The sequence below is a fragment of the Cannabis sativa genome, chromosome 4 (genome assembly GCF_029168945.1).
Source record: "Cannabis sativa cultivar Pink pepper isolate KNU-18-1 chromosome 4, ASM2916894v1, whole genome shotgun sequence".
In the NCBI taxonomy this organism is placed as follows: domain Eukaryota; kingdom Viridiplantae; phylum Streptophyta; class Magnoliopsida; order Rosales; family Cannabaceae; genus Cannabis; species Cannabis sativa.
In genome coordinates, this window is record NC_083604.1 from 17,947,619 (window position 1) to 18,019,707 (window position 72,089).

Consider the following 72,089-nt stretch of genomic DNA (forward strand, 5'->3'; position numbering starts at 1 on the left):
AAAACTAAATGGGTCTAAATAAAATCTATCAAGAACTATGACATTTTATTTAGCAACAACAACCTATATGCATCTATAATGAAATTAAACACATAGGCTCACACAGGCACACTTTGGATGGGTCCTATCATGTTGCTAGGTCATACACAGATGAAAGAAGATTGTAAATATACCTGTTACAAATTATTTACTTGACCAAGGGAGCCATCAGATCATTAGATCTGGCAAAAAGGTAACCATGACTATTTGCAATCAAGCAATAATAGGTTTTGAAAGCTTATAAACAAGCTAAAACACATACTCCTCCAACAAGGTTAGCTGGATAGTTGGATGTAGGATTTATTTAATTTTAAATAAATAATTTCGAAAAAAATAATTAATTAAATAAATAAAATATTTATTTTCGAAAATTTAAAAAAAAATTCGAAATTTAAAAAAAAAATTAAAATTAAACCTACAATTTTGAAAAAATTAGGTTTCAACCAACTAAATATCATTTCGAAATTTGCTAACTACTTTTAAAAATTTAATGTTATTTTATAAATAAAAATTAAATAAAAAAATTAAAAAAAGATAAATGAATATCTTTTTCAGATTTTAAATGTAATTTAAATAAATAAAATAACAAAATTTAAAAGTTAGTAAAATATCTTACATCTATTTAAAATTACATGATTATAGTTATCTTATTTTAAATTTAAATAAGGTCAAATTATTTAAAAAAAGATTTAATTTAAAAATTTAAAATCTGACCTTAAATTTAAAAATAAGATAAGATATAATTAAATTTAAAAATAAGATAGATAATTAAGCAAAAAAGATAGATACTAACTATTTTTAAATTCAAATTACACTAATATTATGAATTAAATTTAAAAAAATTTATAAATTTAATTATGATAATTAGAATTGAATTAGGAATAGTAAATGTATAAATACAAAACTACACAAAAAATCGGAAGTTAAATCCATGAAAAAGCATGAAAAAATAAAGAAAAACGAAAAAAATTGCGAGCTGTACGGACGGGATGCTGTGCATACCCGTCCGCGCACGCAGGAGGGTGATCTGGGCGTGTAACCTCGGCGGCAGCAGGATTTGCATGAAATCCGCGTGCGCAGGAGGTGTGCTGCTCAACCCCGATTTTTTCTAAACTTCAAAAAAATCATATCTAATTCAAATTAAATCGAAATTGAGTTCTGTAAAAAAGTAACTTGCTTAATTTTTTCCATACTATCCAATAAAAATAATTCCAGAAACAGATATTCAATTATTTTTCACGTAAATTCACAAACATCAATCAATCATCAAATAACACTCAATACAACATGATACCATCCAAAACATCAAACAATCGTTTTAAAGTCCAAATTTCTTGCAAGCAAATCAATTACCATGGCTATGAGGCCAGTTGTTGGAAATTATTTTACCAGGATCTTAGATCTACTCACAAGTATGTTGATTAACACCCTAAATATGAACTTTCTAAAACGATGAAATAAACACATATAAAGTTTAGGAAACCTTACATTGGGTGCACCGGAATTAAATGACTCTTTCCGTTTAGATCTCTTACCCTTGTATCCTTTCTGTCGCAGAGTATTATCAAGATCTGAACCTGGATCTCTTTCTCTAAATCTTTGATGCTGAAACTCCTTTTGCTGAAAATCTTTCTTCACGACCTTCCTCACTATGATTGAGGTATTGCTTGCTATGTGTGGGCACTACTCTAATCACTAAGGGTTTCGAAATATTCAAGGAAGAAGAAAGAGAGAGAGTGGCGGCCAAGGTAGAGAGAGAGGCTCAGGTTTTTCTGAATGAGAAGTGTGTTTTTCTGAAGCCTTCACTACCTATTTATAGCATTCCACTAGGGTTAGGTTTGAATTATTTGGCATTAAAATAATGAAAATATCAGAGGTAAAACTCCTATAAAAGTGGCCGGCCAAGGCTTATTGGATTTGGGCCTCACTTTTTGTAATTTTGCAGTTTTATCACTTTTGTATCTGATTTTCTCAAAAACGCCAATTTTCCAATTCAACCATTTCAATGTTAATTCTAACTATTTAATAACTATAAATAATTATTAAATAATATTTTCATTTATCATATTTATTAATTGAACCATACAAAGTATCATAATTAACAAATATGCCCCTAATAACTCTTTCTTTACAATTTCGCCCTTACTTAGTGAAAATTTCACAAATAGACATAGTCTAGTTTGAGAATTATAATTGATTAATCAAAACCAATTACATGAGTCTTACAAACAATATTATCTCAACTAGTGCGGGGACCATGGGTCTATATAACCGAGCTTCCAATAAGTAGATCAAGAATTTATCACTAAAATTCACTAACTTATTAATTCTTCGTTGAATCCACGCATAGAACTTAGAATTGCACTCTCAGTATATAGAATGCTCTATATGTTCCACCATATAGACGCATCATTAGTTATCCATTGTTATAATCCTAATTTGATCAATGATCCTCTATATGAATGATCTACACTGTAAAAGGATTAGATTACCGTTACACCTTACTATGTATTTTATCCTTAAAACACTTGACCCCGTATAAATGATATTTCAGCTTATGTGAAATGAGTACTCCACCATTTATGTTCGTTTGGTCAAGCTCGAAGGAGATCATCCTTTGCTTACTATTCGCCAGATAGAAGCTATAGATTCCATGTTTATGCTAGCGCTCCCACTGAATTGCACTACCGTGTTCCCACAATGTACGTATCACCCTAACCTAAAAGTAGGCTTAACTAACAAATCAAAGAACAGGAATAGCCTTTCAAGATTGAGCCTAATCCTAACAGGATTAAGAACATTTGATCTAGGATCAACTAGGCGATATTGATTTGAATAGATTTTATGGTAAGTTTAATTAATCTAAGTCAAAGTTCAATGTCGGTCCCTTCCGATGCATACTCCATGCATCCAACCTGAGCTTTACTTTAACCAATGTTCTGGAAAGAACATAGCATTTCTCCAAATGCAAGTAAACTCTTGTTGTAGATTATCATATCAGTAAAACCTTGTGTCTGATAAATCTAGGAAACTTTATTCACATAGTCATGTTTACTTTCCAAAGTGATGACAACACAATAAACATGATCTAGTATGTGAAAAGGGTTTAAGATGAATTTATAAATCAAATAGACAAGCAATTGATAAAGTGAACCAAAACATACACAAATGAATAAAAAATACTTCTGTTTCTTTATTGATGTTGAATAAAATAAATTATATTGAAATGGAGTTTTATTTAGGGCATAAAACCCAACAAGCTATAGATTCCATATTTATGTTCAGCGCTCCCACTCAATCATACTATCATGTTCCCAAAATATACGTATCACCCTGACCAAAAAGTAGGCTTAACTAATAAATCAAAGAACATGAATAGTACTTCTGAGTTGAGCCTAAGCATATCAGGATTTAGATTCTTTTAATCTAAGATCAACTACTGATATTGACTTGGAAAGATACAACAGTAAATTTATAATATCTTAACTAAGTTCAATATCGGTCCAGTCCAATGTATACTCCATACATTCGAAACTAGTATACTTTACCAATGTCCTGGAAAGAACATAACACTTACTCCAATTATAAGTACACATCATCGCTGATTATCACATCAGTGTAAATCGAAAACACTGATGAAACAGGGACTTAGTCTTTTGAATCATATAATCACAATCACATTCCACTGCGTTGACAATACTGTAATTGTGAATAAATATATGTTCTGGACTTAACAGACTTTGTGCATATATATATTAAAACAAATTAAACCATAAGCATGTAAATTCATGCAAACATAAATCACTTCAAATTTCTTATATTGATAACTAATCAGATTGTAAAGGATTTTATTTAGGGCACAAAACCCAACAAACAATACATCCAATACAAGCTTACTTTACCAATGCCTTGAAAAAGACATACCACTATCCAAGTGTAAGTAAACTACTTTGTTGATTATCATATTAGTAGAAATCGTGTGTACTAATAAACTGTGGGAGTAATGTTTAATCACATAATCTTTATTACTTTCCACTGTGTAGACAACACAGTAATCATAAACAATAATGTGATAAGGATTTAAGTGAACTTATAAATAAAAAAAATGATCATGAAATAAACATGTGAACCAAGCAATATATTAAATAAGTAATAAAATAATTCTATTTCTTTATTGATATATGAATGATCAAGATTCCATTGAAAAAGAGTTTTAGTTAGGGCACAAAAACCCAACACAAAAAACTCTAGTTTTTGTTGGGTTTTGTGCCCTTAATAAAACTCATTACAATCTGATTAGTTATCCATATAAGAAATTTGAAGTGATTTATGTTTGCATAAATTTTACATGCTTATGGTTTAATATGTTTTAATATATGCACAAAGTCTGTTAAGTCCAAAACATATTTTTATTCACAATTACAGTATTGTCAACACAGTGGAATGTGATTGTGATTATATGATTTAAAAGACTAAGTCCCTGTTTCATCAGTCTTTGGGATTTACACTGATGTGATAATCAGCGATGATGTGTACTTACACTTGGAGTGTTATGTTCTTTCCAGGACATTGGTAAAGTATACTAGTTTCGAATGTATGGAGTATACATTGGACTGGACCGATATTGAACTTAGTTAAGATATTATAAACTTACCATTGTATCTTTCCAAGTCAATATCAGTAGTTGATCTTAGATTAAAAGAATCTAAATCCTGATATGCTTAGGCTTAACTCAGGAGTGCTATTCATGTTCTTTGATTTATTAGTTAAGCCTACTTTTGGGTCAGAGTGATACGTATATTTTGGGAACATGATAATATGATTGAGTGGGAGCGCTAAACATAAATATGGAATCTATAGCTTCTACTGGTGTATAGAAGTCAAGTGATGATTCCCTTCGAGCTTAGTTAAATAGAACTAAATGGATGAGCTCTTGTTTCAGTGACTAATTCATAGATCACTAAAACATCATTTACAGGTAGCTAAGTGTTTTAAGGGGCCAAATACATTGAGGGGTGAAAAACGGTAAAATTATCCGATCTCGATGTAAATCATCTATATAGAGGATCTTTGATCACATTAAGATTATAACAATGGTTAAATGAGATAGCATATCTATATCGTGAACATATAGAATGCTCTATATAAGTCTGAGAGTGCAATTCTAAGTTCTAAGAGTGGATTCAACGAGGAATTAATAAGTAGGGATTTACTTAGTAAATTCGGTTCACTTATTGGAAGCTCAGCATATAGATCCATGATCCCCATTCTAGTTGAGACGATACTGCTTGTAAGAATCAATAATTAATTTATAATTAATCAATTATAATTCTAAAGTTAGACTATGTCTAATTTGTGAATTTTCACTAAACAGGGGTGAAATTGTAAAGAAAAGAGATTCTAGGTGTATTTATTAATTAAGAAACTCTATATGTCTAATTAATAATTATATTAAATGACAATATTATTTAATAATCTGTTTTTGTTATTAAATAATTAATTCTGGCATTTAAATGGTTAGAATTGGAAAATTGGCGTTTTTGAGAAAATAGAAATAAAAATTGTGAAAACTGCAAAATCCAAGTAAGACCCATTAACACCTATGGCCGGCCACTTGGGTGAGGTTTTCCAATTAATATTTTCATTATTTTAATTTCAAATAATTACTAACCTAAACCTATTAGTTGCCTATAAATAGAAAGTGATGGCTCAGTCAAACAACAAGTTTTCAAAACAAGTTTTTCAAGTTTTCAACAAGTTTTCTTAAGATTGCTTTTTTTAGAAAAACTGAGCCTTCCACTTTCTCTCTCTATAGCCGACCCTATCTCTCTCTCTTTTTCTCTTCACAATTTCGAACCCTTAGTGATAGAGTAGTGCCCACACACAGCAAGTGGTACCTCAATCATAGATTGGAAGACTGTGAAGGATCACACACAAAGAGAAGGACATTCGGGCTCAGATCTTGATAATACTCTACGACAGAAAGGATACAAGGGTTAGAGATCTGAGTGGGAGGAGACATTATTCCGCTGCTACCAATGTAAGATTTTCTTAACTTTATATGTGTTTAATTATCGTTTTAGAAAGTTCATATTTAGGGTGTTAAACAACATACTTGTGAGTAGATCTAAGATCCTGGTAAAATAAATATCCAACAACTGGCCTCAGAGCTATGGTAATTGATTTGCTTGCAAGAAATTTGGACTTAAAACGATTTCTTTGTGATTTGGATGGTTTCATGTTGTTTTGTGTGTTATATGATGATTGATTGATGTTTGTGAATTTTCGTGAAAAATAATTCAAAATCTGTTTCTGGAATTATTTTTATTGGATAGTTTGGAAAAAATTAAGCAATTTACTTTTTTACAGAACTCAATTTCGATTTTATTTGAATTAGTTATGAATTTTTGAAAATCGAAAAAATATCAGGGTGGTGCAACTACCCACGCGCGCGGATGAGGGGCATCCCTCGGACAGCACGCGCACAGACAAAATTTTTGTCTGAAACTAAGCCTTGCGCGCGCGGAGAGGCTGCATGCAGCCTCCTGCGCCGAGGTTTCTCGGTCAAGCATCTTCCCAATCGCGCGCGGACATACTGTCCGTACAGCTCGCAAATTTTTTCGTTTTCTTCGATTTTTCATGCTATTTCATGGAATTAACTTCCGATTTTTTGTGTAGTTTTGTATTTTGATTTTTACTTTTCAATTTTCAAATCTAATTATCAGAAATAAATTAATTTGAATTTTTAAAATTAATTTTAGATATTAGTGTAACTTGAATTTGAAAATAGGTAAAAATCTATCTTTTTGCTTAATTTTTTATCTTATTTTTAAATTTGATTATTTTATCTTATTTTTAAAATTTAAGGTCAGATATTAAATTTTTTAAATTAATTTTTTTAAAATAATTTGATCTTAAATTTAAAATAAGATAACTATAATCAAGATATTTTGAATAGAAATAAGATATTTTGCTAACTTTTAAATTTTGTTATTTTATTTATTTAAATTAAATTATAAAATCAGAAAAAAAAAATTATTTTTTTTATTTTTATTGAAAATTTAATTTATAAAATAACAATAAATTTTTTAAAAGTGGTTAGCAAATTTTTGAAATGATATTTAGGTTAGTTGAAACCTAATTTTTCAAAATTGTAGGTTTAATTTTAAATACTATTTTATTTTATATTAAAATCCAAAAATATATATATATTTTTTTATTTTTTATTATTTTTTCGAAATTTAATTATTTAAAAATTAAATAAATCCTACATCCAACTATCCAGTTCATCTTGTTGCAGGAGTATGTGTTTTAGCTTATGTGTAAGTTTTATAAAACCTATTGTTGCTTGATCTAAATTGTCATGGTTAACTTGTTGACAGATCCAATGATCTGATTTTAACCCATGGTTCAATTGTCAATAGGTCAAGTAAATAATTTGTAACAGGTAAATTTTACATTCTTCTTTCATCTGTGTATGACCTAGTAACATGATAGGGTCCATCCAAATCTGTGTGCCTGTATGAGCCTATATGTTTATTTTATTATAGATGCATATAAGTTGGTACTAAATAAAATGTCACACCATGATAGATTTTATTTAAGTCCATTTAGATTTTGGACCTATTCAATTAATAACAGTTATTTATTTTAAGGTTAAATTCCTCTCTTTTGGGCCTTGTGTGAGAGTTGGGGGCCAATAGAAGTGGGTACGACATACTGAACCCAGCTCCCCCTCACATGAACTACCCCAATTGTGAAGGTCCATTTGCCTGATTTGAATAACTGTGCTAGGTTAATTAAATTAGTTTAACCTAATAAAATTGATTAGCAACATAATTAACTTTTAAAATATATGAAATTTATTTTCATTTTAATATTTTAAAGTTAATTTTAAGAAAAACACTCTTAGTTTTAGATATTATTTCTAAACAAACTATTTGTATTTTTCTTGTATTTAATTAAATAAAAATTTTTTTTAACTAACTAGATTCTTTCTGAAACTTATTTATTAAATATTCCCTTTTAAGTTATAAATTAGTTATTTTAACTGATTTTTCTTATCTAACTTAAATTTGAATATTTTTTGAATTTAAAATTAAGTTGAGGAATTCTAGGAATTAGTTATTGAATATTCTTGAGATATTTTTTAAGTTAGTTTTAAACTTAAAATGGAATATTTTTCAAATTAAGTGGTTGCAACTTAATTTTTAATATTTAATTAAATTTAAATTTAAAAATATTTAAGTTCTAGATTTTTTCTATAACAACTTAAATTAGATATTTTTCAAATTTTTTTTTAAAAGATACTTAGTTGAAATAAGATATTTTCTAGATAGTTATTTCTAGACTCCTTATTATTTCTAATATTAAATAGGAAAATATTATACATTGTGAAATTAATTATTTAAATAATTAATTTTGGTACAATTTAAGTTAAGATTATTTTTCCTAGTATTAAACTAGAGATTAATAATTAAGCATTCTCTACACTTAATTATTTATTTCTTGAATTTAATACATTTAATTAAATTGAAAAAAAATTAAATATCTAAGTTGATTTTCATCATGATACTTAAATATTTTTTTTTTCATGACACTTAATTAAATAGAAAATTATTTTAAGTTGAAATTTATTTTTTCAACTTAAATTTAAATAATTTTCAAAATATATTTTCTTTATTTTATTAATCAATTTCGAAATTGCATTTAATTATGCAAGATGATTTTGAATTTATCTTGAAAAATAGATTAAGTTGTGAATTAATTATTTTAATTAATTTTGAACCAACTTAAATCAATGATTTTTTCATTTAATGATTAATTTAAAATAAATGAATTAAAATATATATTATTAGAAATTGAATTAATTAGTCAAAAAGAAAATCTAGATAGGTGATATTTTTGCTTGAAGTATTTTTTCTAAGTAATTATTATTTAAGTATTTCGAAAATATTATAGTATTATATATTTTTTTTTCAAAATACAATAAATACATTCTTATGAAAATTTAAATTTGAGTTGCAATTAATTTAAATTAATACAACTTAAATTAAATAATTTTCTTAATATTTATTGGAAAATTAATACTAAGATGGAAATAATTAAATTTATTTTCATAACCATCTAGGTATAATTTTATAAATATTAAATTAAATTCTATTTAGATTTTATTCTAAATTTGATATTAAATGAATATATTATATTATAAATAATAAAGAAAATACATTTTAAATAATGAGATTTATTATTATTAAGATATTCGATCTCCATTGTTGGTTTTACATAGCTTTTGTTTTAGTGAGTAATCCTCCCTAATGGAGGAACGTTCATTAGCAAGTTAGCACTGTTTAATCTCGAAAGATAAGTAGCTTTGTAAGTGTTTTATGTGGTATTGATCACCCAAATGGTTGCGACTGTATTTGACTTACAAAATATGAAACAATGGTAGAAGCTCATAAGATACAATAGCCTTGACTCTCGCCTAAACGGGACAACGCTGGATTCCAATCTTGATCGAATAAAAGGTTGCTAGAATATTAATTATTTTAGATGAGCTGACAACTCTATTCAATGGATGGTAGCTTTAACTCTCGCCTAAACGGGACACTGATATCAGTTTGTTGAAAACCTTGGAAATTATTTAGGATTGTATTTTTTAGTATTTTTTCTTATTATTTCTACTTGCTATGTGCTTATAATTTCTGAATTGGATTTTGTGTTAAACTATTATTGATTTATATTTATTATTTTGTAGTATCCTGTATAGCCATGTCGAATCCCATGTTATCACTCTTGACTGAAAATAAGCTAAATGGATCTAACTTTCCAAAATGGAATGAGAACATTAATATTGCTCTCATAGGAGAAAGTGCCTTGTTTGTGTTAACTGAGCCGTCTCCTAAACAGCCAGGTGATAATGCAACCAAAGCTGTTAAAGAGAAGTCCGAGCGTTGGCAGAATGCTAACAATAAAGCTCGATACTTCATGCTTTCCAGCATGGTTGACACCCTTAAAACAAGGTTTGCAAAAACCGACACGGCTGCAGAAATTATGACGAAGTTAACTAAGCTATTCGGTATGGCATCTATTCAGTCTCTCTTTGACGCGACTAAGAAGTTCATCAATGCACGAATGGAACCCCATCAGAATGTGCGTGATCATGTTCTCCTAATGGCAAGTTATTTCCAAGAAGCCCAGGATCATGGTGCTGAAATGGATCACACTACTCAAGTAAGCCTTATCTTGAATAGTCTGACTCCAGTTTTATCGCCCTATACATCAAATTATATCATGAATAAAAAGGACATAGACTTTCATGAGTTAGTCAATGACCTTCAGACATATGAAAATTTGATTGGAGGACCCAAGAAGAAAGGGGGTAAACCTCACAATTCTGGAAAGGGTAATGGGACGGTTAAACTTGAGGCACATGTAGCCTCTACTTCAAGACCCAAATCAAAGAAAAAGTGGAAAAATACCAAGAAGCGAGCCAAAGCTGTGAAAACAGTTCAAAATAAAAAGGCTGCTGCTACTGGTGATGCACTAAAAGGAAAGTGTTTCTACTGCAATGAGAAAGGCCATTGGAAACCCCAATGTCCTAAACTTCTTGCAAAGAAACAAGGTATTTCTTTCTATAAACTTGATGAGTTTTAGTGAATTATTATCCAATTAGATTATTGATTCTGGACTAACTTTGTTTATTTGTTTTTTTTCTTATTATAGCCCAAGCTACTTGAACTCAGATGCTATCTTAGTGAGTTGGATCGCAAAGCTGGAAAAGGGATGAAGATCCTCCAAGATAAAGATGAAGCTCATTTATTTATTTATTTTTTGAATTAATTGTTTTAGTTTAAAAATAATTTGGATTTCGAATTTTAGTTTGGGATTTTTATCCCTGTTTTTCTCATAATGTTGCAATACATTTTTTTTATTAATAATATTTTATTTTCTTTTACAAATAAATTACAATTTATGAGATTGAGTTTCATTTACTTTATCTTACACCACAATTACCAATTATATTTATATGTTTGTATGTGTAAGTGTTTTTATTATTGGTACAAATTCTATAATATTTACAACTCTTCATAGAGTTATATTACATAAACACTAGAAATTATTTCTATGTTTATAAATAATTGTTAATTCTAATACAATTATTGAGAATTTGTTTAATAAAAGGATCTTTTGATCTGATAGGGGTGGAGAAAAGTTAAGAAAACTATGCAGTTCAACGATCTTTTATATCTAATGAACTCTGGATTGTATTCAACTCCACATTATCTCTATAACACTTAGAGAATCATGATCTTTATAACCTTTAGGGGTGGATCATAATCTCTATATATTTAGGGGTGGATTTTAATCCACACTACCTTATGTAACACATATTTTCTTTAAACATGGAAGTAATATAATAAATTAGCTATTATCAGTATAAATCCTTGATCTTGATTATATGTTCTAGTTTAGTTTTACTCTTGTAGTAAATAATGATACCAATAAAATTCTTTGATAATGTTTCACACTACCTTAATTGAGTGGGAGAATTTTAAAATTCCTTACCCATCTTTATTTGGTTGACACTTGTGATAGGAACTTAAGAACACTACTGAAAAACAAATCTAACCATTCATGTGGATAGAAATAACTTATCAGAATTATGAGAATAAGATAAAAGAATTCTTGCATAGTCTATTCGAATGACTTGAGCCAAGATTCTTAATCCTCATAACATTTTATGGTATCTTAATTTGATTACTTAATCTTTAGCAAGTATTTTTCACTTCAAATACTAGTCTGCTATGTTGATGATTTAGTCTTAAAAGAAACTTAAAGTTTCAGACTAATACAATAAGTCACAACTAGATATCCCTCCAAACAATAAGAGGTTAAAAGTATTATTTAACCAGACATCTACTATTGAGTGGGAGCTATCTGAGATGTAATCAAATAAGGAACGTTAGGAGATACTCAAGAAAGATTTATGAAAGTGATCTATATGTTAGATCTTAAGAAACTGTATATCAGTTATCCTTATATCCACCCCAACTCATTCAAGATTTTGAGATCATGGTTACTCTGGGGGTGGAGGAGTTATTCTTTAATAATCAAGCTCTACCAGAGAAGATTCATAACTTTGTAAATTCGAAATTATCAGAAAGTTATTTTACTGAAGAAAATTCTACACTGTATTATCTCAATTCCATATTTTAAAATATGAGAGATATGTCTTCTGTTTATTCAGATGTACTTTAAAAACAGTAACGATTTCAGTATTCCTTGATGAGTAAAGCATATAGTAAAGGATGTTTCATAAATGTATTTATGAACTTGTTTTCCAGAAGTTTGGGTGGATTCAAATATACTACACTTGATCTGAAGATCAAGACAACAGATTGATTAAAATGCACAGTTTGTTTTATGTTAGTGCAAGCGGGAGTTTGTTGGGTTTTGTGCCCTAAATAAAACCCATTACAATCTGATTAGTTATCAATATAAGAAATTTGAAGTGATTTATGTTTGCATGAATTTTACATGCTTATGGTTTAATATGTTTTAATATATGCACAAAATCTGTTAAGTCCAGAACATATATTTATTTACAATTACAATATTGTCAACACATTAGAATGTGATAGTGATTGTATGATTCAAAAGACTAAGTCCCTGTTTCATCAGTGTTTTGGATTTACACTGATGTGATAATCAGCGATGATGTGTACTTACACTTAGAGTAAGTGTTATGTTCTTTCCAGGACATTGGTAAAGTATACTAGTTTCGAATGTATAGAGTATACATTGGACTAGATCGATATTGAACTTAGTTAAGATATTATAAACTTACCGTTGTATCTTTCTAAGTCAATATCAGTAATTGATCCTAGATTAAAAGAATCTAAATCCTGATATGCTTAGGCTTAACTCAGGAGTGCTATTCATGTTCTTTGATTTATTAGTTAAGCCTACTTTTGGGTCAGGGTAATACGTATATTTTGGGAACATGATAGTATGATTGAGTGGGAGCGCTGAACATAAATATGGAATCTATAGCTTCTATTGGTGTATAAAAGTCAAGTGATAATTCCCTTCGAGCTTAGCTAAATAGAAGTAAATGGATGAGCTCTTGTTTCAGTGACTAATTCATAGATCACTGAAACATCATTTACAGGTATCTAAGTGTTTTAAGGGGCCAAATACATTGAGGGGTGAAAACGGTCAATTTATCCCATCTCGATGTAAATCATCTATATAGAGGATCTTTGATCACATTAAGATTATAACAATGGTTAAATGAGATAGCATACCTATATCGTGAAACATATAGAGTGCTCTATATAAGTCTGAGAGTGCAATTCTAAGTTCTAAGAGTGGATTCAACGAGGAATTAATAAGTAGGGATTTACTTAGTAAATTCGGTTCACTTATTGGAAGCTCAGCATATAGATCCATGGTCCCCATTCTAGTTGAGACCATACTGCTTGTAAGACTCAATAATTGATTTGTAATTAATCAATTATAATTCTAAAGTTAGACTATGTCTAATTTGTGAATTTTCACTAAGCAGGGGTGAAATTGTAAAGAAAAGAGATTCTAGGTTTATTTATTAATTAAGAGACTCTATATGTCTAATTAATAATTATATTAAATGACAATATTATTTAATAATCTATTTTAGTTATTAAATAATTAGTTTTGGCATTTAAATGGTTAGAATTGGAAAATTGGCGTTTTTGAAAAAATAGAAATAAAAATTGTGAAAACTACAAAATCCAAGTAAGGCCCATTAACACCTATGGCCGGCCACTTGGGTGAGGTTTTCCAATTAATATTTTCATTATTTTAATGTCAAATAATTACTAACCTTAACCTAGTAGTTACCTATAAATAGAAAGTGATGGCTCAGTCAAACAACAAGTTTTCAAAACAAGTTTTTCAAGTTCTCAACAAGTTTTCTTAAGATTGCTTTTTTCAGAAAAACTGAGCCTTCCACTTTCTCTCTCTATAGCCGACTCTATCTCTCTCTCTGTTCCTCTTCACAATTTCGAACCCTTAGTGATAGAGTAGTGCCCACACACAGTAAGTGGTACCTCAATCATAGATTGGAAGACGTGAAGGATCACACACAAAGAGAAGGACATTCGGGCTCAGATCTTGATAATACTCTGCGACAGAAAGGATACAAGGGTTAGAGATATGAGTGGAAGGAGATATTATTTCGCTGCTACCAATGTAAGGTTTTTTTAACTTTATATGTGTTTAATTATCGTTTTAGAAAGTTCATATTTAGGGTGTTAAACAACATACTTGTGAGTAGATCTAAGATCCTGGTAAAATAAATATCCAACAGTTTTTGGCATAAATTATGGCACTTGAAGATTCCACCCAAAGTGACAAATTTCTTGTGACATGCCATCTCTGGATCTCTTCCCACGTGTGTTAACCTTGTTACAAAACATGTGCAAATCTCAGCTATATGTCTCATGTGCGATTCCCATGCTGAAATCGTACTCCATGCACTGCTCACTTGTGGTCTTGCCAAATCTTGTTGGTTTGTTTTTGGTACGCCTCTAAACACAGCTTCATCTTCCTCCTTTGGCACCTGGTTTGAGGTTTTGTAGGACACTTCTGATGCAGAACAGGTTTGTCGGGCAGCTATGTTGTGTTTGATGGTTTTGAAAGCCTGAAAACATGTTGTTTGGAATAAACAAAATTCTACCATTAATGATGTTTTAGCTTCAGCTTCTATTACTCTTGATCATTAGAGAAACGCTCAGGATAAAATTACCTTTTTATCACAATCATTTGAAAATAGTGGTGATAGGTCTGAGTTTGGACTAAACCATATATGAATCACATCAAGATTAATGTTGATGCTGTACTTTTTCATCAAGAGAGCTCGTATGGCTTTGGTATAGTTGCAAGAGACAATTGAGGTAAGCTTATTGAAGCTAAAACGGGCTATCATGATGGTGTTTACTCTGCTGAGGTTGTGGAAGCTCTGAGGATCAAAGAAGCTCTTAATTGGATTAAAAGCAAGAACTGGCATAATATAGAGCTTGAAACTGATAGCTTACTTTCTGTCCAGCAATTCAAAGTAATCAAGCGAAGTCTTCTACTTTTAGCTTGATTATTCAAGATTGTCAATCTTTATTGTATTTTCTACATGATGTGAATTTACATTTTATTAGACTATCAACAAATCGAGTTGCTCACGATGTTGCTAGGCACGCTTGACTTCTCTCTAGTTGTAGCATTTTGAGCAAAATGTTTAGGCTGAGTTAAAAACCCTTTTGTATTCAGAATACTATGAATTCAATGACATTGACATTTCATTAAAAAAAAAAAGTCAATAAAAGTACTTCCAAAAATAAATAAAAAATAAAAAGTAGTTGGCAAGTATTTAAAAGACATAAACATTCACTTATCGAAATTGTATTGAAATTGGCAAAAGCTATGGTGGCGTTTGGTAATACTTTTTTAATCATTTTTCTGTTTTTAAAATTAAAAAAGTGCAAATATTTTTCAAAAATATATTCTATAAAACTGTTTTTACTCTTCAATTTTTTAATTAAGAATCAAAATTTTAAAAACAAAAACAAAACATTTTCAATATTTTTTTAAACAATTTTTTTTTCTTAATCAATATTTTAGACTTCGATCAGACCCAGACCTAAATCCCCCCACGGCCCTGGCGCTGAACATGGCCTCTGACTTGAACCCGAATCTGACCCCGGACCTAGACCCGATGTAAATAAAATCAAAAAATAAAAATAAAAATAAACTTTACAGAACACACTTTTGTTTTTTGTTTTTAAAATTAAAAAACAAAAATGGTTACAAAGCGCATTTTTGTTTTTCAAAAATAATTTTTTTTTTAAAAAAAAAAATTACTTTCATTTTGTGATTAAAAAAATAGAAAACAAAAGTGTTACCAAAGAGCACCTATAAAAATTACTTTAATTCATTTGTTTTCATTCATGCTTAGCTGTATTTCATAAGGTCAAAGGTTCATCAACTCACTCCTTATTGGAAGATATAATTTTGTTTTATTTTTAATGGAAAAAGTTAAAATTAATTGAATTACGGGCTCAAAATAATTTTTTATTGAATAATTTGCAGCATAAATACTTAAGTTTAACTCTCAGTTACAAATAAATATTTAAATTTAATTTTTGACGATAATAATACGTAAGTCATAATTCTAGAAATTATGTAAGTACCTAACTATTAAGCGTTAAGTAAATTGCCACATGGCAATCCCTAATTGGTCTATGTTATTAAATTTTTATTTTTTTTAAAAAAATAATTCAAATATACCGATAAAAAAATGACACAAGGATAATGACTTAACATTTAATGGTTAGGTACCTCCAGAGTTTCAGAAATATAACTTAGGTATTATTACCGTTAAAAGTTAAACTTAAGTATTTATTTGCAATCGAAAGTTAAACTTAAATATTTATATCGCAAATTACTGTTCATTATTATGTTATGTTGTAAGCAAAATACTAATTGAAATACTACAAATTGATTAAATTATTCTATTTACATTAGCGTGCTAATGAAATAAATATAATTTTTTTTTTTTAAAAAAAAAAAAAAAGACTTTCCACTCTTGTTTTTTTTAGTGTAGCGTAATAGAATTTTACAATCAATTAATAGCTGAAAAGCTTAAAGATCTTGGGTTTGAACCCATTACCTCTCCCTTTTTCCCATCTTTCCCTCACCACTAAGCTAGCCTTAGTAGCTTAGAAAAGGCCTTCTAATTACTTCAAAGTATTTTAATCATTCTAGTGTTAACAAACATTATATTTAAAACTCTTTTTTACATTCTCTAATTTGAATGCTTGACATGAAATTAATTAAAATAATTTATATTTTAATATAGTTGAAACTGATTATTGAAATATACATGTCAAGTTAAGCAAAAAAAAAACATACATGTCAAACAATACTGTAGAAAAGGGCACAAAACAGAATATGTTAAATTATTATTATTATTCTGATTTCAAATGAGCTCTTAAAACAATGTATTCTTTACTTTCTGGTGCAGTATGTAATGTATTTTATGGTGCTGCTTAATAAGCACACCAAGTTGTTTCTTTAGTAGACAAGTAATCTATCCATATACTCTATTACAAGTACTCTATAGTTGAAAACTGTGGAGCTTTAGTGTCCTTAACTGGTAAGCATGACTATGAGAAGGGTGGAGCCTAGTCTCTCTCTCTCTGTGTAGTTTATATAAATATATATATATATATTATATATTTATACATATATAATCTCAGCAAAATTATGACACTATAAAGAAGAGGAGGGCTACCCCGTACCTGTTAACTGAAGTGAGTGAGTGTTCATACTACTGATGATTCTAATTGATTCAAGGTAGCTACATGGACATGATCGCTCAATTCGCGACCCTTGGTTTCAAATGGGAAGAGCAGTACACTGATCCCTGAAAGAAAAACTACAATCTCAAAAAGAATAACCGCCTCAGTTTGATGGCATCCGTGTATTAATCCTATTGCAACAAGGGGACATGTCATTCCACCAATTCTTCCTACTGAGCTCGCGAGTCCAACACCTGATGTTCTGACTGAGGTTGGGTATATCTACAGTTCAAATTATTATAAAAACAGCGAAGAGAGTTAGTATTTGTATGAACTTAACAAAATCGAAGTAATCGTAGTGAACAAGGGGCAAAGCAAAGCAACTTTGAAACATTTTATATATTTTTGTGTCAACAGAGCACACAATGGGAGTAAAGCTAAGCAGCTTTGAAAGGATCAAAAATTAAAACTGAGAAGCCAAATACTATAGTTATTTCTCAATCACAAATATTGTATGAACTTAACAAAATCGAAGTTAAGGACAGACTAAACATAGAGAAAAGAATAGCAAGTTCAAAACAATGTCCCTTTCCTGCTGAGTTTGAGTGTTTAATAGAGCTTTAATATAAGGATTCCCATGTTAGATCAAAGTTGTATAATGGTATGTATGACAAAGGCAAAAGAATTGAATAAGAGTAAAAAGGAAAAGCATGGAGTAGCCAGTTTCTCATATTTTCATCTTATGAGAAATTGAAGAAACATCATGATATTAATAGACTAAGATCCCATATAAGAAATTCATAATTTACCTCTGGAGCATATATATAGACAATTGTAAAGGTTGCTGTGATACATGTGCGAGCTCCAAACAAAAGGGCTGTAGTCAGATTCTGCGGCTGATGGATAACCAAAGGAAAAAGAAATACGCAACACACAAAAAACATGGTTGACATTGAACGTTTACGGCCCAGTCTATCTACTGTGAAGGCAGCTATGAGAAGTCCAGGCAATTCTTCATGGAATTAAATGCAAATATTACTTAACAATTTTGTAGCAGTTGGTAAACATTTTCTTTTGCATAATTCAATGATCATGACTGTTAGTAGAAAGAAAGGAAAAAATGGTAATTAAGTGGCAGTACCTGCAAAACTAGTGATGAAAATATCTCTGTAGTTGACATCCTGTGACTTTGATGATTGCAAATTGCTTTGGTAACATTTACTATGCCCATTATTCAACTCAGATGTCAACAGCACGAGGCCGTAATATGAAAAAGCATTTCCAAAAAATACAAACCATAGAAGCAAGGTAGACCTAATTAATTTGGGGGAAAGAAGCACTAATAGTGATGAAAATGCCCCCGTCTTAGTATCTGTTGTCTTAGAAATTGTGCTTTCACCCCCCACAGATGGCAGTAAACGTCTATCTTCTTCTTCTGATGGAGTATTCTTTTCCTGTAGCTCAATTTGGTGATCAGATACAAGAATACCAGGAGGGAGCTTGGCTTTGTTCATTCTTGCTATTTTTTCCAAAACATTGAGTGCTTCAGCCGTTCTTCCTTTCGAGCATAAAAATCGAGGTGACTCAGGTGCATCCCAATAGAATAGAAGGAGAAGGGACGACGGTATCGAAGATATTGCAAGAAGCCACCTCCAACCCAGTGTTGGCATGACAAACTGTAAACCACACAACATTTCAAGATCAAGATGCAAATCAAGTGTATTTATTATCACATATGTGAGGTAAAAGACTTGTTGAAATTGACTAATTTACTTGCAACTGAAATGATTTTGGTTGCATATCTGGTAAATTTAATGGAATGACAAAACAAAGACTCCAACACTCTCCATTTAATAGCAATTCAATTTCAAATTTTTGTGCTCATATATTTTGGTACGATGATTCATATTCATGTAGTAAAACATTAACAAGTATTTAGAGTATAATATATGGCTATATGAGAAAGTTAGTTTAAAAAGAAAACATCAAGTTAATATAATGAACAATAGAATAAGAAGAGAGTAGATGGAATGAAGGTAAAAGGACCTTGAACAAAGGCGACCAATCTAATTAAATTTTGTGAATAAGGAACTAAAAATGTAACACATAATTTTGTTTTCTGAATAGGAGAAAGAGGCCACTTGTCTTAGACCGACCTCCCCCCATTATATATTAAAAGCCTCACTTGTGGCAGAGAAAAACTGTGGTTACAAGAACCTTAGTGAACAAATTGCTACAACAAAAATACCCACAAACGAAGCTTAGATGAAAAGAAAAACTAAAAACATGAACAGAACACACACCATACACCTTAAATTTCTCTACATACTTAATTCTGTCCTAAAGAAAATCATAATCCTCAAATGCACCCTCAACAACCCTATTCTGTTGACCCATCATATCAATAAAAACAATTCTAAAAGCATCAAATCTTAATGAAATGCATACCAAAAGCATAGAGACATATTGAAATGACAACACATCCCTTCTCTAAAATGTTAAAATTTGACACACAACAATGGACTGGCGAAAAACAATGCTTCTGAATGCATAAAATTCGTAAAATAATTGAGAGGGTTATTCCAATCTGAAGTTAAACATCAAAGTCTAAGAAAGAATAAGAACCAAAGCATTTTCTGCAACCCTATAATGTCAGTCAAATCCCCGTCTTAAGTCATACTGCTGCCCTATTAACACAATCTTCTAATCTGTTCAGCATAAAGGCTGAAGTTCCTTTACAACTAGAACATTAATTTAAAATAACAGTTGACACTTGAGATATTAGGATTAGGTAAACAGATGCATAACCATCACCAAGAACAATAAAGTAATCAGAAGCATACCCATGCAATTGAAGCCTCAAAAATTGTTCCAAGAGTCCAAAAAGCTGAAAAAATAACCATCCAAGTACCTCTGTTAGGAGCAGGAATGAACTCCAGAAACCAAGATGAGAGTACAGGACCACCTCCCAACCCAACACCAACCAAACAACGAAAAATAAGCAATGTTAAATAATTGGGAGCAAGTGCACTCATAAATCCAGCACCGGCAGTAACCATAGCTGTCATGAGGAATCCTTTCCTGAAGGAATAAAATGTTTAGTAAATTGAAAGAAGGGCATGAAAAATTAAGATAAGGGGAGAGGTCTTAAAACTCAGAATAAGCTCTAGCTCTACTGTTATATGAATTATCATAGGCTCATAGCTTGTTAAAAGAGTTTGCACTGGTTTGAGTTCAAATGTCGAAAATAAAAACAACCCTAGTCAAAATGAAATGAAATTCCAGTTATACAGATGACACTATTACTGTTATATGAATACTGCATATACTTTAAATATTCAAAGTAAAAGTTGCATCAGCTGTTAACTTTCTCAATAAAAAAAAGAAATGGCAATTGATCATCTTAGAATATATTTCCTTTAAATGAAAGTACTGATATTGGCAAAACAAACAGAAGACCCACCTCCTTCCATATTTGTCCGAAACAATGCCCCACGAATAAGCTCCGACGAGCATGCCACCAAAAACAACACTAGTTATAAGGCTTTGTTGATGAGATGAGATACCCCATGCTGATCGAAGAGCTGGCCCAACAAAAGAAAGCAGCATCATCTCCATTGCCTCAGAAATCCAAGCCATGCCCGCGTAACAGAGCACAAGAACATGGAAGTTTCCGAACCCCATGACCAGAAGGGCCTCATCCACAGTAAAGGTTTTGCTGCCATCTTCTGGTGGCATCTATGGAAACTGAGAAGAGCAACAACGAGCTTTTAATTTGTGTTTTTTTTTTTTTGTTGAAATGTACAATCATAAAACGATCTCTATATAACCTTGTTCACAATAACACTACCAACCAATCCATAAATTCGAAATTTCAAAGAAAAAATAAACACATGGAAATGTAAATCTGAATATGAACAAGAACATTACAATGGGAAAAGATGATTTATACTCAGATCCAAAAATCACAGAATGAAACAAACTGATAAGTCAAATGATCCAATCTACAAAAAATTAAAGATATTGATATTGACCGGCTATTTTGACCAGAAATAGTAATTTTAAAGAAGAAAAAAAAAAAAAGGAACCTTGGAATTGGTATGGCGGTCTCCGCGTTCTTGAGGTTGCAGGGTCCCTGTCAATGGTGATTTTGGTGTGTCCTTTGAGATAGAAGTCGTTCGCTTTCCCGCTCTCTTCACAGTTGTCTTCTCAACCGACAAATCCAGCTTTTGTGTTCTCTTTTTTGCTCCTATGAAATTTTGGTTTGACTTGTTATTTAAATTTCAAATGAATAAACGACATGTCGTATTATCAATATTATGGACAGAGAAATTGAAGCGGAAATTACGTTTGTAGTATATAGTAGAAATTATAAATTTATATGAGTTTTTTTTTATAGCATAAATAAATAATAGGGAAAAAAACAGGAATATTCTAAAAAGGGAAAAATATTACAACAATACTGTGGGCCGGCCCAATGAACATTTGTACAGCCCAAAAGGAAAATATTACAAAAATACCACTTGCCCTTACCTTCAGCCGCACGTCACAAACGGAGAGGATGAATGAAGCTCCATCGATGCAGTCGGCCACGCAACCATAATGAAACCAGATCGAACGTAAAACAGCTGTAAATCCCGTCGAATTTCAATAGGAAACGATCAAATCCAACGATCTAAACATAAATTTTTTTAAAAAAAGAGCAGGACAACCGTAGAGAAACTGAAATTCAACATTTGATTTCGGTTTTTATAGTGCAACATCACTCAAACGATCGTCGAAAATTCAGATTGAAGCAATGTAAATCTGTATTGAACAGATCTGGAGCTCCCCCTCAAATCCAAAAAAAAGGTATGAACTGAATTTTTTTTTCAACAATGATACACAGCATTTTTAGTTGCATTCTGGTTGATTCAATGGTGTGCAACAGGCAATTCATATGGTAAAACCAATAAACAAGAACTGATTCTGATTAAGGAACCAAGGGATACTAATAACTTTTTTTTAATTTTTTTTGTGTTGGCTTACAGTTGCATTATCGTTTGAAAATGGTTTAGAAATCATGAAGAAGTGTTATATGACAAGTACCAAGAGCTAGCATATATACAAGGTAAGATGTATGTTAATGGTAGCAAATTAGTTTTATAATAGTTGTAAATCGATCTGATTCGAATAAACATGATGAAAAATGACAATGAGTAAGAACTATGTAATTTTGGGGATATAATTGTGGTTTTTCAGTTGGTTTACAGTTGCATAATCATTTAATAATAGTTTCATTACGTTTTTTGCAGGTATTTATTGTGGAACAGATAGAGGACAGAACAGTTTGAGAAATGGTTAGTTTCCCAAAATCTAAATGAAGTTTCTTAATAGTTTTATTCTCGTTTCTTTGTAGTTTATTAACAACCAAAAAATGGCAAAATCAGGAATCAGGACAGGAAATACAATGCTTGAACAAAGGAACAGAGATAGAAGTAAGTTTGTACTCTATTTCATAACATAATAAAACCAGTTTTAAAATTCGTTGCCTCGGACTAATAACCATTGCAAAAACACAGGAAAGGAAAGACATTCCATTCCTAGTCTTCTACAATGGAAAATTCGATAATCGAATGAATTATGAAAATTATGAAGCCAGTGGACACTACATTTCTGCCAATTGTAACTATGAAGATTTGCAACAGAAACTCAAAGATGCCCTGGAATGCAACCAAGAAAACACTGTTTTGCAACTGAAATATCAAGTGAAGGAAGGATACCAACCATTGAGGATAAAGGATGATCAAAGCCTGCATTTCTACATACAACTCAAACTGAAAGACCCCGACTTCACAACATACCCAATGTGTGTGAATGTCATCAACAACCCAACAACAACCATCGATGCAACATTCTTTGGAAATGACAATTCATTAATTACACATAGAAGCACCTTCCAACCAATCGAATACAATGCAGCAGCAACAGAAGACTCAACAAATCAACAACATATAATTGAAGCAAGAGTACTGGAATTTGGGGAAGAAAGTTTTGACTTCATGGACTATGCAAAACTTGTGGCAGAGGAAATGGTTGAGCAACTGGAAAACAACAGAAAAAAGGAACCAGAAATCACAGATTATGACGAACTACTAATCATAGATCCGCATCATCCAGAAATAGAAGAAGCACAAATATACAAAGACAAAGAAACACTGCAGAGTGTGCTATGTTTCTATGCAATTAGGAACAACTTCCAATTCAGAGTTAAAAAATCATGTGCAAGAACATACAAGATTTGTTGTTTGGATCCAAAATGCAAGTGGGCACTAACAGCATCCAGAAACGGGCCAACAAAGTCATTCATCATTCGAAAGTACGACAGAAAGATGATACACACTTGTGATCTAAACATCAGATTTGCCGACAAGAGACAAGCTACAACGAAATTGATTGGAAACTACATCAAGCCACGGTTCACCAACATAAAAACAACTCAAACGCCACAAGACATCAGAGGAGAAATGAAACACAAGTATGGGGTCAGAATGAACTACATGAAAGCTTGGAGAAGCAAATAGCACGCGCAAGAAGAATTACGAGGAAAAGCCAATGAATCATACAGGTTGCTGCTCGGTTTTTTGCACATGTTGCAAAAAACTAATCCCGGAACAATAGTGCACATGGAAACAGAGGATGACAACAGCTTCAAGTACTTGTTTGTCGCACTGGATGCATCAATAAAAGGATGGAAGAAATGCAAACCTATAATAGTTGTTGACGGAACTTTCCTTAAATCAACATATGGAGGTACACTGCTCTCTGCTTGTACACAGGATGCAAATGGGCACATTTTTCCACTAGCTTTTTCGTTGTGGATCTCGGAAAACAACAACTCATGGCAATGGTTTTTCACAAAAGTGAGAGAAACATATGGGATTAGAGAGGAACAGTGCTTGATCTCAGATAGACATGAGAGCATAAGTAAGGCAGCTTGTCAAGTATTTCCAGAAATCACACATTGCTATTGTGTATACCAATTCGTTAAGCAACCTAAAAGCAACCTTCAAGAAGAATGCAAGCAAGCCGGATAAACCATTCTTCGTCGCAGACAGAGCATACACAGAGAGGAAATTTGAATACCATATGAGCGAGTTGGACAGCTTGGACATCCGTGTAAGACCATATTTACAACAAGTTGGATACCACAAATGGTCAAGATACCACTGCAAAAACAACAGGTATTCAACTATGACTTCAAACATTGCTGAATCTCTAAATGCAGCAAACTTGGCAGCTAGAGAGCTACCAATCACAACACTGATGGAGTCATTGAGAGCATTGATTCAACAATGGACATACACAAACAGGAAAAAAGCACAGAAAACAACAACATTTTTAACACCTACAGCAGAAAAGAAATTAGTCGACAACTTTGTGGAATCATTGACAGAAAATGTAATGACATGTTAAATATTTTAGTTGCATTTTAGTTTCTTTATAGTTTGTTTTTCGTTGTTATACATATTAACAGTTTTACACTTAATCCGCAGGTAAAACCAATAAACGAGACCATGTTCGAAGTCATTGAACTAACCAGATCATGGGTCATCAACCTCAAGGAGAAAACATGCAGTTGCAACAGATTCCAACTTGATGAGTTACCGTGTGCTCATGCGCTTGCTGTTATAAAAGAGATGAACTTGAATGTTTACAACTACTGTTCGGGTTATTACACCACGCGAACATGGCTTGAAACATACAGCGGCTCAACATATCCGGTACACAATCACACAACTTGGGATGTGCCACAAAACATAAAAGATATCATTGTTCTGCCACCAAACCAAAAAATAAGATCTGGAAGACCAAGGAAACGAAGGTTTTTATCTGAATGGGATACAAAAAAACATAACAGGTGCGGCAAATGTGGACAACACGGACACAATCGAAAGACATGCAACAATCAAGCAATAAAATAGATACATATGAAATATTTGAATTGTTTAATTTTGTGTGCAAATTCAAACAGGTTGATCTGTGATGTTCTAAATACATGGGATTACATTTTTATGAAATTTGAAACAGTTTTTTAATAGTTTCAAAATCGTTTTGTTACAGTTGCGACCCTTTGTAAAATATTAAGTACCGGAATGACTTATTCTTTACAGTTTTAAAGGCAGTCAGTCAATAATTGATAAAACATAACTTGAATAAGGGAAAAGAGTTAATGGAATACGAAGAATAAATATACATTCATAGCACTATTTAGGAAAAATGAAAACATAGTTTGTATTTAGTTGGTTAATAGTTTCTCCATAGTTGTGCGACCGTATATAAGAACTTGAACAATTAAAAAAACACACAACTTTGGGAAATACAAACCTATACAATAAAGATATTATAAGGAGTGAATGTCAAATATCCTAAAAGTTTTAAACCAGCTACATAGTATAAAATCAAATATAATACCTACATTGAAACAACAACACTAAAACTTGTCAAGTAAATAGATTCAACAAATAACAGAATAGAGCCACCAAATTAAAAGATCCTATTTCTTCAATTTAGATGCCTTAGAAGACTTGGTTTGCTTCTCATCCTCGCTGTCAATACTTTCGCCAATTTTCCTTTGTCCGTACGAGTAGAAAAGTGAAGCAAGTCGGGTTCGATAAACTTCGATGTCAAAGTCTGCAGGGACATCCTTTCCGTGTATAAAGAATTCAGCAAAGGCAGCAACATATGCTCCACAATCACTGTTAAAAAACATAGAGAAAAAATAAACAGATTAGAAACTAAAAAACAACATAAAAGAAACTTAAAAGAAACACTCACTTCTTCGTCGAGACGCAAGACCACTAAGCTCCACGATTACCGAATGGAGCTGTAGGGTCAGAAACTGAGGCAGGAGCTTGTGCTCTATTCTTCCAGAACCCAAGTAAATCGAAAAACAAAGGCAGCAACACGGAATAAGCCCTCATCGCATTCCTAGCTGCGGCATTCATCTTCGCGGTTCTCAAAGAATTGTACAGAAACAACGTCCCTTCGTTCACGTCAAGACGCCCAAAAACCCAATGACTTTCCCTTCTTAAATTGATGATGAAAAGCACGTGATCGGCTTCATACCAAGGCTTGGAACAGGGAATGCGCATACCTCGGATGTAATGCGCAATTGGGTGGGCAGCGTGAATGTGTGACATCTTAGTCTTCATTGACTTGGCCTTGTTAAATTTGTGGTACAATGCTTGGATGGAATCATCAAAAAGACAATCAGTAGTTGCGAAATTCAACGTCACAGCGGAAGAATACTTACCTTTTTTCCGAAGGTAATAGAATATGGTGTTCATATGCTGAGAAAAAAAAACAACACAGAAACACAAATGAAAAGGTTTAACAACTGTAAAAAAACTGAAATGTAGTATCAAAACTAAAAAACATTTATAAAGCAACTAAAAACAAACTACCATAAGTACAATATAAATTGGAAACTTTACCGAGTCGTTCATAAACATGTCGCATGTGGCCAAATGGTAAAACCAAGTTTTATCCTCAACATAATCAACACCTAGCCTAAAACCCGGGGTAAATTTCTTTGCGCCGTCTTCATAACAATTATAATGCCTACAACAACAAAAAAACAGCAAAAAAATAGCATTAAAACAGGAATAAAACTGGAAAAAAAAATAATACAAAAACAGATTTAATAAAAAACAGTCACCTGGGATGTTTAAGCAATCCTTCACCAATCCAAGAGTCAAATTTTGCCTCAATCTCGGTAGATACGGGATCAGCAAAAGCATCATTAAGAGCATAAAGGCCCTTCACATAAGTCACCATTTTGAAATCCCTATCATCCCCAGCTGATTGAGAACCTGAGGACATAAGCTCCATTGGAGTGCTCCCGACATCAGCAGACCCGAAATCAACAAATGGAGATTTCAAGGCCGGAGCACGCTTCCTCTTATCCAACAGAGGTGTATCAGAGACAGTATCCTCAGTTTCTTCATCAGTATGAAGGGCATCTGACTTTTCACCAACAACATCTGGATTGGGTGCGGGGACCTAAAAAATAAAGAATGCATTAAAACAGTTGCAAAACATACTAGAAACTAATGAGCAACCAAAAAGAAACCTAGTTTTTTTGAAAACAATTAAAAGTAAACTTACATTGATTTTAGCAACAGCCTCCAAGCGCCCAACACAACTTGATCATCATCTATTACAAGCTGGCTCAACCCATCAAAGAAATCGTCCCCCTTCAATCGAGACTCATCGCCCTTCGGCTTCTCAACATCCTTAACATTTTTATCACTCCCTCCAACATCCTCAGATGGATTCACATCGCGAAGGAACGGCATGTAACAGCCTTGTCAGCATCATCAGCATCCCCACCAACTTTAACCAACTCACCACCATCGCTTCGGAGTCGGAATCAATATTTTCCGGATCATGCAATTGCTTCTCATCATCCTCGGCATCATCATCATCATCATCATCATCATCAGCATCATCATCAGAATCTTGAGTTACTAATTCATCCGATGACTTTCCCTGTATCAACCAACATAAATGAAACTTAAATAAAACAGTAAAGAAACTATACAAAAAAAAAAATATAAAAAAACCTAAACAATAAAATAAGAATAAATACCTCGTCAGAAGGACGACGATGAATGGCATTAACCTTCTCTTGGATATCCTTAATTACAGTCATTACGGATTTGAAATTAAAATCAACAAAACACCTCAACGAAATGAAGTCCTCGGCCAATGATGATTGATTCGAACTGAGCATCTCCAGCTTAGATTTCATCCAATCAATATCTGCTGAATCAGACTTCTTTGAAGATGAGCCACCCTCGAAGGATTGCTTCGCTACACCACGTTCATCAATAGATTCATCGAGAAATAGACCGTCAAGTTGAAGCTGCTGCCTCTCTTCATCAGTAGGACGCATGTTTTTTATCTTCAACTGAACAGCATAATCAAACATAATATGAAAAAAAATTAAAACAATTGGAAAAACCAAAAAACAACAACATAAATAAAACTGAAAAGAAACAGGAAAAAAACAGTAAAGAAACTGTAAAGTACCTTCTCCAAAGGTAAATCAAAAATCTTGCCCTTCAAGTCTCGAAGGGTTGGATTTTTGGTGACGATGGTGTTGCTCCAGTTCAGAATCCTGGGAATAGAAGATGAAACTCTCTTACAGAAAGAGTTCACCATTGCAGGACAGCATTCATAAAACCAAACAGTGAAAACCCAAGGACATCCCAATGCCCTATACCAGCCATCATATTGGCCTCCCTTCTCTGCCTTTCTATTTTTCATAATGATCCCATGCTCAATCCTACCTTTGAATGAGTCAATTGTCAATTCAAATGATTCCCTACCCCAACAATACTCATCCCACCGACCGCTATCAACTACATCTAGAACAAACCTAGACACTTCTTTGTCAGGAGTATTGCTAAGAAGAAAACACTGAATGAAATACAAAACAGCCATTTTCAAACCAATAGACTCATCCAAACCCCACCGACTACCCAAAAAAGCATCCTCGATGGCTTTGTTGTCAATAGTTTTTACACCACGGAAACATGTTTCTACCAATTGATTTGTTTCCTGTGAAAACAACAACTTGTTGCAATCACCGAAACAATCTAAACCAGAAATCAGGTAAAATTCTTCGGCACTAAACCGTATGCAACGGCCAGCAACCTTAGCCCAAAACTCCTTAGGATTAGGCTGTAAAACTTCCCTTAGTAATAAACTATGTACGACTTGTGGATGAAAAACAAACTCAGGCATATCCAGAAAATGCCCAAACTGAGTTTGACGAAACAAAGAAAGCAAATTAACAGATAAAGTGTTTTTAATATTATCTATCACAGAATAAACACTGGTGCATACACACTTAGATCTGTAAAAATCAGAAGGACTAAATTTACAGTCCCAAACCTGCAACATAACAAAAAAGGGCCAAGATAAATTATAAATCCTGAATAAAACAGTATGAAAACTGTAATACAACTACAAACAAACTAAAAACAAACTATCAATGGCAAACAACTACACAGAAAATAACAGTAAAGACCTTAAATCGTTTGGAAACATAAAAAAAACAGTAAACAACTAACCCTAAAAGAAATCGAAAAATGCAGTATAAAAAGAACAATAAAACTATATTAAAACAACAAACAAACTAAAAAACATATACAACTATAGAAAAATATAGAGCAAAGATTTGAAAATCGTTTTGAAATCTAAAATATAACAGCAAACAACTAAACCTAATGAAAATCGAAAACACATCAAAACATACCAGTAACAAACTATTTAAAAACTGAAAAGAAACTACCGAAGACTGATTGAAAACACCAAAAACGAAAACAAAACACATAACCTGTAAGCACAAAAAAACACTGAAAATAAAGAAAACAAAACAAAATTAAAGAACAACACCCAGACCAGAATCAAATGAAATGATCAAAAGCAACAATAAATAACTAAAAAATTTAAAAACATGAAACAAAATGCGCAAATGAAACCCTAAAATCACACAAAGCATAATGAACATGAAAACGCCAAAATCTGGGAAAAGCATAAATGAAAGAAAGGGGGAAACGAAAATAAAACTAAAAACCAACCTCAGTCCGATCTTCAGCATGTGTAATAGATTTTTGAAATTTTTTCCCAGAAATTTCTGGAAGCGTGGGCTCCTCCAAGTTCAGCTTCGTTTTCTTCGAAGAATGGGGTCTCACACGCTTCGGCATTGGAGCTTCAAAATCAGAATCAAAATCATCAATGATTGGGCGTTTACCCTTGGATTTGTTGGCCAAAGATTTCTTGCCCATTTTTGATTTCTGTTTGAGAACTGGAGAAGGGGATGAAGATGAACGAGTGATTGCCATACTATAAATAAGATTGAAAAAAACTGAAACAGAGAGGGAAAAATAGTTGCTAAATCGTGGGCTAAGAGGAAGTTGAAAATTCGTGGATGAACCAAAAATAAGAGGGAAAAACGTGATAAATTATGGGTGGTTAATGGAGGTTACTTGAATTCAAAATGAACTTAGAGAACAGAAATGAAGAATCGAAAATGAAATGAAAACAAAATGAAAAAAGAGAGGGAAGAGAGTATGATTTGATTGATGATGCATGGGGAGAGCACACGTGTATGCATGGTATGATGAGTAAGTGGTAAATGTGTAATAAAAATAACTTTGTAAGTAGAAATGTAGTAATAGGCGTGTGAGGGTAATTTTGTAATAAAGTGTGTAAAAAGGATTTTTCATGTAAAAATTTCTAAATAATATTATGGGGTTACGAATTTTTATTATTTTTTTTTAGTTTATATGGATTTTTTAATACTATATTTTCGTAAAAAAAAAAGATGAAAATCCCATATTAATAAAACGATAATAAGTTTTGTTAGAAAAGTTGCTCGTGTTGGAAAAATCACTGCAAAAGTTAGTGTTGCTGAAAAAGTCGCTGAAAAGTCATTGAAAAAGTCACCGTCGCCGGAAAAATCATTAAAAGTATATATCTCATACATAAATGAAAATAGAATTGATTCTATAACATAATGAATAATAACAAATAACACAAAATAACTCAAACCGGTTATAATTGAAATATAACCAGTTCTGTAATGTAATGTGTTATCCCAAATTTGGCACTCTGACATGGCATCACGAGAATGGTGACACGTGGACTCCACTTGGAGCATCTGCTCGGAATGATATGTCGAGCACGATGCCTCGCTGACACATCCAGAATGAATATATTCAACGTGCCGTGCAGAATGATCAACACTTAGCGAATTCAGCTTGACGCATCATGAGTCATCAGCTCAATCCCTACAACTCAGGGATCAACTTACGTGGATGTGGCATACACACAATCCCACTATCAGTGTATTCAGCCTCAATCCCACGATCCTTGCATTCAGCATTGATCACGCGATCTTTCTGTTTATGCGCATTGTAACGAGAGAGGAAACTCTTCCTCCTCAAGTTTCCAGCCCTATAAATAGTGAGGAGTGTTCACTGGGCAAAGGACCGAGAAATTATAAGCCGATACGCAGTTAAGCTAAGGCTATATTATTATCTAAGAATTATATATTCAGAGATACTATTGTAAGAGCTATAAGAAAAGGAAACTTCTTCCTTGTTCTTAAGTCAATACAAATAACGAGGATTAGGCTATTACCGAACTGCTCGGGGCTGAACCTCTATAAAATTTATGTGTCTTATTATTGCTTTCATATATATTTTCACTACGACATATCGTTTATCGCTTATCAAAAAGACTCATTCTCGTTGGCTAAAAGTGAAGTCAACATAATGAATAAAAACAAATAACACAAAATAATTCAAACCAATTATATTTAAAATAGAACTAGCTCTATAACAATGTTATAATGAATAAAAACAAATAACACGAAATAAGATAAACCGGTTATAACTAAAATAGATACGGTTATATAACAAAATAAATAAACACAAATAATAACACACAGTTACTCAAATATAATATAAAAAAACCATTTATATTTATCAACTAGTTAAAAATTTAAGACAAATGGTTCCGTAAAGCAACTAAGATAAAAACTCACACACAAAAACTAGTTAAATAAAATAACTTAAACAAAAACATTCATTCAACATGCTTCAACCCATCAAATAATTACACCCATACCATATCTACCTCAAAAATACTCATTCATTATCTCTATATAACCGGTTCTATTTTAATTATAACCGATTTGAGTTATTTCGTGTTATTTGTTTTTATTCATTATAACATTTTTATAAAACCGATTCTAATTTAATTATAATTAGTTTGAGTTATTTTTTTATTTGTTTTTATTCTTTATGTTACAGAACCGGTTATATTAAAATATAACCGGTTTGAGTTATTTTGTGTAATTCATTTTCATTCATTATATTGTAGAACCGGTTCTAATTTAATTATAATTAGTTTGAATTATTTTGTTTTATTATTTGTGCTATAGAACCGGTTATATTTCAATTATAACCGGTTTTATTTTTGTCTATATTTGAGACATCTACTTCTGGTGATTTTTTTAGTAACTTTTTTTGGGGACGATGACTTTTCCGGTGACTTTTTCGGCGACTTTCTGGTGATTTTTTCGGCGCCGATGACTTTTCGACGACTTTTCCGACAAAACTTATTATTGTTTACAAATATAGGATTTCCATCTTTTTTTTACAAAAATATAGCATAAGAAAACCCATATAAATGTAAAAAAATAAAAAAAAAATCCATAACCCCTTAACTTTATTTATTTATGCCATAAAAAAGTAAACTCTTATAATTTTCCCATATATAATTTAATTTCTACATAAATATTAAGGTTCACACATAGGCTACTCCCACACATACCTTTTCTATACGTTGAAGTGCAAACCTTAATTCTAAGTTGTCAAAATTCTCAATCAACTAGATTAATTTATACTACTAAAAGCTTGGATGTATCATTACATTTCAGCATATAATTAGTTTTTTATTAATATATCGTATGATATACAAACAATATACCTTAAACCAATATACATATATCACAAACTTAAATTAATATACTATTAAATGAATTATTTTCCACAATATACAGTAGCATACAAAAACTTATACCACAATCATAAGCAGATATACTATAGTCAAAAATTAATATACCACCAGCATAGTGAAAAAAAAATTATACAAAAAACTTAATTTAATATTCCACAAGTTTTTTTCTCTTGTTCTTTCTGTTGGGTTTTATGCCCTAAATAAAACTCATTTCAATATAATCAGATTTACTTATTAATAAAGATTAGAAATAACTTTTATGTTGCATAGTTCACATGATTTATTTCATGATTATATATATAATGTATGAATTCTATTTTAGTCCAGAACATATGAATTTGTTAATGATTATAGTGTTGTCAGCATAGTGGAATATAATCTTAATTATATGTTCGAAAGTTTATTCCCTGATTTGTCAGTTCACTGGATTTAGACTGACATGATAATCAGCGATAGGTATTCTTACACCTTGGATAAGTGTTATGTCCTTTCCAGGGCATTGGCAAAGTTTACCAGTATCGGATGTATGGAGTATACATCGGAAGGGACCAATATTGAACTTCGATTAGATATATTAAAATTTACCGTAAAATCTATTCAATTCAATATTACCCGTTGATCCTAGATCAAATGATCTTAATCCTGATATGTTTAGGTTCGATCTCAAGAGTATTATACATGTTCTTTGATTTGTTAGTTAAGCCTACTTTTGAACAGTCAGGGTGATACGTACATTTTGGGAACATGATAGTATAATTGAGTGGGAGCGCTAACATAAATATGGAATCTATAACTTCTATAGGAATTTAGAATTGAAATGGTGATATCCTTCGAGCTTGGCTAAACAGAGATAAATGGTGGAGATCTCATTTTACTTCGCTGAAATATCATTTATACGGAGCTAAGTGCTTTAAGGATAAAATACATTGAAGGTGTAACGGTAATTTAGTTCCTATTCAATGTAGATCATCTATTAGAGGGTCATTGATCAAATTAGGATTATAACAATGGATAATTAATAGTGTATCTATATCGTGGAACATTTAGAGCGTTCTATATGACTGAGAGTGCAATTCCAAGTTCTAAGTGTGGATTCAATAAGGAATTAATAAGTTAGAGAATGTACTTAGTAAATTCGGTTCAACTTATTGGAAGCTCGGTTATATAGGCCCATGGTCCCCATACTAGTTGAGACCATACTACTTGTAAGACTCAGTTAATTGATTTTGATTAATCAATTATAATTCTAAAGTTAGACTATGTCTAGTTTATGAATTTTCACTATGTTATGGCTTGATTGTGAAGAAATAGTATTTTGGGGTTTATTTATTAATTAAGAGACTTTATGGAGTCTAATTAATAAATATTATAAATGAAAGTTTTATTTGATAGTTATTTTAATTATTAAATAAATAGTTTGGCATTTATAGGTTTGAATTGAAAAATATGGTATTATTGAAAAGAAGAATAAGTGGTTAAAATAAAGTGGCAAAATTGTAACTAAAGATTGGTCCACTTATTGTGTACGACCAAGAGGTATTTTTGCCCAATATTTTATTCTCTTTTAATCCATTTAATTCAACCCTAACCCTATTGAAGAATAGTATAAAAGGAAGGTTATGGTCTCATCATCCAACTAATGCCTCCAAAGCTAATAACCTAGCTTTTGATGAGACCTCTTCCTTCTTCTTTCTTCTTCAATTTCAAAAACACTATAGCCTATCTTCACAAATATTTTTCAGCCATTAGTGAATGAGTGAGTGCCCACACACATCAAGTGGTATCTCAATCATAGTGTGTAAGACTGTAGGAGATTCCAAACAACAAGAAGGAGAATCAGCATCAAAGGAAGGAGAGAAAGAGATCCAGGTTCAGATCTTGGTGATGCTCTGCTACAGAAAGGAATCAAGGGCTAGAGATCTGAACGGAAAGAGTCATTATATTCCACTGCAACCAATGTAAGGTTTCCTTAAACCCTTATGTGTTTATTTCATTGTTTTAGAATTCATATTAGGATGTTAATGAAACATACATGGTAGTAAATCTAGATCCTGGTAAAATACTTCCAACAACTGGCCTCAGAGCCATGGTAATGATTAACTTTCATGAAATATGAATTAAAACGATGTTATGCATTGATTTGGATGGTTTCATGTGGTTTGTGTGCTTATTTGATGGTAGTATACAAATCGCAATATATGTTACTGAAATATTTTTTATTTCGATTTGGAATTATTTTTTCTGGAAAGTAGACAAAAAAATAATAAATTTAGGCTTTTACAGAATCTAATTTGGATTTTTTATGAATTAGTTATGATTTTTTGAAGTTGAACGAAAATATCAGGGTTTGAAAGCACACTCGCGCGCGCGCATGGGACAAAATCCCTTCAGACAAAGCCTTGTCCGAAGCATACCCTTGTCCCGCCCGTGTCCCTCGGTCAGATAGGCTGCATGCAGCCTTGATGCTCGGTCAGACACCCCAATCCGTGCCTCAAACTTGTTTTCGTTATAACTTTTGATTCAAAAATCGTTTTTCATTGAAACAAAAGCCTATTTTTGGTAGAATTTTGTGTAGAATCTAAATTTTCAATTAAAAATCTAATTGTCAGAATAAAATTAATTTTTATTAATTTTTTAATTAATTAAAATTAGTTTCTGATATTAGTAGGCTTTGAATTTTGAAAATTTGATTTCTCACAAAGAAGCCTTATGGTTAATTTTGAAATTTTAGATTATTTTATTTATTTTAATTATAAGATCAGATATTATTTTTTATTAAATTTGAACGATCTTACTTTGATATTAAAATATTATCTTTTAAAATAATCTTGTTCAAATTTCAAAGTTTGCTAACCATATACTTTTTCAAATTTGTTATTTTTCAATTATATTTTATTAATTAAAATTATAAGATTACGAATATGTTAGGTTTAATATTTTATCTTATTAGACATTTTTTTATTAAAATTATATTTTGGCAAAAATAACATGAAGATTTGAAAAATTGGTTAGTTTAGTTTGATTAGATATTTTACGGTTTCAAGCCATAAATTTTTCAAACTTATTATTATTATTTTTTAAAAATATTCTAACCATATAAAATATCTTATTTTTCCAATTAGTTTATTTATGTAATATTTAAATTTATTAAATTATAAGACTTAGAATATAATAATGAAATATCTAAATTTAAAATTCAAGATATTTTATTATAATATCTTATTAGAAATTTTAAATAAATTTAAATTTTGAATATACTTGATATTTGAAAAAATTGGTCAGATATTTTTGATTTTTTTGTTAGAAGTTAAGAAATTTAGGAGTTTGTTGAATTTTGAATTTTATCAAATATTCTCTAACAACCTAAATTTGAATTCTAGTTAAGATATTTATTTTAAAATTTATGTTTTTAAAATTTTAAAATTGAGATATTTTAGCTTACTTTCCAGATATTCCAGATCAATTATTTGTTTGTATTGTTTGTTTATATATTAATATACAAAATTTTTTTACAAACCTATTATTTATTTGATCTAAATTGCTATGATTAACTTGTTGACAGATCCAATGATCTGATTTTAATCATAGCCTAATTGTAATAGATCTTATAAATAATTTATAACAGGTAATTTTTGCTATTTCTTTCATCTGTGTAAACCTAGTAACATGATAGGGTCCATCCAAATCATTTGACCTGTGTGAACCTATATGTTTGCTATTAGGTTTAGATGCATATAGGAAGCACATTTAAGTTTTTACTAAGTAAATGGACTAGGTTGCTAAAATAAATTTTGATATAAGTAAATTTATTTAGGCCCAATTAGATTTGGGCTTATTCAATGAATAACAATTGTTTATTTAAAGGTTAAATTCCTCTCTTTTAGGCCTTGTGTGAGAGTTGGGGGCTAATAGAAGTGAGTACGACATACTGAACCCAGCTCCCCCTCACATGAACTACTCCAATTGTGAAGGCACATTTGCCTTATTTAAATAATTGTATTAGGTTAATTATTTTAGTCTAACCTAATTAAAATTGAATTAGCAACATAATTAACTTTTAAAATATATGAAATTTATTTTTCATTTAATATTTTAAAGTTAATTTTAGAAAAACACTTAGTTAATGAAATATATTCTAGATAGTTATTTCTAGAATTAGTTATTTTTTCTAATATTTAATTAGGAAAATATCATACATTGTGAAATTAGTTGTTTAATAATTAATTTTGGTACAATCTAAATTAAGTATATTTTTCCTAGTATTAAACTAGAATTAATAATTAAGTCTCCTCTATACTTAATTATTTATTTCTCGAATTTAATACATTTAATTAAATTAAAAATTTAAATATTTAAGTTGATTTTCATCATGATACTTAAATATTATTATTTTCATGTTAGTTAATTAAAATTGAAAATTATTTTAATTTTGAAATCTTATTTCAGAATAACTTAAATTTGAATAATTTTCAAAATATATTTTATTTTATTTTATTAATCTTTTTCCCACAATTTCGAAATTACATTTCTTAAATGCAGAAATTTCGAATTTTATTTGAAAAATAGATTAAAGTTGAAAATTATTTATTTTAATTTTGGACCAACTTAAATTAATGATTTTTTCATTTAATGATTAATTAAAATAAATGAAGTAAAATATATTTAATTAGAAAATGAATTAATTAGTCAATGAAAGTCTAGATAGATATTATCTGTTTTGCTTGAAGTATTTTTCTAGTGTATTTAATTAAATAGAAAATTAATATTTAAGTTGATTTTCATCATGATACTTAAATATTTGAAATTTTTCTTTAATATTTAATTAAATAGGAAAATTATATTTTTTGTTGTAAATTAATTTTATTAATTAATTTTGGGCCAACATAAAATTAGAATAATTTTTTTCAAGATTTATTTTTATTTTAACAAGCAATTTCGAAAATTGTATTCTTAAATACTTTAATTTTTCGAAATGCAATATATATTTATAGAAAATTAAATTTGAGTTGTAAATTAATTTTAAAACAACTTAAATTGAATAATTTTTCTAAATATTTATTGGAAATTATTACGAAGATGGAAATAATTCATGTTATTTTCATATCCATCTAAGTATAATTTATAAATATTAAATTAAAATTTATATTTAGAATTTTCATTCTAAATTGGAAATTTTAATTAAATAAATATATATTTAAAATAAATTGATTAAAATAAATATTAGAAGAAAATACACTTTAAATAATGAGCTTTATTATTAGGACATTCGATCTCCATTGTTGGTTTTACATAGCTTTTGTTTTAGTGAGTAATCCTCCCTAATGGAGGAACGTTCATTAGCAAGTTAGCACCGTTTAATCTCGAAAGATAAGTATATTTGTAAGTGTTTTATATAGTATTGATCACCCTAATGGTGGCGACTGTATTTGACTTACAAAATATGAAACAATGATGGAAGCTCATAAGATAGAATAGCCTTGACTCTCGCCTAAACGGGACAACGCTGGATTCCAATCTTGATCGAATAAAAGTTTGCTAGAATGTTTATCATTTTAGATGAGTTGACAACTCTATTCAATGGATGGTATCACTGACTCTCGCCTAAACGGGACACTGATATTAGTTTGTTGAAGACCTTGGAAATTATTTAGGATTGTATGTTTTAGTATTTTCACTTGTCATTCCTACTTGCTATATGTTTAATAATTTCTGAATTGTGTATGAATTGATATTGAACCATGTTATTTTCTGTTATTAAATTGTAGTTTAATTTTGAATCTTCATTGTTGGTCTAACTTGGTTTGTTGTTCTAATGGGACAAATCCCTAATGGATTGTCACCATTAGACAAACATAATAGTGTTAGATCTCGATAGATAAATATTGTAAATGCAACATCTAGCTGTTCATCAATTGATGACACCTTAGACTAGTATTTACAATATGAAACAAGAAGATTGTATAAATAAGATTACTTTGACTCTCGCTAATCAAAGCATCGTTGGATTCTTATTTAAAAACGAAATTATCCTAATTCCTCTTAGCTTATGCATTTCGAATTAGCTCAATATTATATCATTGGATGAATGGTCTATAAATCATTTCATGTCATTCTATATTTTCTCTTAAGAAATTAAATGACGCATATGATTATATTCCCGAAATTCTATCCCAAAATGATATAAATCCTCAATCTTCAAAATCTCCTACTTGTATGGGCAAATCAGACTTAGAGTTAAATTAGTAGTGGTGGTCCAAGAAAGAATTATTAATACAATACAGTTTCACTTTCACAAGTGTTTAATAACCATTTTCTATCAGTGGATTCAAACTGTATGGAATTTGAGTTTAGTATTCTGTGACCAGGATCCACTTGCACTATTCTAAGAACTCTTTGATATAACTAAACCTAAGTCATCAAAAGACACAACCATATCTTATAAATCTATGGCATTGTATCTTGTTCATAGTGGTTTTGACAAGATCAATCTCTGCAAAGAGTTAATATGCCTATATCCACTGAAAGTAAGTTCATCTCATTCGCAGATGGATGTATATTCAGGGGTGGATATGAGTTTATCGTTATATTCTTAAAACGATCACTCTAGATTTTACCTTATGCAAAAAAAATTTGAAATGTTTGAAATTTCATGAATTTCTAGCAATGGTGAAAAACCATTAAGGTAAGTGGTTAAAGATCTTGCGAACTGATAGGGGTAGAGAAATAGTTATTAGATATGCAGTTCAAAGATCATTAAGTTGATTTTGAATTATATCCAAACTTACCTCCCCAGAAATTCGATTTGCATATTGATGATTAGTTACTAGTCGTTGCCTAAATCCTTCTACGGTAATACAATTTTAGAATGATGCAATGGTTGTGTTACGAATTTTCTGTTTATTACGCAAGTGTACGTATCAAGTAGTATCTCACGCAAGTGAGGTCGAACCACAGGGAATTGGATTAAGTACTACTAAATTATACTTATGATTCTATTTGGTAAAATAGAATAAGTTTGCAATTTAAAAGTAAAGAACTCAGAAATTAAAGAGAAAATAAACGAAGATTAATCAAGATGAGAGATTAGGGAGGTGAATCCTGTTGATAAGCTACCTATGTCAATGCCTAATTGCTATCCTTATCTCAATGTGAAAGACAGATTATAAATTAACCTAACTCTTTTCAGATTTTTTAGGTTCTAAATAATATGTTCTCTAATTAACTTCTTAATTAGATCAACACAAAATCAGCATTTAGCAATAATCTATTAGTCACTAAGGCGATGTAAATACTTTCATTTTACATCAAAACCTAGACTATCCAAATTTTAGCATTCCTAATTCTCACTTTTCAGATTTCGAATTAGGATCATAGAGCATGTAAAAGGTGATCAAGCTTACACATGAAATTAAACACAAATAAAGATAGTATTCACACATAAGATGAAGGAATGGCAATTATTTATTAACTAGGCATAAACTTAAACAACAATCATCATCCTCCCTTATTGGGAAATTTAGTTCATAATAACTCTAAAAACATCCATGATTAATTCAGAAATAAAAAAACAAACATAAAGATGAATAAAAAGGGTAAAAGAAAGAAACTAGAAGGTGGTATCGCTCCGGGTCTTCAAGATAGCTTCCTCTCCACTTTGCCTCCACTATTAGGTCTGTTTTTGCTTCCTTTTGACCTTCAATGTCGTATTCCTTATATAGGGATGAGTGGTGAGCCTCCAATTGAGTGAAAAATCAAAATTAGGTCAAATCTGCGATTTCCGTACCTAGTCGCGACTAGCATTTAAGCTGGTCGCGACTACAGGCAAAACTCGAAAAACCGAGTTTCTGCCTAACTTACGAAGTCGCGACCAGGGTCGCGACCAGGAAAAAGGGTTGCGACCTGGCTCTCTGGAGGTCGCGACTATTGATGCTTCAGGAACCGAATTTTCCAATTTTTTCCAAGTTTGTCCTAGTTTTTCGCCATTTGACTGAATTCGAACTTTAACACCCCGGGAACCTGAAATAATGAAAATCAAGCGTAAAACTGCTCCAAAAGACACCAATAGACGAGATAATCCTAACTTTAAAGACCCAAAATATAGGTTAATTATAACCTAACAAAATCCCCCAAACTAGATTCTTACTCGCCCCCGAGTAAGATAAAAAAAAACTAACTACGCTATCAGATAATCATTACACTGCTGACTCATGCTCTGTTTTCTTCCTTGCATAAACTAGAATTTTGATCTTACTAACTCTAACAATTAACTCGGATGCTCAATTATAATCACTATGTACAACTGCAACAATCTACTCAAATGCGAAACATTGTTATAAGAGTTTTACTCTTTCCATTAATTCCACAATCCGATAACTCATAAGCTTGCATGCTTACCTTTCTCCACTAATGTTGACAGTATTCTTTGGAATCATTAGGTCTTTTCAAGGTTTAGGTAATATGGCTCAGATATTCAAGGATAGGCAAAAAAAAACAATTTTGGCTCAAAATATCATAAGCGCACAAACAGAACCCACAAGCTTCTTACTTTTCTTTTTCAATACCCCATAGTGTTCCCACATCTACCAAGATTGAGAGAAGATATATTTACTATTTTCCAACATCACTGAAATCATATACTTTATTTTTTCTCCTTTGTTTTTTTTTCTTTTTTTTTTCAGTGACATTGAATTACATAATTTTTTCCTTTTCTTCTCAATCTTACAGATTTTTTTTTCTCTCACTATTTCGTCACACTAAATGTTTCTAATCCCCCAAACTAATCATATAGCTTATGATATCATGGATAATCATGGTGAGAATAAAAATTAATAGTGTGGTTGCAACATTTCAAATCAGTGGGTGAAAACACAACAGGTTAAGGCTCAAAAGGGTAACTAGGGATATACATTATGGTAGGCTTGAAAGGCTCAAACTATCCAACAAATGCCTAAGTCATATTCCAATTGAACACTATCAAGGATTTTGCCTCAAAAGAATAAACATGCAAGTTCTAAGCTATCCTGTCAATCTTACCACAAACCATAGTAAAACAGTTATAAGAATTTTCACAACTTGAGTATTTGCAGAAAAACACAGGTTTCTAAGCATCCAAACTAATCCAAAGAGTTAACAAAATCAAGCACACAGTTATTTTACAGTTTCAGATCACATCACACTAATCAGCAGTATACAACTATCATCAAGCTTATTGCCATTCCTTAACTAAAACAAAAAAAACTAAAACAGAAAATTAAAATGCAGAAATTAAAGTGCAAAATTTAAAAAAAAAAAAAATTTCTAAGCCTCTCCCCCCAAACTAAATATTACATTGTCCCCAATGTATACAGTAAAATGCAGAGAGAAGAAACTTACCTGAGACCCTTTCAGAAAGGGTTGGGTGGTGGCGGCTGGTCATAGGGATAGAACCGAGGAGGTTGTGCCAAGTAGTTCGGGTCATCAATCCCAATGTTCATTCTGTTGATGAGAGAGTTGAGTTGCTGAACTTGTCCCTCATCATAGATACTCCTCTGCACCATGTATTGTTGCATGTGGTTGTTCTGCTGAATTATGTAACTCAGCTGTGCATGAGTGTATTGTGTTGTAGGATCGATGGGCCCAGGCAATTGAAGTGTTTGCTCCTCTTCTTCTTCCTCAACACTAGGCTCACGTTACCGCCTGCGCCCTTGCGGTGCATCAGGTGGTGGCTGCCCATAGGGGTGTGGCTCTTTCAGCCTGTTGACAAAGGCGATGTCCATCTTACGAAGTGGCAACACCGTGTTGTCAAACTCTAACTGGGGAACTTTATATGCCCCGCAGAGTTCCGTGATAACCCCTGCCAAACCGAAACCACCTCCCGTGGCTCCTTGCACGATTTGGTCAATGCTCTGCCTTATGACTTGTCCAATGTTAATGTTGTACCCTTTCATTATGGCGTACACATATTTAAGGCGATCCATTTGGACATGGGAAAAATGCTTGTTGGGCACTAACCGAGCACTCACAAAGTACAGCCATGTCTTTGCCACCGGGTTGAGCTCACACCGGTATAGAATATTGGGCGACCCCTCGGTACCATCATTGTCATGGAACCTCAACCCAGGAAATCCCACTGTCTCCGCGACATCCACCATATCAAATTGCTCTTCCTCCTCAATAATTCGGAGGCGTTGTTCCTCCCTAGTGTAATCTGGGACAGAGAACATCACATTGAATGCGTCAGCAGTGGCGGGAACTTTCTTTCCACGAACCTTCACTTCCCCATTTCGGCGGTCGGGCCAATTCACAAGGAATTCACAGGCCATAGTAACGTTAGCCCGACCCCGAGTATCCACAAAACTTCCCCACTTCATTCTTTCTATTTGCGCTCTGATCGTCTCAAACCGAGGTTGGCGCCTCAATGGATTTTCCGGGAATTCAATACCCCTATCTTCAATATAGGCTCTATTCTTCAACCTTACGAAGCGATTGTGAGCCTCGATACTACCAAAGCGGGTTCTATCAAAACCCGTTGGTGGTGGGTTCGAAGTCGAACCTTCCTCAACATTCCTAGTCCTCTTTGGTGCCATTTTTTTTCCTTTTTTTCTTTTTTTTTCAGAATTTTTTTTTTTCTAAGAAAAATTGGGCAGCACCTCCCCTTAAATTTCCTCTATCCCAAAAATAAAAAATTCACTCAATCAATGTTCCTAACCACTCAATACCACAATACAATAATAATAAACCCACTATCATCAATATTTTTACACCACACACAATTATATCACTCAAAATCTCAAAATAATTAATCAAATTCTTGAAAGAATGAAGAAAGTGATAATTACAAACCCGAAAACGCTTTACTCCACCTCCATTGTTGAATGTTCTTGAAAGCTTGAGGTTGAGGGTGACAACAATGGTGATTTTTTTGGATTTGGGTATTCTTTGGTGTGGGTTTTGATGATATGTGTAGATTGTTGAGTGAAATTGGGTTTTTGATTAGATTGGGTTTAAGAAATTTGAGAAAAGATGAAAAGATTGAAGATTGAAGATGAAAAATTGAATTTTTGAGAGGAAAATAGGGTAGGGTCGGCTGAGAGGATTTGAAATTTGAATTTGGTTTGTGTAGGGTTGAATGAGGGGGAAAGTGTGAATTTATAGAATTTTGGTCAGCAAGTCGCGACTTGGCCAAAGGCTAGTCGCGACTAGCTAACGAGGAAAATTCAGGCCTTTCTGGAAAATCAGCAAGTCGCGACTGAAGTCGCGACTTGAGAAATAGGTCGCGACTAGCATTAAGCCTAGTCGCGACTTCTGGGCTTCAGGTCGAAAAAATATATTTTTTTTTTCACGCTTTTCACGATTCAATTAAAAAGAAATAATGTCTGGTACTAAACTAAAAATTGAAAATACTAACAAAATAATCAAAACAAAATAATACTTGGGCTGCCTCCCAGAAGCGTTGTGTTTATCGTCATGCAGCTAGACGCTGAACCTTGCACTTCAAAGTGGCGCCAGGATCATGGCGGACTTGGCTTGGTCAAACTGACCTCCCAAGTAGAGCTTTAACCTTTGTCCATTGACTTTGAAAGTTGTTGGACTTTCACCTTTTAACTCCACCGCTACATAAGGAAACACCTTGACCACCGTGAATGGTCCCGACCATCTTGATTTCAGCTTTCCAGGAAACAGTTTCAACCTTGAATTGAAGAGTAACACTTGCTGTCCTGGTTGAAACTCTTTCCGTATTAGACCTTGATCGTGCCACTTTTTAGTTCTCTCCTTGTATATCTTCGCGTTTTCATAGGCTTCGTTCCGAAACTCATCTAGCTCATTCAAATTCGTAACGATCTTTTCTCCCCTGCAGCTTTTAGTTCCATGTTAAGAGTCTTCATGGCCCAAAAAGCTCTATGCTCTAACTCCACCGGTAAATGACAAGCCTTTCCAAACACCAACCGATATGGGGACATGCCAATCGGTGTTTTGAAAGCTGTTCTGTATGCCCACAGTGCGTCATCCAACTTCCTTGACCAATCTTTCCTTGATCTTTGCACTGTTTTCTCCAGAATCATCTTAATCTCTCGGTTAGAGATTTCAGCTTGGCCATTACTTTGGGGATGGTATGGTAAAGCAGTTCGATGTCGAACACCATATCTTGAGAGGAGTGCTTCAAACTGCTTGTTACAGAAGTGGCTCCCTTCATCGCTTACTATTGCTCGAGGAGTACCAAACCGAGTAAAAATGTTCTTTTGTAAGAAGCGGAGAACTGTCTTTCCATCATTTTGAGGTGTAGCTGAAGCTTCGACCCATTTGGACACATAATCAACAGCCAAAAGAATGTACTGATTGCTAAAGGATGAAGGAAAAGGACCCATAAAGTCTATTCCCCATACATCAAACAATTCAACTTCTAAAATTCCTGTTAAAGGCATCTCGTTTCTTCTTGAGATATTACCTGTTCGTTGACAACGATCACATGCCTTTACAAAAGTAGTAGCATCCTTGAATAGCGTTGGCCAAAAGAATCCACTTTGCAACACCTTTGCAGCTGTTCTATTTCCACTAAAATGTCCCCCACATGGTAAAGCATGACAGTGATTTAGGATAGAATACATCTCCTCTTCAGGAACACATCTCCTTATGATCTGATCAGCGCAATGCTTGTAGAGGATTGGTTCTTCCCAATAGTAATGTTTCACCTCAGAAAAGAATTTCTTCAATTGTTGACGTGAAAGCTCGGGTGGAGTTATTTTTGCAGCCAAGAAATTAACATAGTCAGCGTACCAAGGTACCATCAGGTTTTCCCTCACACTAAAGAGTTGTTCATCAGGAAATTGCTCATTTATTTGTACCTCCTTTGTATTCTGACTCTCTTGCAGCTCTAATCTTGACAAATGGTCTGCTACCAGGTTCTCGGTGCCCTTTTTATCTTTTATCTCTAAGTCGAACTCTTGAAGTAAGAGTACCCACCGAATCAGTCTTGGTTTTGCATCCTTCTTGGTCATAAGGTATTTGATTGCTGAATGATCTGTGTAAACAATTACCTTATTTCCAATTAGGTAGGGTCGAAATTTGTCACAAGCAAACACTATTGCCAGCATTTCTTTCTCTGTAGTGGCGTAGTTTAATTGAGCGTCATTCAGAGTTCTACTAGCATAGTAGATTGTGTGGAATACTCTGTCAACTCTTTGACCCAGAACCGCTCCAATGGCATAGTCACTAGCATCACACATCAACTCAAACGGCAGTTCCCAATTTGGTGAAGTTACTATCGGTGCTGTAATCAATTTCTCCTTTAAAATCTTGAAAGCTTTTAAACAATCTTCTCCGAACTCAAATGGAACTCCATTTACAAGTAAGCTCGATAAAGGTTTTGAGATTTTAGAGAAGTCCTTGATAAATCTGCGGTAGAAGCCAGCATGTCCCAGGAAACTCCTCACTCCTTTTACAGAAACTGGAGGTGGCAAATTTTCTATTGTTGAGACCTTTGCCTTATCCACCTCAATTCCTGCTTTTGAAATTTTGTGCCCAAGAACAATTCCTTCTGTTACCATAAAGTGACACTTCTCCCAGTTTAACACCAAGTTAGACTTCTCGCACCTTGTTAGTACTTTTTCCAGGTTTTCCAAACAATGATCAAAGGAAGAACCAAACACTGAGAAATCATCCATAAAAATTTCAATACAAGATTCAATCAAATCTGAAAAGATAGCCATCATACACCTTTGAAAAGTGGCAGGGGCGTTGCACAAGCCGAAGGGCATTCTTCTGAAAGCAAAGGTACCATAGGGACATGTGAAAGTAGTCTTCTCCTGATCTTCAGGTGCTATAGCTATCTGGTGGTATCCAGAATATCCATCAAGAAAACAGTAATATTCTTGCCCCGCTAATCTGTCTAGCATTTGATCAATGAAGGGCAAAGGGAAGTGATCTTTTCTTGTTGCTTTGTTGAGTTTCCTATAATCGATGCAGATCCTCCAACCGGTGACTGTTCTTGTAGGAATCAACTCATTCTTTTCATTCTTGATCACCGTCATTCCACCTTTCTTCGGGACCACTTGCACCGGGCTAACCCACTTACTATCTGAAATAGGATAAGCAACTCCAGCATCCAACCACTTAACTACTTCTTTTCTGACTACTTCTTTCATGGGTGGATTGAGTCTTCTTTGAGCATCAATAGTTGGTTTGGCGTTGTCTTCCATGAGAATTCGATGCATCACTGTTGAAGGACTGATTCCTTTAACATCTCCTAGTGTCCAAGCGATGGCCTTGTTATGAGCTCGAAGTACCCTCAAAAGTCTATCAGTTTCCACATCAGAGAGAGAAGCTGAAACAATAACTGGCAGCTTTTTATCTTGACCCAAAAACTCATACCTCAAGTGACTAGGAAGCACCTTCAATTCAAGTTCTGGGGGCTTTTCAGTAGATGGCTTCAGCTCTTTTGGAACCGCTCCCAATTCCTCAAAGTATCTTCTGTTCAAAGGCCCATAGGAATCAAGCCACTTCACATACCCCATGACCTCTTGTCCTTCTTGCTCCGTCAATTCATCTTCAGTTAGACTTAGTTCAAGAGGATCATCTAGCAGCTTTTTCTCACTCACCATTTCATCAATCAAATCAATAAAGAAGCAGTTATCACTTGCCTTTGGGTACGACATAGCCTTTAGCACATTAAAGACCACTTCTTCTCCTTGGACTCTCAGCTTTAATTCACCCTTCTGAACATCGATTAAGGCTTGGCCAGTTGCCAAGAATGGTCTCCCAAGAATAATTGGGACATTGCTATCTTCTTCCATATCCAAAACGATGAAATCAGCTGGAAAGATGAACTTATCAACCTTAACTAACACATCCTCAATGACTCCTCTAGGATGGGCTAGTGATCGGTCCGCCAATTGGAGAGTTACTGTTGTTGGCTTTGCTTCACCCAACTGCAGTCTTTTAAACACCGATAGAGGCATCAAGTTAATGCTAGCTCCCAAGTCACAAAGTGCATTTATTCCCTCAATTTTTCCTATAGTACAAGGAATAGTGAAACTCCCTGGATCTCTGAGTTTAGGAGGGAGTTTCTTTTGTAGGATGGCGCTGCACTCTTCACTTAGAGCAACTGTCTCATAGTCCTCCATCTTTCTCTTCTTTGATAGGATTTCCTTCATAAACTTCACATAACTTGGCATCTGCTCTAAAGCTTCAGCAAAAGGAATGTTAATGTGAAGTCTTTTGAACACTTCCAGGAATTTGGTGAACTGCTTGTCCAGGCTTGACTTTCTAAGCCTTTGGGGGTATGGTATTTTTACATGGTGATCTATATTAGTTGGTGGAGACTGCTGTGGCTGTGGTTGACTATCAGTAGCCTTCGTTGGAGTGGGTGTCCGGATCGCCACAATTGCTTCCTTTGCCTCCTTCTTCATCTCTAGGGTTTTATTTCTGCCTCCTTTCCTTCTAAAACATGAGCCCCTTAAATAGAAATTAGGGTTGCTACCTCTTTGAAAAAGTCAAAAACTGCCCAAAAATCTCGTTTTTCGCCTCTAGTCGCGACTACATAAAGTCTAGTCGCGACCATAGGCAAAATATGAAAAAAAACTCGCTGTTTGGCTCCTAGTCGCGACCATGGTCGCGACCATGAAAAAGGGTCGCGACCATGGAAAGTGGTGGTCGCGACTACTGGAGCAAAAATTTGACAGCTTCAGCATCTTTCAGTAAAATATGCATAACTTTCACATACGAACTCTAAATGAGTTGATTCAAGATGCGTTGGAAAGAAGAAAAAGAAATCTAAGACTTTTATGTTTTGACTTTTTCCAAAATCGGATTAGAACATAGTAAAATTTAAGCTTGAAGTTTCAGCTTTATTTTCTTGCAGAATTTTCTCTATTCTATAGCTTGTTATTTTCCGAAATTCGATCAATTGATATATTCCAAGTGTGAAACCTGAAATCAAAGAAAACAAGCGTAATTCTATTCCAAAAAGAATAACAAAGAAGGAAAATAACTATAAAAAGTGACCCAAAATGTAGGCTAAAAATAGCCTAACAAATTCCCCCAAACTAGATTCTTACTCGCCCTCGAGTAAGATAAAAAAAAACTAACTACGCTATCAGATAATCACTACACTGCTGACTCATGCTCTGCTTTCTTCCTTGCATAAACTAGAATTTCAACCCTACTAACTCTAACAATTAACTCAGATGCTCAATTCATAACACTATGTATAACCACAAAATTTATCCATATGTGAAACATTGTTTATAAAAGTTTTACTCTTTCCAACAGCTCCACAGCCCGATAACTCATAAGCTTGCATGCTTACCTTTCTCCACTAATGTTGACAATATCCTTTGGAATCATTAGGTCTTTTCAAGGTTTAGGATTATGGCTCAGATATTCAGAAATAGACAAAAGAAAATTTTTGGCTCAAGATATCATAAGCACACAAACAGAACCCACAAACTTCTTACTTTTCTTTTTCAAAACCCCATAGTGTTCCCACATTTACCAAGATTGAGAGAAGATATCTCTATTATTTTTCCCAACATCACTGATTTTTTTTTTTTCAAACACATTCTTACTTTTTATTGTGTTTTTTTTTTCCATCATTCATATTTCATCATCATTTTAATTTTTTTTCAGTGACATTGAATTACACATTTTTTCTTTTCTCAATCTTACAAGTTCTTCTCCCTCTAACTATTTTCTCACACTAAATATTTCTCTCCCCCAAACTAATTATTTAGCTTATGATATCATGCATATAATGGTGAAGAAAAATCAATAGTATGGTTAAAAGTTTTCGGATCAATGGGTGAAAAACATACGGGTTTAGGCTCAATAGGGTTAACTAGGGATAAACATTATTATGGTAGGCTTGAAAGGCTCAAACTATCCAACAAATGCCTAAGTCATATTCCAATTGAACACTATCAAGAATTTCGTCTCAAAAGAATAAACATGCAAGTTCTAAGCTATCATGTCAATCTTACCGCAAACCATAGTAAAACAATTATAACAATTTTCATAAATTGAGTAATTGCAATTGTACACAGGTTTCTAAGCATCCAAACTAATCCAAAGAGTTAACAGAATCAAGCACACAGTTATTTTACAATTTCAGATCACATTACACTAATCAGCAGTATACAACTATCCTCTAGCTTATTGCCATTCCTTAACTAAAACAAAAAAAACTAAAACAGAAAATTAAAATGCAGAAAATTTAAAAAAAATTTAAATCTCTCTCCCCAAACTAAATATGACATTGTCCCCAATGTGACATTAAAGAAAAAGGAAAGGAAACTTACCTGAGCGCCACATCAACAAGCGGTTGACGCCCGTAATAAGCATCATGCTGGACAACTTGAAAGTTGTTTTCAAAAATGCCCTCAAGCTTGGCATGTAATGAGTTTGAACCAAAAGCCACACCAACAACACAAGACTTTCGATGATGAGCTTGGGGAGAAGCCTTTCGTAGCTCGTAGAGGATATAATATGGTGTTGATGAAATATATGGATCCATTGGTAGTTTGTTTGTCAATATCATTGATGCAGTTGAATCAATGATGTCATGTTCTTCCTCATCCTCCAATGTCACAGTTTCAACACTTTCATCTAACAACCCTTCTTCTTGTTGCTCACTCTTCACTTGGCTATCCATACCCTCACTTATGATTTCATATTCAATGATTTCCTTTTCACAAGGATCTTGATCTTCAACTGTAGGCTCATTATCTTCCTTGTATTCAAATAATGACCCTTCTTCATTGTACCAACAACTCTCATAACTTTCATCATTGGAGTTATTACATTCTGAATCATGAGTCATTGAATTATCACATAAAGATCTCACCATGTCAGTTAAGCGATTAATCTCTCCTGGAAGTGATTGTAGAAGTGATAGTAGTTGCTCCTCTTTTTAAGTTTGTTGGGATAAATTTGGGCAATAAGGTGGGTATTGGTGACTCCAACCCTGAAGTGATGGATTCCAATGCCAATCGTAATCAAAATCTGCCATATCATTCAACAGATTTATTACATCATAGCCTCTCATTAATAAAGGCGCTCCAGTTGCCTCTGCTCCATAATCAACCCAGCTTCTTGTTTCATCGTTAAGTCCATTATACAAGAGCCATGTAAAACATCCACTTGAGAAAGTGGGATAACATCTCTCTCCAAGCTCTTTAAATCTCCTCCAAGCAGAATAGAATGGTTCATTGTGTTGTTGGACAAAATCCTCAAGATATAGCATCTGGATTTATCTTGCAGTTCAAACTCATAAGTAAAACATTTATAAACTTAAATAAAAAGAAACCAAATTAGAATAGAATTCAACTATATTGATATTAACTAAAACAGTCCCCGGCAACGGCGCCAAAAACTTGTTACGAATTTTCTGTTTATTACGCAAGTGTACGTATCAAGTAGTATCTCACGCAAGTGAGGTCGAACCACAGGGAATTGGATTAAGTACTACTAAATTATACTTATGATTCTATTTGGTAAAATAGAATAAGTTTGCAATTTAAAAGTAAAGAACTCAAAAATTAAAGAGAAAATAAACGAAGATTAATCAAGATGAGAGATTAGGGAGGTGAATCCTGTTGATAAGCTACCTACGTCAATACCTAATTGCTATCCTTATCTCAATGTGAAAGACAGATTATAAATTAACCTAACTCTTTTCAGATCTTTTAGGTTCTAAATAATATGTTCTCTAATTAACTTCTTAATTAGATCAACACAAAATCAGCATTAAGCAATAATCTATTAGTCACTAAGGCTATGTAAATACTTTCGTTTTACATCAAAACCTAGACTATCCAAATTTTAGCGTTCCTAATTCTCACTTTTCAGATTTCGAATTAGGATCATAGAGCATGTAAAAGGTGATCAAGCTTACACATGAAATTAAACACAAATAAAGATAGTATTCACACATAAGATGAAGGAATGGCAATTATTTATTAACTAGGCATAAACTTAAACAACAATCATCATCCTCCCTTATTGGGAAATTTAGTTCATAATAACTCTAAAAACATCCATGATTAATTCAGAAATAAAAAAACAAACATAAAGATGAATAAAAAGGGTAAAAGAAAGAAACTAGAAGGTGGTATCGCTCCGGGTCTTCAAGATAGCTTCCTCTCCACTTTGCCTCCACTATTAGGTCTGTTTTTGCTTCCTTTTGACCTTCAATGTCGTATTCCTTATATAGAGATGAGTGGTGAGCCTCCAATTGAGTGAAAAATCAAAATTAGGTCAAATCTGCGATTTCCGTACCTAGTCGCGACTAGCATTTAAGCTGGTCGCGACTACAGGCAAAACTCAAAAAACCGAGTTTCTGCCTAACTTACGAAGTCGCGACCAGGGTCGCGACCAGGAAAAAGGGTTGCGACCTGGCTCTCTGGAGGTCGCGACTACTGATGCTTCAGGAACCGAATTTTCCTATTTTTTCCAAGTTTGTCCTAGTTTTTCGCCATTTGACTGAATTCGAACTTTAACACCCCGGGAACCTGAAATAATGAAAATCAAGCGTAAAACTGCTCCAAAAGACACCAATAGACGAGATAATGCTAACTTTAAAGACCCGAAATATAGGTTAATTATAACCTAACAGGTTGTATACTTAAAGTAAATCATTACTAGATTCATGGATGACCTAATCAAAATCTTTAGAAAAGCTAGAACTATTAACCCTGGTTTGCATGTTTGTTAGCTATTCTAAGTGATTAGGGGTGGAACATCCCATAGTCAGTAGATAAGAAAGTGTTTGTTTAAAGGGTAAATAGCGGCATAAATACCTAATGTTTTAGATTTTATACACTTAAATACCTTATCTTTATTATTGGAGGCAAAAATACCTAATGTTACACTTCTCTTACACCTGTTACTACCACTTCTGTTAACTCATATTTATGGACACATGTAAGGTTAGGATGCATTACTTTTATTTATTTATTTATTTTAAAATTTAATATTTTTAATATCATAAATTAAATTTTAAAAACTTAACAGTATTAATAACCTAAAATTAAATAATAAAACCCATTTCTTAAAACCAAAATCAAATGCTACTCTTGTTTCAAAAAAAAAACATCACTCTTGCTTCGATACCATCTTCTCCATTCTTTACTCAAACTGATTTGTAGAAAATCCCTGAAAAAATGGTCACAAGGGAATACCCAAACTAGTTTAAAGAAAATCCTTTGAAAAAATCATTAGAGGGGTAATGAAGGTTGAAGAAGAATTACCTGGTTGTTGTCGTCCAGCGAAACCTCGACACCCAAAGGTTGAAGACAAAGTAATTCTATCCTCCGGAGAAACCCACAAGCTCAAACGATGAGAGATGCATATTCTGAATCATCTTAGAGGAACTCACTTAGCAATTGGCATAGATCTAACTGTCGAAGCTCTCATTGTAACTCTGGTGACACGTAAAATATTCTGAGATTAAGAGCTTTTAAAGCTTGTAAATATGGGGTACTGTGAGTTCAAAGGACTTCCTAAATTTCGTTGTCTCATTTTTTGTTTGTCCCCTTCTATGGGAATCATCTTTCAAAATAGGAGTACAATCTTCTTGTTTTATAGAAATCCATGGTGATCTTGGATGATATATAGCTTATCCAGCCCCAAAATAGGAGTACAATCTTCATGTTCTTTGTCTTCTAAAAGAGAATTAAAAAAAATCCTATGTTCTCAAGTAAATAAAACTCAAAGAAACTGTCTTGTTTGAAAGTTGCAAACTCATTATAGTTTAGAATTAAATGATCCAATGGAGCTCAAAGAATTCGAAGTGTGATATATTTGTTTCATATAATATAGAAAATCTTGAATCACATTCTAAGAGCAACAGAGATGAAGTTGAATCACAAGTAAGTTATGGTCTGTTTTCTTTTTGGTTGCTCCTATATTTCTCCAAAGAATTAAAATTATTTTTTTTTATGCTTTTCTTGTGCTCTTTTTTCAAGTGATAATGAAGTTGGAACACACCTGATCATTTTGGAGTGAATGGAGATGGCTTTCTTTATGGAACAAACAAAACCTATTGCTATTAACTATATTTGTGAGATTATAGATTATTTTTTTATTGAATCAATATTCAAATAAACTTTAGTTTTAGTGTTTAAAGTATTGGAGAAGGCAGGTAGTGATGTGAATTTAGTTTTTTTTTTCTTTTGTTTTCTTGAAATGTATGATCTAAAGTTGTATTTAGTTCCAAAATGAAATGAAAGTTATGAATTATATACAAATTGTATCTGTCCATTTTTATATATATCTATATATATGAAATAATTGATATACCAAGTAAAAGAAATAACATAATAATAAGCATATGGAAATTCAATATTTGTTTTGCATCAATAAAAACTGTTATATTGTAAATTGTCAGAAATTGCAGCTGAGCTACCAAGAAGCAAGAACAATAGATAATAAAATTAAAGTATGTAATTCTTGCATTAAGAAGAAGCTGAAGAAAATACTCACAAGCCACTATCTAAGGTAGATAATGACATTCATAATGGATTAGAGAACAAGACCATCTACAACTATTAACAATTAAATATGTCAGCAAAGCCAACTATAATTCTACTATTAAAGCAAGTTATTAAATATGCCAATTCATGTCTAGTAAAACAAAGAACAAACACATAACTAAAGGTTGGTCCCAAAATAAAAATAGCCAACCATTACAATACTACATCAGTACTTAAGTTCCAAAATAATAAAATTCCACAATTGAAAGTCAATCCTAATCTGTCAATTACAAAATGATATTGCTAGAGACCATATTCTTAGAAGCATATCAGAGTCAACTTTATTCTTGAGATGTAGAGGCTTGTTCTCTTGATTTTTGTTTCTTTCTCCGCTGATTTCTTTTGACTGTCTCAGCTTTCGGTGAGTCTGCCCCTTTTCTTTGGAACTTTTTGCTGTAATAGAAATATTTAGCAAATTTAACAAAGTATATCAATCACAAATACAAAGAACAAAAGCACATATATAAACTAGCAACAATATATAAATATGGAGATTTTTACCCTATTAGCTAACTCATTTTTACAAGTCAGCTTAGAATGACCTGATTGCTTGCAATTGCTGCAATGATTAGCCCGCCTTTCCTTGATTGTTTTGTAGGATCGGGTGGTGGTTCATCATTACTTCTATTTCTTTTTTTCTTAGGTCTACCAGGCAAGGCTTGCTCGGGTGGTGGAAGAATGGGGTTTAGGCCAGTGTTAGGCCATTTGTCTGGACTAGGCATGGGTTCAATTCTCCCAGAGTATGCAGCAATATATGCATCCTGTTTATACCACTCATCTATGAAATTATGATAATCCAATCCTGATGCTAAAATAGCAGAAAATGCATGTGGACAAGGGATGCCAGTTAATTGAAAACCCCTACAAGTGCACACTTTTTTTCACCAAATCAACTACATAAGTTTCTAACCCTTTATAACTCACTTGGAACATACCACTACCAGCAAAGGTTGAGTGACAATAATTGGCAACCTTCTTGTGTTTCTCAATAATGTCGCGGATCCTCTTACCAATAGGATATAACCATTTCTTAACATCTTCCCTCTTGGTGGTGAATCTGCACATAAGCCAAAACCTGATTTTCTCCAATAGAGTTACAATTGGCTTGTCTCTTGCAGGCAAGATTGCTGAATTAAAACTTTCACAAAGATTGTTAAGAAGCATATCACATTTAACACCAACTCTAAAATGTGATTTACTCCATTCTTTTGGATCTTTTTTGAGCAGCCACTGGTATGCCTTTTCATCCACTTCTTTAAGCTCATTCATTCTTCGAGTAAACTCCTCAGGTGTAGTTGCCCATGCACAAGCCCAAAGCATTTGTTTAAGAAGCAAACCAGAATGTTCTTTTTTGAAATTTGAGTGTAAATGTCGCACACAGAACCTAATTTCAGCATCAATAAAAACTTCAGCCAATGCTATCTCCAAACCCTTTTGTCTGTCACTCATCATAGTGAAGATGCTTGGATTTTGAATGTTCAGATCCTCCACAAGTAGCTTCAAAAACCAGGTCCAACTGACTTTGTTTTCATTCTCAACAATTGCATAAGCTACCGGAAACTGAGAGTTGTTTGGATCTATACCAATGGCAGCCAATAAAATACCTCTGCAGTAGCCTTTTAGGAAGCAACCATCCAAACCTAATAAAGGTCTGCAACCCTTATTAAAGCCATCCTTACAAGCTTTTAAACATATGTAGACCCTCTCAAATACCCTTTCGCCTTCTTGAAGTCTGATTTTTAGTATAGCTGTGCTACCTAGATTTGTTGCCATCAACTGCTTACAGTAGTCATCAAGGATTACATATTGGTCCTTCACTGATCCCTCTAACATCTCCCTTGCTTTTCTTTTAGTTCTGTAGAAAACTGAAGCTGAGACATTACTATGTTTTGTAGTAGATGTCATCTCTTGGAAGCCCTGGTACTCCATGTTTGGATGAATTCAAAATTGATCAAGGAAATGCTTGGCTAACCAAGCACTTGTCACAAGCTTGTTATCAAAAATCAACCCGAAATCATGTATACCCTTAAACTATTGGAAATTATTTTACCAGGATCTTAGATCTACTCACAAGTATGTTGATTAACACCCTAAATATGAACTTTCTAAAACGATGAAATAAATACATATAAAGTATAAGAAACCTTACATTGGGTGCAGCGGAATAATATGACTCCTTCCGTTCAGATATCTAGCCCTTGATTCCTTTCTGTAGCAGAGCATTATCAATATCTGAACCTGGATCTCTTTCTCTGATTCTTTAGTGCTGAAACTCCTTCTTTTTGAAAGTCTTTCTTCACGATCTTCCTCACTATGATTGAGGTATCACTTGCTGTGTGTGGGCACTACTCTAACACTAAGAATTTCGAAATCTCAAGGAGGAAGAGAGAGAAAGAGTGGTCGGCCAAAGATAGGGAGAGAGAGAGGCTTAGTTTTTTCTGAATGAAAAGTCAGAAGAAAAGTGTGTCAATTTCCTGAAGCCTTCACTATCTATTTATAGCATTCCACTAGGGTTCGGTTTGAATTATTTGGCATTAAAATAATGAAAATATCAGAGATTAATTCCCTACAAAAGTGGCCGGCCCTATACATGTGGATTCGGGCCTCACTTCTTGCAATTTTGCAGTTTTATCTTTTCTGCATCTGATTTTCTCAAAAATGCTAATTTTCTAATTCAACCATTTAAATGCCAATTCTAACTATTTAATAACTATAAATAATTATTAAATAATATTGTCATTTATCATATTTATTAATTGAACCATACAAAGTATCATAATTAACAAATATGCCCCTAAAACTCTTTCTTTACAATTTCGCCCTTACTTAGTGAAAAATTCACAAATAGACATAGTCTAAATTGAGAATTATAATTGATTAATCAAAACCAATTATATGAGTCTTACAAGCAGTATTATCTCAACTAGTGCGGGGACCATGGGTCTATATAACCGAGCTTCCAATAAGCAGGTCAAGAATTTATAACCTAAATTCACTGACTTATTAATTCTTCGTTGAATACACGCATAGAACTTAAAATTGCACTCTCAGTATATAGAATGCTCTATATGTTCCACCATATAGACACATCATTAGTTATCCATTGTTATAATCCTAATTTGATCAATGATCCTCTATATGAATGATCTACACTGTAAAGGGATTAGATTACCGTTACACCCTACAATGTATTTAATCCTTAAAACACTTAACCCTGTATAAATGATATTTCAGCTTATGTGAAATGAGATCTCCACCATTTATTTTCGTTTGGTCAAGCTCGAAGGAGATCATCCTTTACTTACTATTCGCCAGATAGAAGCTATAGATTTCATGTTTATGTTAGCGCTCCCACTCAATTGCACTACCGTGTTCCCAAAATGTACGTATCACCTTGACTCAAAAGTAGGCTTAACTAACAAATCAAAGAACACGAATAGCCTCTCGAGATTGAGCCTAATCATAACAGGATTAAGATCATTTGATCTAGGATCAACTAGGAGATATTGACTTGAATAGATATTATGGTAAGTTTAATAAATCTAAGTCAAAGTTCAATATCGGTCCCTTCCGATGCATACTCTATGCATCCAACCTGAGCTTTACTTTAACCAATGCTCTGGAAAGAACATAGTATTTCTCCAAATGCAAGTAAACTCTGTTGTAGATTATCATATCAGTAAAACCCTACGTCTGATAAATCTAGGAATCTTTATTCACATAGTCATGTTTACTTTCCAATGTGTTGACAGCACAATAAACAGGATCAAGTATGTGAAAAGGGTTTCAGATGAATTCATACATTATGTACATATAATCATGAAATAAATCATGTGAACCATGCAACATTAAATGTTATTTCTGATCTATATTAATAAGTAAATCTGATTATATTGAAATGAGTTTTATTTAGGGCATAAAATCCAACATAAACTTGATCACCCTAATAGTTTTTTTTCCACTCTGTAACCTTCCATAAATATACCATCCACAACCTTTAGCTTTGCATTTGGCTCTAATCCTAGTGATGTCATTGAAAGCAAATTTGTATTCTTTATCATTTGTTATAAAGTACTCTCTCAAGGCATACCTTAGATCACCCATAGTAGGAAATTCCATTCCAATGGCGAACTCGAAATTCTCAAAGCTTGTCCGTGGGTTGTATTCTTTCTTTCTCCACTTAATAGTGGCATTGTCTTCATCTTCACTATCCAAACTGTGTAAGTCATCTTCAGATACTACTCCTTCTGAGTCATCTTGATCATTTCCATTGCATATTTGTGTCACTGAAGACCACCATTGTCTTGGATGAATTATCCTCTCTAAATCCTTTTTATGTTCATGTTCCACAGCATATTCTTCTTCTTCCAACAAGAAATCATCCTCTTCATCTTCTACAAATATAGCTTTATTCTTCCCCTTTATTCCCGCATTGTGTTGTGGCTGCTTTCCTTTCTTTTTCTCAACCCTAGTGTTGTTTGATAGATGTTCAAGATAGGCCTCTTCATCAACAACTTGTTGGACATCTTCCTTGGTTTGGGCCTCACCAAGTTCATGAGCTTCAAAAACTTGTTGGGCCATTTTATTGTCCAAATCAAGTTTTTTAACACTATGGTCATCACCATTTTCATCACAATGTTTATTACCAGCTCCATCATCATCATAGTAACCTTCAAAATCATATTCCTCATATTCTTCATCATTTAATTTAGGAATTCCCTCTAAAAAAACCTGGATTGACTACAACATCCATAGGCACATAAACATCATCAGGAACCTCTTCAATTATACACTTATAGTGCACTAGAAATATATCAACAATTCTATATTTCTTTCTTTCCATATCAAGAATCATTTCTTTTATATCTTCATTTGAACCCAACATGGTGCCATCTTTCACAAGCTTCCCATGTGGCCTCCACCAAAATCCAATTGGCAACTCATAGCCTAATGACTTTGCTATGTGTTCCAATTCAAATATGTTGAAGTTTTCACCCTCACAATAATCAAAATAATTTAACTTGCCCCCTCATATTTTTTCTCTTCAAAGTGGGTGTACCATCTTCCACAGTGATGTATTACAATTGTGAATAAGTCAGCCTCCAAGTCTGCTATAAAAATATAAAATACTTTAGCATCAAAATGACCAATAAACACAAAAAAGACACCTGCCCAAAGTATATATTCCTTCCAAACACAGTCAAATAGATTTCAAAATAATTACTCACACAGTGCACATGTAAAACTACACTCTATCCAAACACTACTACCCCACATGACTTTAATACACTAAACTAACAACTCAAAATAAAATAATACTAAAATAATACCAGTACCCACCCTCTATCTCAAAGTCAACATTTTTTTTATGGAAAATCATAAAATAAATTACATATATATAGACCAAATGGTCATTCAAAGTCAGTAGTCAAAAGAGATAAATACAAAAAAAAGCTTACCACTTTATCTATTCACAAAGAACAAATATATGTATATATAAAAAAAAAAAAAATAAGAAAGTTTACCATATTCTGGAGGTTCTTCTCCAAGGAAACGTTTCATCCACATTGTCGGGCAGCAGCTGGAGGGAAGCTTCGTCTTTGTGGACGGTGATGCTTCGTCTTTGTGGAATAGTCCTTCAAAATTCTTTAGGGTTTTTCAAGAGCAAAAATGTTGGGTATGAATATAGAACATAATTTTTTCTTTCCATAATTTATATTATTTAAATTTATTATTAATATTCAAATTTATTAATTAGCTTTTGTTATTAATACTGATAAGTTTTTCAAATTTAATTTATAATATTAAAAATATTAAGTTTTAAAATAAAAAATAAATAAATAGAATGCATCTAAGCCTTACATGTGTCAAATATTTATGATTTAACGGAATTAGTAGTAACGGTGTAAGAGAACTGTAACATTGGGTATTTTTGCCACCAATAATAAAGATAAGGAGTGTATAAAAGTTAAAATATCAGGTATTTATGCCGCCATTACAAATACTAATTTTCTAAGAAAATGACTAAGTCTGAAAATAAAGTAGCAAATAAATGAGATATTTTTTCTTGATTCCAAAAGTGTTCTATCATCTTATTCTACATATGTTGATACCACTGTCTCTGTTGTCTTGACACAACCAAAGACGTTAATGTTGGAATTTATTTTACCAGGATCTTAGATCTACTCACAAGTATGTTGTTTAACACCCTAAATATGAACTTTCTAAAACGATAATTAAACACATATAAAGTTAAGAAAACCTTACATTGATGGCAGCGGAATAATGTCTCCTTCCACTCAGATCTCTAACCCTTGTATCCTTTCTGTCGCAGAGTATTATCAAGATCTGAGCCTGAATGTCCTTCTCTTTGTGTGTGATCCTTCACAGTCTTCCAATCTATGATTGAGGTACCACTTGCTGTGTGTGGGCACTACTCTATCACTAAGTGTTCGAAATTGAGAAGAGGAAAAGAGAGAGAGGTAGGGTCGGCTATAGAGAGAGAAGTGGAAGGCTCAGTTTTTTTTTTCTGAAAAAGCAATCTCTGATTTTCTGAGAAAAAGGTTATTTTGAACTGAGCCATCACTCTCTATTTATAGGCAACTATTAGGTTTAGGTTAGCAATTATTTGGCATTAAAATAATGAAAATATCAACTGGAAATATCTGCTTAAGTGGCCGGCCACAGGTGTTATTGGGCCCCACTTGGATTTTGTAATTTTTCACAATTTTATTTCTATTTTCTCAAAAACGCCAATTTTCCAATTCTAACCTTTTAAATGCCAAAACTAATTATTTAATAACTAAAATAGATTATGAAATAATATTTTCATTTAATTTAATTATTAATTAGACATATAGAGTCTCTTAATTAATAAATAAACCTAGAATCTCTTTTCTTTACAATTTCACCCCTACTTAGTGAAAATTCACAAATTAGACATAGTCTAACTTTAGAATTATAATTGATTAATTACAAATCAATTATTGAGTCTTACAAGCAGTATAGTCTCAACTAGAATGGGGACCATGGATCTATATGCTGAGCTTCCAATAAGTGAACCGAATTTACTAAGTAAATCCCTACTTATTAATTCCTCGTTGAATCCACTCTTAGAACTTAGAATTGCACTCTCAGACTTATATAGAGCATATTATATGTTCCACGATATAGATATGCTATCTCATTTAACCATTGTTATAATCTTATTGTGATCAAAGATCCTCTATATAGATGATTTACATCGAGATGGGATAATTTTACGGTTTTCACCCCTCAACGTATTTGGCCCCTTAAAACACTTAGCTACCTGTAAATGATGTTTAGTGATCTAAGAATTAGTCACTTAAATAAGAGCTCATCCATTTACTTCTATTTAGCTAAGCTCGAAGGGAATCATCACTTGACTTCTATACACCAGTAGAAGCTATAGATTCCATATTTATGTCCAGCACTCCCACTCAATCATACTATCATGTTTCCAAAATATACGTATCACCCTGACCCAAAAGTAGGCTTAACTAATAAATCAAAGAACTTGAATAGCACTCCTAAGTTGAGCCTAAGCATATCAGGATTTAGATTCTTTTAATCTTAAGATCAACTACTCATATTGACTTGGAAAGATACAACGGTAAGTTTATAATATATTAACTAAGTTCAATATCGGTCCAGTCCAATGTATACTCCATACATTGGAAACTAGTATACTTTACCAATGTCCTGGAAATAACATAACACTTACTCCATGTGTAAGGACACATCATCGCTGATTATCACATCAATGTAAATCCAAAACACTGATGAAACATGGACTTAGTCTTTTGAATCATATAATCACAACCACATTCCACTGTGTTGACAATACTGTAATTGTGAATAAACATATGATCTGGACTTAATAGATTTTGTGTATTAACATAATAAACATATTCAACCATAAGCATGTAAAATTCATGCAAACATAAATCACTTCAAATTTCTTATATTGATAACTAATCAGATTGTAAAGGGTTTTATTTAGGGCACAAAACCCAACAGTTAATACCATTTAGTTTTCTTAGACATAATTCACGGTACCTTGTCGTAGTGGGAGGGTTTCTAGGAACTCACCTTATTATGACTTGGAAGACACTATTGATTAAAATCCATTGTGAGTTTAAACAAGTAATGGATTGTCAAAATAAGAAACTAAGAAGAAAATCCAATAGAACTATGGTTTGATCCATTCACATGGAGTAACCTAAAGTTTTCTATTACAAGGACATAAAAGGAAATTTTCATTAATAAGTCTATTCAATGGACTTAACAAAACTTCCTGTTCCTAGGTTTGAGTTTATCTAAACCTATGGCTTGTGGTATACCTGGTAATTACTTACTCGAATGCAAGCAACTTACTTTAGTAAGATGCTGAAGCATTTTCTTTTAATGGCAATCTATAGAAGCTTCTCAACTTCTAGGCGTAGATTTTATTTATCTAAGGAAAAGTCTCAACTATTCCAGAAAAGATAAAGCCATGAAAGAATTTCTTAAATCAACAGTGAGAGGTCTCAGATATGCTTTAGTATGCCTTAGACCAGACACCCGCTGTTGAGTGGGAGTAATGATTAGGTATCAGATTAATCCAGGAGAGGAACATTGGAAGACAATCAAGTAAATCTTAAGATTAAGAAGAGGATCTATATGTTAGTCGATAAGGGTAAGTTTAAAACTCTTAGACTACACCACATTAGATTTCTAGACGATAAGATGGTGATTACTCTGGGGGTGGAGTAGTGATTTTGGAGAAGTGTAAAAACCTATCTTAAGTCTCTTAGTCTACCAGAGAGAGACTGGATGTTAAAGTTGCAGGAAAGGTACTTATTCAGTCTAAGGAAAGTTCTATACATTTGTGGCACCGTTCCAACTTGTCTTAACTACTAGTGTTATTTTCTGATTAACCAAAAGTAGTTGCCAAAAGTATAGAATCCAGTATCCCAAGAGAGTAGACATATCGAGAGGAATTTCACAATATCAAGGATTTTGTGATTAAGGAAGAGTAATGGTGGAGAAAAGGTTGTGGTTAATTCAACCTGTCAGATCCTATTACGAGGAGTATACTACTACTACACTTGATTTGTATATCAAGGTGTTGAGATTATTTGAAATGCACATTTTGTTTTATATTAGTGGAAGTGGGAGTTTGTTGGGTTTTATGCCCTAAATAAAACTCATTTCAATATAATCAGATTTACTTATTAATAAAGATCAGAAATAACGTTTTATGTTGCATGGTTCACATGATTTATTTCATGATTATATATATAATGTATGACTTCTATTTAAGTCCAGAACATATGAATTTGTTAATGATTATAGTGTTGTCAGCACAGTGCAATATAATCTTAATTATATGTTCGAAAGTTTATTCCCTGATTTGTCAGTTCACTGGATTTAGACTGACATGATAATCAGCGATAGGTATTCTTACACCTTGGATAAGTGTTATGTCCTTTCAAGGGCATTGGCAAAGTTTACCAGTATCGGATGTATGGAGTATACATCGAAAGGGACCGATATTAAACTTTGATTAGATATATTAAAATTTACCGTAATATCTATTCAATTCAATATCACCCGTTGATCCTAGATCAAATGATCTTAATCCTGATATGTTTAGGTTCGATCTCAAGAGTATTATACATGTTCTTTGATTTGTTAGTTAAGCCTACTTTTAAACAGTCAGGGTGATACGTACATTTTGGGAACATGATAGTATAATTGAGTGGGAGTGCTAACATAAATATGGAATCTATAACTTCTATAGGAATTTAGAAGTGAAACGATGATATCCTTCGAGCTTGGCTAAACAGAGATAAATGGTGGAGATCTCATTTCACTTCGCTGAAATATCATTTATACGGAGCTAAGTGTTTTAAGGATAAAATACATTGAAGGTGTAACGGTAATTTAGTTCCTATTCAATGTAGATCATCTATTAGAGGGTCATTGATCAAATTAGGATTATAACAATGGATAATTAATAGCGTATCTATATCGTGGAACATATAGAGCATTCTATATGACTGAGAGTGCAATTCCAAGTTCTAAGTGTGGATTCAATAAGGAATTAATAATTTAGGGAATTTACTTGGTAAATTCGGTTCGACTTATTGGAAGCTCGGTTATATAGGCCCATTGTAATATCTTGATAAGCCTAATGGTAAATAATTAGAGTTTATATTGTACTATGAGTTAATCAGGTAATTAGTGGGATTATGATCTTACTAATCTATTTCAGTATAAAATTTAAATTTTGCTATAAGTAAGTAAATAATCGTAATTTGTTAATTACGGAGATTTATATAGCATGTGTGAATGTAATATGAGCTATATGTGGAATAAAAATATTTTCAGGTTGAGCGACCCTGGAGACTTAATAAGTGGATACATAAGCGTAATTTGTTAATTACGGGGATTTATTTGGAATACGTGGATATAATATGAGTTATTTGTGAAATAAAAATATTTTCAAGTTTGGCGACCCTGGAGACCCGATTGGAGGCCAAAAATGTCACAATAGTTTTAGTTAGAAATATTGATGAGATTATTGGGATAAGTTGATTTTAGAAATATCGAGGTATTTTAGAGTACTCGAAGTTGGCTAAATACCTTAGAAATAGAAATTTCTTAATGGCTAAGAAATTATAAAATAACTATTAATAATAAAATTTTTATTATTATTATTATTATTATTATTATATTATTATAATATTATTTATATATATAAGTTAACGTAAGTTAACTTTTATATATCATACTATTATAAAAGTGTCTTAATGAAGTGATAGTTTTATTGACATATATACCCTTTGATTGATGATGTACCATTTACATAATGACATGTATATCCTATTTATAGATTGATGATGTACTATTTACATATATATCTTATTTTATTTTAGAATTTAATGTGTCTAATTTTCATTTTTTTTTTTCAAAATTTAAATATAAAAGCCAAATCTTCTTTAGTATGTGTCATACATACCCTTAAATTGATAATTCAATTTTCAGTTTTTTTTTTTTTTTTTTTTGAAAGACATATATACCCTTTGATTGATGATGTACCATTTACATAATGACATGTATATCCTAATAGATTGATGATGTACTATTTACATATATATCTTATTTTATTTTAGAATTTAATGTGTCTAATTTTCATTTTTTTTTTTCAAAATTTAAATATAAAAGTCAAATCTTCTTTAGTATGTGTCATACATACCCTTAAATTGATAATTCAATTTTCAGTTTTTTTTTTTTTTTTTGAAATGATAGTTATTTTTCAAAGTATATAAGTAAAAGTCAAATCTTTTTTAGTAAGTGTGGTGTTGGAGTGATAAATTTAAAGATAATTATACCCTTATTTTTACATTCTAGATTCTACTACTCTTTTAATGGTGTTTTAATGGTGTGATAAAGTCAATCACAAACTATCCTCATTTGTTTATCTATTCTTTCATTTATAATTCGAATTTTTTGGGATTATTCTGGTTTTTATTTCTATAATATTTTTACAAGTTTTCCTCCATTTTTTTATGTTTTTTTTTTATTCCATTTTTTTATGTTGATAGTATGATGCATTTAAAAATGTGATCTTCCTCATATTTTTTTTTTGTATTAATAATAAATATGACTATTTTAAATTAATGAAATAATTTTTTATAATATAAATTTAAAAATGCAATATAATTTTTTTTTTAACTTTAAGAGAGAGGATTAAGGATTCGAATTTAGAATTTACTTTGATACCAATAAGAATCCTTCGAATAAAATTGAATAGGAATTAGAGAGATCTCCTAATATCGAAAGAATAAGTAATTATATGAATGTGTACTGTCATAATTATTAGTCTCAAAAATAAATCTTAAAATTTATTTATTTATACGCGTGACTATTTTTTTTTATAAGTGTGGTAAATAACTGTTTGAATCTTTTTTTCACACTTAAAACTACTCATTTTTTTTTTTTTGGAAATTTACAGAAATTGTCATAAATAACTACAACGTTACGATCATGAAAAAAAATAGATGCTGAAATAGATGAAATGGCCTACCAAAACAGCTCTTTAGAGGAGTACTGCACTATAGATTTTCTATAAAAAAAAATTAGTTTTCTTTTAATTATTTTAAATGATTACAAGTTGTTGTTTCAAAAAAAAAAAATGAATTACGAATATTTGATAGTAGTATATATATCGTAGGAAGTTTATACGGTGCACTCCTAAAAAAGAGTACATCGATGCACGCCTGCTGTTTCAACATCCAATGAAATTTTTTGGTCTTTTTTTTTTATAGTCGTATAAGTTATAGTTATTTAAAACATCTTATAAAATTTTAAGAAATTCAAAATAATTTACATAAAATAGTATTCAAAAAGTATGTAATACCCACTTTAAATGTTTTTTCGTACTCTTATATTTCAAATATAATAATAAAATATGTATTTATAATTTGTATTATAATTAAGATATAAAAACTAAATTATATAAATTTTAATTACAATTATATTTTATAAAATAAAAATCAAGTGAACAAAAATATAAATAAAATAGATTAAGGAGAGTTAGGCACGTGCATTGCACGTGCTAACCCTCCACTAGTATATATATATATATATTAAGTTATCAGTGAAACAGAACAGTTCGACGAACGAAACTCTCGTTCTCCCTCCTTCGATAAAACATTCTCCCCTTATATCTATTTTCTTCAATTTTCAATCCAAAACTTAGCGATCTAAGCTCTGGTAGTAGCAGGATAGCAAATCTTTGAAGAGGGAAAGCTTAAGGTATGGTTTAATTTCGTTTTAAGTTTAAAAACAATTGGTTTCGTATAGGGGTTTTGTGAATTAGAATAGTTATGAAGGTTTTGACCTTATAGAATTGTTCTCGGGTAGTCATGGGACTAGTTTCGATATTTTCTTGTTGAATTAGAAGTGATTTTTGAGTTAGAAATCGAGTTTGGAACTTTTTAAAGCTTAGTCCGAACGTTAATGGCGTTTTTCATTTAAGGGGTCGATTTTTATTTCTGTTACGTAAGGATGGTACGAGCGTAAGTACAGGCGTCAGTGACATGATAAGTACCGGGCGTAGGTACGAGCTCGTCTAATTAGACGATGCGATATATTGGTGCCAAATTGTGGCACGGGCTCACTTGATTAGGTGATGCAATTGTATGATATATGGGTGCAGGTTTTTGGGCATAGGCTCACCTGATTAGGTGATGCAGTTATGCGACATATGGGTGCCAGGCTATGGCATGGGCTTGCCTGATTAGGCGATACAATACAAGATCATCAGATTAAAGCATCGACTTGCCTAATTAGGTAACATGATGTCATGAAGATGGTTGCTTTATGAGGTAACATATATATTATTTATATGATTAAATGAATATGAATTTCATTATTGGTATAATGGTTTTGTATTACCAAATATTTGTATACTAATGTTTATTCGTGGCAGATGCCAGTAGCGATTTGGATTTCATCTTATGAACAAAGTGTGATGGTTTGATTCTTATTGTGTATAAATGACAATATTCGAATAATAAGCCATATGATTGTTATTATTACTTTTCTTGCTGAGTCATTGTGACTCACGGGTGCTATGTGGTGCATGTAAAGGCAAAGAAAAGCTAGATCAAACATGAGGTGGCAGTCTTCTCCAGCAATGTACATATTGACCTCGCCGGCCTGCGTGCCGAGTTGCCAGGAGTTGTTTTAGACTGGTTGTATCTGCTGTGTATTTTGATTTTATGTTTAAATGGTTGTCGTATATATTTCTTTAGCAAAACTTTTTACAATAGGGATTCCCAGAACACACTTTTTATGCCGTTATAATGTCCATTTTTAGTGTTTTATTTTAGTCAAGTTTTTAATATTATCACGGTTTTTAATAATTAATTATTCTATTAGTATTAAACTACTTTATAAAATCACACACGTGGCGTCCCTATAGATTAGGGTGTTACACCCATGGTCCCCATACTAGTTGAGACCATACTACTTGTAAGACTCAGTTTATTGATTTTGATTAATCAATTATAATTCTAAAGTTAGACTATGTCCAGTTTATGAATTTTCACTATGTTATGGCTTAATTGTGAAGAAATAGTATTTTGGGATTTATTTATTAATTAAGAGACTTTATGGAGTCTAATTAATAAATATTATAAATGACAATTTTATTTGATAGTTATTTAAGTTATTAAATAAATAGTTTGTCATTTATATGTTTGAATTGAAAAATATGATATTATTGAAAAAAAGAATAAGTGGTTGAAATAAAGTAGCAAAATTGTAACTAGAGATTGGTCCACTTATTGTGTACGACCAAGAGGTATTTTTGCCCAATATTTTATTCTTTTTTAATCCATTTAATTCAACCCTAACCCTATTGAAGAATAGTATAAAAGGAAGGTTATGGTCTCATTATCCAACTAATTCCTCCAAAGCTAATAACCTAGCTTTTGATGAGACCTCTTCATTCTTCTTTCTTCTTCAATTTCGAAAACACTATAGCCTATCTTCACAAATATTTTTCAGCCATTAGTGAATGATTGAGTGCCCACACACATCAAGTGGTATCTCAATCATAGTGTGTAAGGCTGTAGGAGATTTCAAACAACAAGTAGAATCTGCATCAAAGGAAGGAGAGAAAGAGATTCAGGTTCAGATCTTGGTGATGCTCTGCTACAGAAATGAATCAAGAGCTAGAGATCTGAACGGAAGGAGTCATTATATTCCGCTGCAACCAATGTAAAGTTTTCTTAAACCCTTATGTGTTTATTTCATTGTTTTAGAATTCATATTAGGATGTTAATGAAACATACATGGTAGTAAATCTAGATCCTGGTAAAATATTTCCAACACTTTCCTTCATGAAATACCAATGAACATAAAATCAATATACCTCAGTCAAATATAACTATACCTCATACTTACATTAATATTTAATAGTTTTTTTTCCTTTCTATCCTTCACGATATACATATCACATACAAACGATATACCTTAGACCAATATAAATATATCATAAACTTAAACTAATATACTATTAAATGATTTTTTTTCCACGATATACAATAGCATATAAAAACTATATTCTGCATCATAAGCATAAATACTATAGTAAAAAATTAATATACCACCAGTATAGTGGAAAAATATATATATATATACCAAAAACTTAATTTAATATTCCACATATTTTTTTTCTTTTTCTTTCCTTCATGATATACTAATGAACATAAAGACAATATTTCCTAATAAAATATAACTATACCTCAAACTTAAACTAATATTCCTCATTTTTTTAATTTCCGTCTTTCTTTCATTATATACCATAGCACATTAAAATAATAATATACTACAATCTTAAACTAATATACTACCTTTCAGTTATTTAAAAAAAAAATATGTATATATATAATACCTTTCAGTTCTTTTAAATATATTATTGCACACAAAAACGATATACTATTGTGTAAAATAATTATATCAAACACTTAATTATTCAAGGTTATAATTGTAATTTTATTATTAAACTTTTAACAGAATGGACATTTTGTTAATTTTTTTAAAAAAGAGACATTTATTAACTTAATTGTTAGATTTATGGCCATTTTGTATCTTGGCCCTATATTTAAAGTTATTATTTTTATATGTGTAATTGTAGTTGTATAATTTTGTGGATGTTGTATAATAAACAATATCATTTTGTATTAAAAATTATTTAATTAAAATGTTATTTATAAAACAAAAAAAATAATAAAACATAATAGTATTTTTTTAAAAAAAGGAAAATATTATATAAAATTTTAAGCAAATCAAATTAGTTCCAAAATGTTAGCAAGATATATAAAAGTAATATATTAAAATTTTATAAATTGAAACCATTCATAAACTTTTAATTTTTTTAATAATATTAAATTTTATAAATTGAAAGAAACCACTCATAAATTTTTTATTTTTTTAAAAAAAAATGTTTAAAGTTTTAAAAATTTAAAGAAAATAATTATAAAATTTTAAAATATTAAACGTGACATACACCCAATATTCAAAAATAACACCAAGAAACAATAATAATGTTAAAGATTAATAAACATAATAAACGCAATAATATAATAATAGAAACAATAATAAAATAATAAAAAGGAATTTTTATTGTAAGTTTTTATTAGAATTTGCTACAAAATTTAGTCTAGAAATTTCTATACACTTGTAGAAAAATTATCTAAGAACTTAAGAGAATTCTAGATTAGAGTAAGTCTAGAATATACTAGTTATGTTGTACTCTAAAAACTTTTAGATTTGTTTAGATATAATTCCTTCTAGTAAAAGAAGGATCTAGAAAAAATAATTCTAACCATAAAGTGTATGGGGTGAACAATTATAAATACCCCTTCAAGGGTTTCAAATTGTAAACAACACCAAAAAAACCAAAGTTCCAAACTATTAATAAAAGTTTACTACTTTCTCAAACAACTCTCTCTTCTAAGCCAAACTAATTTCATATACTAAATCAACAACTACTTCACTACATTACCACAACAAACCATTAACCACATATCCACCTATTCCAAATCTAAACCAATACAAATTTATTCTCAAACCATCAGTGGTATCAGAGCTCCGTTCGATCATATCACTGGGCGTAATCTTTTCAACTTATCAACATGAGTTTGGAGTACAATCTTTCTTCACTACCTCTTCCAATTTTCCATGGAGAAAACTATGATTTTTGGTCCATCAAAATGAGGACCTATTTTCGATCACAAAATCTATGAAAAATTGTTGAAGAAGGAATCACTATTCCGGAAGATATTACATCTCTTTCGGAAGATCAAAAGAAGGCACTCGAGGATAATCAACAAAAGGATTCTCATGCATTATACTGCTTGCAACAAGCTATGGCAGACAATCTTTTTCCACGAATTATGAGCGCAACAACGACAAAAGAAGCATGGGACACGCTATAGGAGGAGTTCCAAGGAACCGTCAAGGTACGCACAGTTAGACTACAAAAGCTTAGAAGAGATTTTGAGAATCTTAAAATGAAGGATAATGAGACTGCAAAAGATTACTATTCTAGAATTAAAGAAATAGTAAATCAAATGAGAGCCTATGGAGAAATAATTTCTGACAAGAATATAGTACAAAAGATACTAATTTCTTGTACAGAAAAATATGATTCAATAGTTTCTGTGATAGAGGAAACTAAAGATATAGAAACTCTATCACCAACTGAACTAACGTGCTCTCTTGAAGCATATGAAAGTAGACGAGAAAGGCATAAAGAAAGTGAAGCTGAAAATGCCTTTCAGTCTAACCTCAATCTGCGGTCTCAAAAATCAAAAGCTGATGGGAAAAAGACACAAGAAAAATAAAAAGAAAATAACGACAAGTATCCTCCATGTGGCATTTGTAAAAGAAAAAGTCACTTGGAGAAAGACTGCTGGTTTAAAGGAAAACCACAGTGCCAAAATTGTAAAAAATTTGGCCACACTAAAAAAACTTCTCGTTTAAAGAAATCTCATCAAGCTAATTTTTTCGAAGAGAAAAATGATGAAAGTACTCTCTTCTATGTCTGCCA

The 72,089-nt window shown here is 32.0% G+C and overlaps 7 protein-coding genes across 9 annotated transcripts; 2 read left to right on the forward strand and 5 right to left on the reverse strand.

Annotated features, from left to right (window-relative positions):
• Positions 1-13,942: 13,942 nt before the first annotated feature.
• LOC133036703 (uncharacterized) lies at positions 13,943-15,406 on the reverse strand. The gene is made up of 2 exons (XM_061113393.1): positions 14,831-15,406; positions 13,943-14,725 (listed from the first exon to the last, which is right to left on the reverse strand). Exons 1-2 carry the CDS (start codon positions 15,089-15,091, stop codon positions 14,306-14,308), a joined length of 681 nt encoding a protein of 226 aa, XP_060969376.1. The 5' UTR covers positions 15,092-15,406; the 3' UTR covers positions 13,943-14,305.
• Positions 15,407-17,010: 1,604 nt separating this feature from the next.
• On the reverse strand, positions 17,011-21,636 carry LOC115714926 (organic cation/carnitine transporter 7). 2 transcript variants are annotated; one of them, XM_030643686.2, is made up of 7 exons: positions 21,464-21,636; positions 20,839-21,122; positions 20,219-20,456; positions 18,517-19,051; positions 18,185-18,387; positions 17,376-17,657; positions 17,011-17,273 (listed from the first exon to the last, which is right to left on the reverse strand). In XM_030643686.2, exons 2-6 carry the CDS (start codon positions 21,111-21,113, stop codon positions 17,400-17,402), a joined length of 1,509 nt encoding a protein of 502 aa, XP_030499546.2. In that variant the 5' UTR covers positions 21,114-21,122; positions 21,464-21,636; the 3' UTR covers positions 17,011-17,273; positions 17,376-17,399. The 2 variants fall into 2 exon arrangements, with proteins under 2 accessions (XP_030499546.2, XP_030499544.2); XM_030643684.2 differs by having other exon boundaries at positions 17,011-17,657.
• A 123-nt stretch (positions 21,637-21,759) lies between these two features.
• LOC133036702 (uncharacterized) lies at positions 21,760-24,222 on the forward strand. 2 transcript variants are annotated; one of them, XM_061113392.1, is made up of 3 exons: positions 21,760-22,485; positions 22,670-22,714; positions 22,805-24,222. In XM_061113392.1, exon 3 carries the CDS (start codon positions 22,991-22,993, stop codon positions 23,936-23,938), a length of 948 nt encoding a protein of 315 aa, XP_060969375.1. In that variant the 5' UTR covers positions 21,760-22,485; positions 22,670-22,714; positions 22,805-22,990; the 3' UTR covers positions 23,939-24,222. The 2 variants fall into 2 exon arrangements, with proteins under 2 accessions (XP_060969375.1, XP_060969374.1); XM_061113391.1 differs by having other exon boundaries at positions 21,760-22,226; positions 22,406-22,485; positions 22,670-24,222.
• A 253-nt stretch (positions 24,223-24,475) lies between these two features.
• Positions 24,476-25,758, forward strand: LOC133036700 (uncharacterized). Its single transcript, XM_061113389.1, has 2 exons — positions 24,476-24,815; positions 24,911-25,758. The coding sequence occupies exons 1-2, from the start codon at positions 24,504-24,506 to the stop codon at positions 25,337-25,339; spliced, it is 741 nt and encodes a 246-aa protein (XP_060969372.1). The 5' UTR covers positions 24,476-24,503; the 3' UTR covers positions 25,340-25,758.
• A 153-nt stretch (positions 25,759-25,911) lies between these two features.
• Positions 25,912-27,715, reverse strand: LOC133036832 (uncharacterized). The gene is made up of 6 exons (XM_061113592.1): positions 27,594-27,715; positions 27,525-27,561; positions 27,076-27,419; positions 26,852-26,978; positions 26,217-26,707; positions 25,912-26,113 (listed from the first exon to the last, which is right to left on the reverse strand). Exons 1-6 carry the CDS (start codon positions 27,713-27,715, stop codon positions 25,912-25,914), a joined length of 1,323 nt encoding a protein of 440 aa, XP_060969575.1.
• A 96-nt stretch (positions 27,716-27,811) lies between these two features.
• Positions 27,812-30,670, reverse strand: LOC133036701 (uncharacterized). The gene is made up of 2 exons (XM_061113390.1): positions 28,452-30,670; positions 27,812-28,329 (listed from the first exon to the last, which is right to left on the reverse strand). The coding sequence occupies exons 1-2, from the start codon at positions 29,325-29,327 to the stop codon at positions 27,955-27,957; spliced, it is 1,251 nt and encodes a 416-aa protein (XP_060969373.1). The 5' UTR covers positions 29,328-30,670; the 3' UTR covers positions 27,812-27,954.
• LOC133036833 (uncharacterized) lies at positions 29,493-48,153 on the reverse strand. The gene is made up of 7 exons (XM_061113593.1): positions 45,776-48,153; positions 44,976-45,265; positions 44,474-44,784; positions 42,627-42,873; positions 30,008-30,272; positions 29,683-29,763; positions 29,493-29,498 (listed from the first exon to the last, which is right to left on the reverse strand). The coding sequence occupies exons 1-7, from the start codon at positions 48,101-48,103 to the stop codon at positions 29,493-29,495; spliced, it is 3,528 nt and encodes a 1,175-aa protein (XP_060969576.1). The 5' UTR covers positions 48,104-48,153.
• Between the last annotated feature and the right edge of the window lie 23,936 nt (positions 48,154-72,089).

Coding starts and splice junctions, on each gene's coding strand:
- LOC133036703 (XM_061113393.1), bottom strand. CDS start 15,091: ATGCCAGTTCTTGCTTTTAATCCAATTAAGAGCTTCTTTGATCCTCAG. Junction 14,726..14,830: donor CAAATGATTGTGATAAAAAG/GTAATTTTATCC, acceptor ACATGTTTTCAG/GCTTTCAAAACCATCAAACA.
- LOC115714926 (XM_030643686.2), bottom strand. CDS start 21,113: ATGCCACCAGAAGATGGCAGCAAAACCTTTACTGTGGATGAGGCCCTT. Junction 20,457..20,838: donor TCGGACAAATATGGAAGGAG/GTGGGTCTTCTG, acceptor TTATTCCTTCAG/GAAAGGATTCCTCATGACAG. Junction 17,658..18,184: donor TCTATATATATGCTCCAGAG/GTAAATTATGAA, acceptor TTTGAACTGTAG/ATATACCCAACCTCAGTCAG.
- LOC133036702 (XM_061113392.1), top strand. CDS start 22,991: ATGAATTATGAAAATTATGAAGCCAGTGGACACTACATTTCTGCCAAT.
- LOC133036700 (XM_061113389.1), top strand. CDS start 24,504: ATGAGCGAGTTGGACAGCTTGGACATCCGTGTAAGACCATATTTACAA. Junction 24,816..24,910: donor TGGAATCATTGACAGAAAAT/GTAATGACATGT, acceptor CTTAATCCGCAG/GTAAAACCAATAAACGAGAC.
- LOC133036832 (XM_061113592.1), bottom strand. CDS start 27,715: ATGCCGTTCCTTCGCGATGTGAATCCATCTGAGGATGTTGGAGGGAGT. Junction 27,562..27,593: donor GGGGACGATTTCTTTGATGG/GTTGAGCCAGCT, acceptor ATGATGATCAAG/TTGTGTTGGGCGCTTGGAGG. Junction 26,708..26,851: donor ACATGTTTATGAACGACTCG/GTAAAGTTTCCA, acceptor TTTTTTTCTCAG/CATATGAACACCATATTCTA.
- LOC133036701 (XM_061113390.1), bottom strand. CDS start 29,327: ATGTTGCAGGTTTGGGACTGTAAATTTAGTCCTTCTGATTTTTACAGA. Junction 28,330..28,451: donor TTGATTTACCTTTGGAGAAG/GTACTTTACAGT, acceptor TATGCTGTTCAG/TTGAAGATAAAAAACATGCG.
- LOC133036833 (XM_061113593.1), bottom strand. CDS start 48,103: ATGCCAAGTTATGTGAAGTTTATGAAGGAAATCCTATCAAAGAAGAGA. Junction 45,266..45,775: donor AGAGTCAGAATACAAAGGAG/GTACAAATAAAT, acceptor TTTAGCAATCAG/TACATTCTTTTGGCTGTTGA. Junction 44,785..44,975: donor ATGATTCTGGAGAAAACAGT/GCAAAGATCAAG, acceptor TAAAAGCTGCAG/GGGAGAAAAGATCGTTACGA.